The 72,089-nt window shown below is 42.2% G+C and overlaps 2 protein-coding genes across 3 annotated transcripts; both read right to left on the reverse strand.

Moving 5' to 3' along the window:
* Positions 1–11,827: 11,827 nt before the first annotated feature.
* On the reverse strand, positions 11,828–21,877 carry LOC110507615 (rhodopsin kinase grk7a-like). Of its 2 annotated transcripts, none has more exons than XR_002471151.3 (4): positions 21,100–21,843; positions 19,200–19,637; positions 13,821–14,188; positions 11,828–13,738 (listed from the first exon to the last, which is right to left on the reverse strand). XR_002471151.3 is itself a non-coding variant. In XM_021587715.3 (4 exons), the coding sequence occupies exons 1-4, from the start codon at positions 21,691–21,693 to the stop codon at positions 13,402–13,404; spliced, it is 1,647 nt and encodes a 548-aa protein (XP_021443390.2). In that variant the 5' UTR covers positions 21,694–21,877; the 3' UTR covers positions 11,828–13,401. The 2 variants fall into 2 exon arrangements, 1 of the variants encoding a protein (XP_021443390.2); XM_021587715.3 differs by having other exon boundaries at positions 13,911–14,188; positions 21,100–21,877.
* A 7,933-nt stretch (positions 21,878–29,810) lies between these two features.
* Positions 29,811–31,378, reverse strand: LOC110507619 (RING-box protein 2). The gene is made up of 3 exons (XM_021587720.3): positions 31,194–31,378; positions 30,650–30,697; positions 29,811–30,248 (listed from the first exon to the last, which is right to left on the reverse strand). The coding sequence occupies exons 1-3, from the start codon at positions 31,366–31,368 to the stop codon at positions 30,130–30,132; spliced, it is 342 nt and encodes a 113-aa protein (XP_021443395.1). The 5' UTR covers positions 31,369–31,378; the 3' UTR covers positions 29,811–30,129.
* Between the last annotated feature and the right edge of the window lie 40,711 nt (positions 31,379–72,089).

The following is a 72,089-nucleotide window of genomic DNA, read 5'->3' on the forward strand; positions in this document are numbered from 1 at the left end:
CTAGCCTTTGCCACCTTTCTTCACAAGACCTGTCACGCACTGCTTTAAAAATCCCAGACATAGTAAAAACGATACATCTCGAATGAACATCTAGTTTCTAATATCGCCTCTAAATACCTTTCTCTCCTTTGTATTTTAGAATGAACCTGAGTTTGAGAGACAAAAAATCAGAACACTTTCCTAATATTTTTTTTTTTTTTTTTGCCCTCATAACAGCCCCAATTTGACTACAAGGTGTTGAAAGTATTCCACAGGGACACTGACCCTTGATGACTCCAATGCTTCCTACAGTTGTGTCAAGTTGACTGGATATCCTTTCGGTGGTGGATCATTCTTGATACACACGGGAAACTGTTGAGCATTAAAAACCCAGCAGCATTGTATTTCTTGACACACTCAAACCAGTGCACCTGGCACCTACTACCATACCCCATTCAAAGGCTCTTAAACATCTTGCCCATTCACCCCCTGCCAATTCAATCCATCTCAATTGTCCCAAGGCTTAAAAATCCTTTAACCTGTCTCCTCCCCTTCATCTATACTGATTTAAGTGGATTTAACAAGTGACACCAATAAGGGATCATTCACTTGAATTCAGCTGGTCAGTTTGTCATAGAATGTTCCTAATGTTTTGTACACTCAGTGTACTATCAGAGTGGCATGAAGCAGTAAGTTATTTCCTTATCTCGTCACTAACAAAATGGAGGCTACGTTTCGTCGCCCTCCCAGCCTTGCTGTGCCCCAGTCACCTCTGAGGAGCAGCGATCATCAGATAGCCTGTTCTATCCCACTCTCTCTCACACTAGTCTCTTAAATCACCGCCACGTCAAGGCTGTGAATAGCGGACCAATAAGTTCAATTAACACCCAAATACTCTGAATCCGTGCCCTTCTGGCCACCCGTCACCACCTTCCCGGGGCGGCTTCTTGGGTCTCAGCACATAAGAGAGCACCGCCAGCCCCCGGACCCTTGCCACAACTCCCCAGCCCCCTCCCCCATGTCACACACACAACCCCCCTCGGCGCTGTGGTCACACACACTGACACAGCCCACCTATTTATACATCACAACCTGGCAGCGTACATGGGGAAAACAAGGCCACTCTAATATCTATGTGTCCAGTACTCCTTCTTCAATCATACTTTCCCACTTTGATGTCTGGGGAGATAAAATGACATCAGAGGACTTCAACTACATCTGAGGATTTCTATATAGTGAAAGGTTGACAGACAGGTCAACAAGCCAATCATGTGGCGATTGAATGACATAATTTGCCCCCACTCCCTTCCTATTGGTGTAAAATGCCATGGCAATCAAAGCAGTCAGTGTTCTCACAGATCCTGTGAAGATCCTCAGTATCTCCCTTAATCTTACAGAGAGGTACAATATCATAGAGATAGATACTATATCAGTGTAACCAACAGTGTAATCCCTCATGGTTGTTATCACCTATGGCCTAGCACCATCTACAGCTGGAGGAAAATGGCAACAGTGAGGCGAGGGGGTAAAGGAGTAGAGGGCAGAGGGAGGGATCAGCTGGAGGACAAGCAGTGGGTGGGACGGCATCTATCTTTGAACCCTCTTCTCAGACCCCCTACCCCCACCCAGATCCCCTCTCACTCCTGCCCCCTAAGGATTACCAGCAAGTTGTATTGGCCAAACAAGTCCTATTAATAAACTGTGTGTGTGTGTGTGTGTTAATGTGCACACGCATGTGTGTGAGGTGGCGGTTTGCATGTACATGTGCAGGAGGAAGGGGTTGGTTAAGGATTAAAATGACACAGGGACCAATGTATTGTGCTAACATGTTTCTATACTGGACTAGACTCTCAGGTCCTTACACTATCAATGGGGGTAGTGGCACCTGCCACCAACATCTCCCGGGAGAGGAACCTTAAACCTTGATAATTATTTTAGTATCAACTATTATATTACAGAGTAACAACAGAAAGAGAATCAACATGGATATGTGTGCATGACTGAATGGCACATGAGCAGCATAGACTATTTTAATGACTATAAACAGTGCCTTCAGAAAGTATTCATGCAGCTATTTATAGCTGTTGACTTATTCCACATCTTGTTGTGTAACAGCCTGAATTCAAAATGAATTAAATCGATTTTTTTCCCTCTTACCCATCTACACAGAACACCCCATAATGACAAAATGAATACACGATTTTACAAAATGAAAAACAAAAATATCGCATGAACATAAGTATTCGCATGCTAGAATCACCTTTGGCAGCGGTTACTAATGTGTTGTGTTGGATTTGCCCCAAACATAACGCTTTGTATTCAGGACAAGATGTGAATTCCTTTGCATTTTTTTTGTTGCAATATTACTTTAGTGTTTAGTAGCTGCTGCTTTTGCAACAGCTAATGGGGATCCTAATAAAATACCCCCAAAAATATTGTTGCCAATAGGTTTTGGAATATGTTTATTTTGTACTGGCGTCCTTCTTTTCCCTCTGTCAATTAAGTTAGTATTGTGGAGTAACTACAATGTTGTTGATTAATCCTCAGTTTTCTCCTTTTAGAAGCAAAAAAACTCCTGTTTTTAAAGTCACCATTGGCCTCATGGTGAGATCTTCTGAGTGGTTTCCTTCCTCTCCGGCAACTGAGTTAGGAAACAGGCCTGTATCTTTGTAGTGACTGGGTGTATTGATACACCATCCAAAGTGTAATTGATAACTTCACCACTCTCAAAAATATATTACATGTCTGCTTTTTTATTATGTTTTACCCATCTACTTACGAGGCCTCCCTGGTCTTTGAGGTTGAATCTGTGTTTGAAATTCACTGCCGGACTGAGGGACTTTACAGATAATTGTATTTGTGGGGTACAGAGATGAGATAGTCATTCAAAAATAATGTTAAACACTATTGTTGCACACATAATGAGTCTGTGCAAATTATTATGTGACTTGTTAAGGAAACTTGTTACTCCTGAACTTATTTAGGCTTGCTATAACAAAGGGGTTGAATACTTACTGACTCAAGATATTTCAGCTTTTCATGTTTTATTAATTTGTATCAATTTCGAAAAACATAATTCCACTCTGACATTGTGTGGTATGTGTGTTGGCTAGTGACAAAAATATACCTTTAATCCATTTAAATTCAGGCTGTAACAACAAAATGTGGAAAAAGTCAATTGGTGTGAATACTTTCTGAAAGCACTGCAGTATAATATTGAATCTGTTTAGTTGGGTCTGTTTGTCACATGTCACACCGGACTGAAGGGCTCTCCCAATCTTAGTATAAAAGCCAACTGTTTTGCATTGTCCAAACCTCCATAACCACTGCATTCATCCTCATAATTTCCCCTGCCATAATCAACATACGTCTGCCACGAAGCGCTGGTTGTGAGGTGTAAGGCTAAACCTGGGCTTACTTCAAACAGCTAATAGGCTCATCCATCATGATGAAATGAGACCGGCTCCTCTTCTCTCCTCTCCACCACTAGTCCTCTCCATCTCATGTCCGTCTGCCACTAGTCACACTGCAGCCAACTAGAGCACCCAAAAGTACATGCTTCAGGGGAATTTATTTGGAAGTTCTGGAACTTCTGTCACCAGACCAGGGTGTCTTGCTTTATTTTTTATTTTGAGTGAACAAGGAGGCCTTCATGCTGAACATAATTTATCCAGTGTCTCGTTTCGGAGGGGAAAACTCCTCCGAAACTAAGCGGAGGGAGAAAAAAGGTCACTGTGGTTTTGAAACCTCCAAACCTCAAGCCTCCATGAGCGCTGTATGCACGAAACGGAGGGTCATGAGGCCTCCTGTTCATTTCTTGCTCCACATCGACATTGTTGGAGATGGTGACAGCTTGCTATGAGATTACACAGGGCTTTTGTGCCGTAAATCCTATTTGCAGTGTCAGTAGGCATGAACATGCTGGACTTGAAAAATATATCTCATCTTCTATATATGTCGGGCTGTAAGCAAAATACATTGGGTTGTGAGCAAAAGACACATCTCTGTTGTCTGCAAGATAATAGAAAACAAAATGTTTTTCTTCAGGATGGCTGAGGGCAAGGACATGGATCAAAACATTTCCACTTTAGCGAGGGACACAATGGGATTATGCTAGGATAAAAACAGATGTAGTACAATTTTGCAAGCAGTTTGTGTGAACCTCTCATGACTCAGAGAACTGTGATACAGTACATGCTTACATGTTGATTTCTCCAGACCAGAGGACCCAGATGAACATGATAATGTGAGTCTTGAGTTTTTCATGCTTTGACAAAGTGTTTAATCTCTTTGAGTACACACGCATCACACACGCATGGGCAGACACACGCATGTACACACTCGCCGAGTGCACGCACAGTCGCACACAAATAGACAGGAGATATATAACCCTCACACACAAATAGACAGGAGATGTATAACCCTCACACACAAATAGACAGGAGATGTATAACCCTCACACACAAATAGACAGGAGATGTATAACCCTCACACACAAATAGACAGGAGATGTATAACCCTCACACACAAATAGACAGGAGATGTATAACCCTCACACACAAAATCTGACAAGGAAAAATACGCTTTTGATTTGGTCCCAAGTGCTGTACCCAGAACTGCATGTTTTCCTTAAAGCAGGAAAATCATAAAAAGCCCAGGTTCCTAAATTACTGTCACTCAAATAGCTCATTTTTCTCCCTCTTCCACCTTTAGCCCCCAGCCCCCAGCCTCCAGACTCAGAGTCTCTCCCTCTTCCACCTCTAGTCCCCAGCCCCCAGCCCCCAGACTCAGAGTCTCTCCCTCTTCCACCTCTTGTCCCCAGCCCCCAGACTCCGAGCGGGGTCTTTCTCTTGTTCCTGGTGATGGCGCTGTTGTATAAACAACCTCCCTCATACAAAGGCTCAATTATTTTCCTTAATGTTTAAAAATGGATACAAAGAGAAACTTGTATGATAAACTTTGGCATATGGGGGTGGGGGCCAAGTCAGACAGTGTTATGCCTTGTTCTTAAAAAGTGTAAAACCGTTTGGAGCAGAAGAAGTTTGTGTTTTATTCAAGACCAGGCCTATACCATCTGAATAGAATCTGAGCTGCAGTTTGTGTTTCAACGTGACTGGATATTTCAGGTTCGGGAAACTCTGCATCTCGGAGTCATTTTCTTTGATTTGTGTTGACAGGGAATGCTAGATAGCGCTGCTACATCTGGTTTGGGTGACATAGAGGAAACTTGGAGAAAACAAAAAACAACTACAAAAACACAAAGATGAACAGTCACTCCCCTGATAGGCAGTCTGGCGGTCCGATTTTGACTTGTACTGTAGTATCGTAACATTACCCAAAATACAGTATAGTGTAATGGAGAGAATGCAGCCCAACCCAGGAGTTGGGACATGCCTGAGATGGCACTGATATCCCTCCTGCTATCTGATCGCCTGCTGATAGCTTGTGGATCACTTTACTGCCGCTGTGCCTGTGAGCATTACCACAGAGTCAGCACAGGCTACCTCGGGGAGAGAGAGCTAGCAGAGAGCTAGCATCAACCATGGCTGCAGAGGTTAAGAGTGGGGCCACTTCTGTACTTCTGTATTCGTTCCAAAGTATGGACACCTACGATTGGCAGCACACCCCCACCAAATATGTGGTTCATTCTTCTAGGTGTGAGAGTATAAAGCACACATTCAGTGGCAGCCAACAGACACAGGGTATTTTGGTTGCATGGGGACGTAGGAAATCTACTTTAGACTGTTTATTTTGTCCCAAAGCCTGCTGGATGCTTTCGTCTAGTCACACCTCATCCTTGTCCTTCAACCTCCTCCTGGAAAAACTACACCTCACGTTGAGTATGTGCAACCGAATCTCTTTCCCCTGACGTGTTCCAGCTAGTGTTTGTATGACTGATTATTGAAACCTCCACATCAAACCCACCTCCGAAGGAACTATTGACAGCCACCGTTACAATCCCCATACATACAGGATTGCCACAAGGTATTGCTATACAGAAAGCCTTTATTCAAGAATGTGTTTCCCTATGGCGAGTTATGACGTAGCCCACTTAGCTGCAAGAAATCATATATATTTTTTATTTATTTTACCTTTATTTAACTAGGCAAATCAGTTAAGAACAAAACACACACACACAGAGACAGAGACAGAGACAGAGACAGAGGCAGAGAGAGACAGAGAGAGAGACAGAGAGAGAGACAGAGAGAGAGACAGAGAGAGAGACAGAGAGAGAGACAGAGAGAGAGACAGAGACAGAGACAGAGACAGAGACAGAGACAGAGACAGAGACAGAGAGAGAGACAGAGAGAGAGAGACAGAGAGAGAGAGACAGAGAGAGAGACAGAGAGAGAGACAGAGAGAGAGACAGAGAGAGAGACAGAGAGAGAGACAGAGAGAGAGAGAGACAGAGAGAGAGACAGAGAGAGCTTTGACTGTTCCTTAAACATATCCATCATTGTAATCCAGAGGTGTCTTAACTCGGGAAAGGCCCTTGAGCAAATGACCCCTCAGGTGTTCAATCTGTTAGTAACTATGTAACTAACCGCTCAGAAAGCAGAACAGGGATTTTTAAGCCTTGTGAGTGCAGTGAGGGAGGTCTAGCGTGAAGAATGTAAGAAAGTTCCTCAGACCGCCATCCCCTCCTCCCATACACACCACCATAGAGGTAGAGGGAGATAGAGCACCCCTATAACATACTGTACAACACAGGAAGCAGATCTCAGAGATCACAGTGGGCTTAAAGGCTGCAGTTGCAGGTTTCCTTGGCAGACAAACCTCATAGCATTGCATATCATGGTCTGTTATTTTACACGCATAGGATACAGTAGGCCTACAGTATACAAAGAGAGACTGGATATGTGACAGAGGACCTGAGAGACAGAGAGTCAATTCGAGAGGAAGGGAAGCAAGACTTGCTCACATCCTGACCACTCTGGGTGTCAGTGTAGCTTCCATTGGATGGACCACAGATCCTGGTGAGGTGACAGAGATCAGGCATATGACCATAGAGATCCTATTAAATGATTATTGTATAAGCATAATTATATGCTTATGACAGACTAAAGTGTCTATCCAATAGATGTGTCACTCTGTGGTCTATCCTGTTTAGGTGAGTGGGCCCTACAGCTCAGTGTGTCTGTGTTAAACCTCATATCAACGCTGCCCATTAATCAGTCACGGCTCAGGTTGTCATCAGGCCAGACACCCACTTCAGTCTAAATGGGCCAAACCCTCCTAACAGTACGGCTATACCAGAAGCTTTGCTTTGTAGCAAGGAACCTCCAAGATCTCTCTTTGTGGGTACAGGATAAAAATAGCATGGGGGGGTTGTAGGCCTTTCCAGCATGGTGTCAAAGCTCATTTGTAAGACCCTCCTTCCTCTGATTGGTTATCAAGTGGGCTTATCGCTGTTCATTTCATGAAGTTCAGCTTTGACAAACTGTGGTTGCCTAGTCTCTTGTCGCCCACGGTTAAATCGCTTAATGTCTCCTTGCGTTTCCGTCTTCCATTGAAATCGACTGATTTCCGGTAGTTTGATCACTCAAAGTAGTTTTTGGCATATCTGTACTGTAAGTGCTACAGTATGGCTTAGAGAGAACTTCGTACAGAGACAGCTGTGTATCTCAGTTAAAGAGATTATATGCCGCTGTGCAAACTGGAGACTTTTAAAGAGTCCGAATACCTAATTTGCTTCCTTGGGTGTTTTGTCCTGGCTGGAGGTATGCCCGGGCCCATCTGATTTACTGCATGTGTCCTATCCATTTCCTCTGCCGCAGGATTGGTTTCCTCTGCCGCGGGATAGCCCCTCGACCAATCAGAGCATGGGCGGGACAGCGTCAGGGGCCGTCAGCCAATCAGGGGCCAAGAGTGGAGCAGGTCATGCTGGGAAACGAGGTTTCTCTGGGGAGATTGGAGTTCTAATAAAGCTCCATTATGTCTGAGAGCAGAGAGGCTGAGCTCCAGAGGGGGACTCAATCTGTCAGGGCCTATCAGCTGCGCCCTAAAGCATGACGATGGCTTTATTCCTAATGGCCCACAGGGGCAACGTTTGTTACAGAGTGATGCTGAGAGGAGATCTGGCAATGCCTCTCCAGGGTTGCGCTCCTCCACACAGAGGAAGGCCAACGGATCCTTCCACAAACAGCATGGAGATCTGGTAACACAAATGGCTAATCAGTAAAATGATATAACAGTGAGTGAGATTCTATCACACAATTCTAACCCATACTGACTAACCCTGATCACTACAATGAAATGTCACGTCGATGTACATTGTATACAGGCCATAGGGTTGCCACACGAGTAATGTGAACTCTCAAAATGGTAAACAAGGCAACAATAAACACGTCTTCCCCCACGAATGATGCAACACTGATCTTGGGCCAATCAGTGTAATTTTGTAAATTATGGATCTCTATGCCAAGACGTATCATTCATCAAAGTTTCATCAAAATCATCCCAGTGCTGTCTGAGATATGGAGTGTGACGAACGAACATACTAACGGATGGCGACAGATCCACAGTCCCCTCCCCGATTTCATCATGTGGAACAATAACTTGTGAAAGAGGGATAATGTTGATAACATGTACAGTATGACATACAGTCACACAACACTACTTTGAGGGTGGTGACAGACTGACATCAGACAAGTCTCTCCTTAATGTGCCACACCCAGTCCTTCAATGCAGTATGTTCCTCTAGGGAACAACATCCTTCCATGGGTTCCACAATGCTCTATACACTATATGTAAAGAGGAGCCTATCAGCTTACCCGGATATGACAGAGTTCTTCCTTACACAGCTGTGAAGTCTTGACCCCCTTGCAGTGGGAGTGTCACACACTGCCTGCTCTCAGCACAACACACATGCATGCTCTGCCTGGCCTCAGTGTGTGTGTGTGTGTGTGTGTGTGTGTGTGTGTGTGTGTGTGTGTGTGTGGTTTCTCATATAAAATGGTCTGTCTAGTTCATTCATCTGTAGTGCACACTACTGTATCTTTGCTTGCCTTTGCATGTAAAACGTAATTCAACAGAACTATAAATATGACAGATTGAGTTACACATAGCTTAGATATGTGGTATTGGTATGCTACCAGTGAAAGTATTTACAACAGGCGTTCGGCTACAGTGATTGAAAAGGCAACTTGAGCTCAGTTGGACCTAAATACCAACTGATCGACAGTCTAGCGAGATGGGGCCACAGATACCAAAGTAGTGATTCTTAAATTAGTGTATCTGTCAAAATAAGACAGTGAGGGCAGTGTACTGCACCTGACCTCTCAACTGTAAACTTAACAGGGGACTGAGAATTAGACCTGGGTTCAAATAGAATTTGAAATAATTTCAAATACTTTATCTGAGCTTTATTGAGCATTCCTGGCTTAACAGACCAATAGATTATTCCCAAAATGGCAAACCCCGCCCACATGGCACTAATGGCTGGCTAGAGTAAACACTCAGAGTATTTGAAAGGTTTCAAATATTTTTTGAATCCAGGTCTTGGGCACGGTACTGCACTGTAAAGTCTTAAAGGGTGGCTGAGGATCATCAATTTTGGCCTACTTGTTTTCACCCGTGGACATGGAAAACAGCTCAGAGGTGGGATGAAATCAATTCAAGCACAGAAAGGTATCTATAGTTACAGATTAAAACTTTTTTTTAAAACTCATTAATTTAATTTCCATCAAATTCCCTGAATGGACTGGGATTGAAATGAAAGTAAAATAGATTTCCACTGTGAGGCTGCCTGGGTCATGGGTATACAGTGTTAGGTTAAGTGAGGCACAGACAGGCGAAGGAACAGGATCTGAGTGCACACACACGCACACACACACACACACACACACACACACACACACACACACTGTGAAGTTAAGTGAGGTAGAGACATGTGAGGGGACATGATCTGAGTGCACACACTGCGATGGCCTTGGATCCAGTCCAGACTGCCTGCTGTGCCAACCTTCAGTCATTTTACTACCGCAACAAAGAATGCATAATTAAATTACAACTGGAGACGCGTAGCACCTGACAACTTATCTTACTGTGTGTTATGGTTATGGGAGACAGATCCGACAGGGAGGAATCATACCTGCATCCAAGACACTATTACTATCTCTTAAGCATACACGCACGCACACACACTTAACTGCCAAAGAATGCTCTGCTAGTAACCTCAGAGGTAGCATGTTGATGATGCCTACACTAACATATGCATCATCATTTCTCAGCACTCAGGAAAAGGAGAATAAGTCGTAAAATGTTTCCTCTATAACGTATCTCTATCATTATATATCCTCTCTCACTCTTTTGATGTGTTGTTCTTCTGCCACCCTACATTCTGGAGGCAAGACACACTCAGACTTCAGAATTCAATAAATAACTTATGATGAGCTCCAACCAACCTGTTTCCTTGGGATTTGGTGTTTGATGGAAAGGTCTCTATTGTAAGTGACAGGTGATGGTGGCAGAAGGAGGATGTAATTTGGGACCGTGGTAGAGAGAGGATGCAGTATGTGTGTGTGTGTGTATGCATATACGCGTGTTTTTGTGTCTCCCAGGCCTGCTACTCCGACCTCTTCTCCATACTGGCAGGGGGCTCTGGGGTCTGGATTCATGGATACAACACATTAGGCCTTGGAGGGGAAGCACGTCAGACACAGACACCATGTTTCTGTTGGATGGCGCGTAGGAATTCACTTAATTGTGGAAATGTAAAAAATTCAAGCAATGAAGCTGGAGAAATTTAATGTAAACCAAAAGCTAAACAGTTCCCCTGTGGTAAAGTAAACTGCCTGGAGTGGAGTGTCAGACAGGTAGCCATGACCAGCCCTCCTCCTCATCCTCCCACGCGGTTGTCTTAGGCTCTCCCTCTGGACAGACAATAGGCTCTGTGTCTACTGTTTACCCATTTCTCACCTAGACTACACACGCATGTGCATATTATACACACGCATGTGCACACACACGGGGCAAACACACACACATGCAAACACACTGATTCCTCAGGAGGAAAAGGGGGTAACACCCTGGAGATGCCAGAGCTGAAATGTGTTGCAGCCCTTTGAAGTTAATCCTGTGCATAAGCACGTACCAAACACATATCCCAAATTACACCCTGTCCCGCTTTGATCTCTAATACCCACTGCCACAACAGAGGTAACAGGTGTGTGTGTCTGTGTGTGTGTGTCTGTAGGACAGGAGTGTGTACATGTGGAGGCCGAGGTTGCAGCAGGTGCAGCGTTGGAAGGCCACAGTTGCACTCCTTGCTCCAAAAGGCCCAGGGACTAAACATTTGTTGAAGGTCATAGGCGCCTGATAAAAACATGTCTCCACGAGACCTGACGACGGGTTGATGTTGTCAACACGTCATCCACAGATGACTCCCTCGCCTGCCATTAAGTGTGATGAGGCTCCGGCTGTGTCTTGGGTTTCTATCTGAACCCCTTCTAATTCGCAGGAAGACACGCGCCAACAGAACATCTCAGTCCTGTTAGGTCGCCGCTCACAGGATTTAGCACCGCACAGGTTTATGTCCCACACATTTGTCTGTGTTTCGCCGAACTGTAAGACTTGCACGCCAGAGTTTGGGTTTTCCATCCATTAGTAAAGGATATTTATCGGATTAAAGATGGAGCCCTGGCAGTAATATGTTATGAAAACATAAACGGGTTGAAATCTGATCTGAGTGTTGAATGGTGGAAGATGGATGCAATTAGCAGGGTTAGATGATATCTGTATTGTGAGTATTGAGGCGGTTGGAGGTGAATTCGCTAGGGCAAAAGACTGTGACATTAAACATACGGGCTCTCAAATCAAGTGGGAGAAATTCAGGCAGAGAAAAGGGTACTTGAGGTTAAATTTAAACAGATAATACACAGATTATACAGGGATATAAAAAGAACATTCACAAAGATAAATATATAAAAAGCATTCATTATTTCTTTGATTTTCAACAATTTTCACCTTTCCATTCAGCATACACATACCACAAGAATCCCCAATCCTGTCAAAAAAAGAAAGAGAGATGTACACTGTAAGAATTGCAAATCAAATGTCACTTCAAGAAGCTCAACGTAACAAAGACACAAGCACAAACAAGGACCAGCTTTTGATTGAACATTCTTCTGAGATCCATTCAACTCATACAAAGACTATAATGTCCACACAGACACCAAAATCCTCTATGATCATCTCGGTCTCTTAATTAAATGAACATGCTTAATTAGTAAGGTGCATTGTGGTGCGCACACATTCGTAAAGGCCCAGTGCAGTCAAAATTATGTTTTTTCCTGTGTTTTGTATTATATTGTGCAACAGCTGATGAAACTAACACAGTTTGATCAGTATTATTTCCTGATAGTTGCTTGTTGAAAATACAATCTACACAGGATCTAATCAGCAGGTTTGCATGGGCGGGACTTTTGGCTTGCCTGGTGACATCACCAATTACAAAGAGAGTTCCAAACATCTCTGCCAATAACAGCTAGTTTTCAGTTTTCCCACCCCACTCAGACCACTCCCAGACAGTCCTAGCAACATTCTTGCTTGAGAAATAGTTATTTGGTAAAAATCTATTTTTGTTCATTTTAATGGAATACTATTACAGTAAGGTACATCATTGTTACCCAGAAATGATTTGATATTGATATAAACACAGCTGCATTGGGCCTTTAAATGTAACTAATGGGTGAAAATAAGTTAGCATATACATTGTTATAGTGCACTTGAAAGAAACCCTACATATCACTATTACAAAATAGCTTATAAGACTGAACACAGTGAGATCCATTTTACAGGTCTATTATACATTTGTCAAAATGTGGTTTGGGAGTTTGTTGGTCATTGGAATATAGTGGTGAAGAAGTGAGAGTTCATGCTCTCTAAGGCTTTAAGAGTTAAAGCTTTGCAATCCAATAAAACCACATCTCACTCAAAAATGCACAGGTGATCGATGCATTTTTAAAAAAAGGCAAGACTTTTCAAGCAGGTCAACAATATTGAGAAGACTTGTGAATATCCACATATCTAGATATCTGGGGACACCTTGTGGTATAAGCCTGCTACCGCAACTCTGCCAGTGCCTGTAAAGCACAGTCCCCATTCCAGCTCTAGTCTAGCTTTTTCCTGTTGATTCTACCACAGACACTGACCCTGCCCATTGATATAGACAAAATCACCTTATCGATTCCTGATATCATCGTAAGTGCTGTGGCTTATCATGATCATTACAATGTCATAGAGCAGGAAGAATCATATCCACAAAAAAATGTGTGAAGTGGTGGAAATATGTGTCTTGACCTGGCTCTGGATTTTACTACCACTTCACATATTTTTTTGTGGCTATGATTATCGTCACAATGTTCTTAATGAGATAGGACTTTTGTCATTTTCAAAGCTAACTATAGTATAGAGGAGATTTTATAAAAGCGTGCAGGATTTTGATTTCTTCTCCTCGTCGTCCAATCCAGCGGCTGACTCTTTCCTGTTGGGGTCGTTCAGCTCGTCAAAAAGTCCGCTGTCAATCATTTCCAGTTGCCATGCAATGGGCACAGCCCCCGTGTTGAACTCCTTGAAGAATTTGTCATCTTTGTCGTCAAACACGACACCCTTAATCTCAGAGAAATCTTTGATGTCCCCCGTGTCTTTGGCGTAGACCACGTTGGGCTTGGGGACCCATGGTGGGTCGATCAGCCCCGCCTCCAGTCGAGGGAAGTTAATGCCTTTGAACCACTCATGCTTCCTTGGGTCCTCATTCCTGGATAACAGAGAAACACACTGAAGTCAGAGAAATATACACACCCCCCCCAAAACCACCTTATGTGATACCTAGAACTGACCAGGAAAACCTCTAGAGGGCCCTAGAGTTGTTCCTGGTTCGGCCATGTAGTCAGGAATATCTCTGGGCTGAAACTGCGGTCAGCTCTTACTTGGTCCTGCATCCCAGACGCTCATCAATTTTCTTCTTGAGGAAGAGGTTGATGATGGCTTTGGTGCCCTCGTCAAAGTTCTTGTGCTCGTACTTGCATTCATCCTCGAGGGTGCGCCGTGCCACCTCCTCCTTCTGCACCTTCTCCTTATAGTCCTTGAAGGGCAGGCGAGCTGCCACCATCTCGTAGATACTGCAGCCTAGTGCCCACCAGTCCACTGACATCCGGTAAGGCTCTTTCTTCAGGATCTCTGGGGCCATGTAGCCACTTGTGCCAGCCTGAGGAGAGGGAGGAGGGGAGGAGGAGAGGACAGAGGTTTGATGACAGAGAAGGAAACAGAGAAAGAGAAGTGAGGGGTTAGACCTAGTTCTAAGGTTCCATATCATAGCAACAAAATGTTCTGTGTTAAATCAACTTTGGACTAGAGCACAATGCTCCACTTAGTTAAGCTAATGCATGGCAAATTGGTTGTGGCATAGCACAACTTTTGATTGATTTATTAATTGATTCTACCCTGCAAGGATTCTCTTAGAATGGCGGGGATCTATGTATTTCAGAACTACACTGTACTTTCCATGTGTGGAACCTAACTTCTTGGTTTAAAATGAGCTTTTTTGTTTAATTTCTGTTTGTAAGTTTGTTTAAAATGTATGTATTGAGAGATGCAATGATTGGCATGGGGTGAGAGAAGCACCGAGCGGGAAGAGGAAAATGGTGTACGTATGTATGGGTGTGTGTGGTATGTATGTATGTACAGTGGGGCAAAAAAAGTATTTAGTCAGCCACCAATTGTGCAAGTTCTCCCACTTAAAAAGATGAAAGAGGCCTGTAATTTTCATCATAGGTACACTTCAACTATGACAGACAAAATGAGAAAACAAATCCAGAAAATCACATTGTAGGATTTTTTAATTAATTTATTTGCAAATTATGGTGGAAAATAAGTATTTGGTCACCTACAAACAAACAAGATTTCTGGCTCTCACAGACCTGTAACTTCTTCTTTAAGAGGCTCCTCTGTCCTCCACTCGTTACCTGTATTAATGGCACCTGTTTGAACTTGTTATCAGTATAAAAGACACCTGTCCACAACCTCAAACAGTCACACTCCAAACTCCACTATGGCCAAGACCAAAGAGCTGTCAAAGGACACCAGAAACAAAATTGTAGACCTGCACCAGGCTGGGAAGACTGAATCTGCAATAGGTAAGCAGCTTGGTTTGAAGAAATCAACTGTGGGAGCAATTATTAGGAAATGGAAGACATACAAGACCACTGATAATCTCCCTCGATCTGGGGCTCCACGCAAGATCTCACACCGTGGGGTCAAAATGATCACAAGAACGGTGAGCAAAAATCCCAGAACCACACTTGGGGACCTAGTGAATGACCTGCAGAGAGCTGGGACCAAAGTAACAAAGCCTACCATCAGTAACACACTACGCCGCCAGGGACTCAAATCCTGCAGTGCCAGACGTGTCCCCCTGCTTAAGCCAGTACATGTCCAGGCCCGTCTGAAGTTTGCTAGAGAGCATTTGGATGATCCAGAAGAAGATTGGGAGAATGTCATATGGTCAGATGAAACCAAAATATAACTTTTTGGTAAAAACTCAACTCATCGTGTTTGGAGGACAAAGAATGCTGAGTTGCATCCAAAGAACACCATACCTACAGTGAAGCATTGGGGTGGAAACATAATGCTTTGGGGCTGTTTTTCTGCAAAGGGACCAGGACGACTGATCCGTGTAAAGGAAAGAATGAATGGGGCCATGTATCGTGAGATTTTGAGTGAAAACCTCCTTCCATCTGCAAGGGCATTGAAGATGAAACGTGGCTGGGTCTTTCAGCATGACAATGATCCCAAACACACCGCCCGGGCAACGAAGAAGTGGCTTCGTAAGAAGCATTTCAATGTCCTGGAGTGGCCTAGCCAGTCTCCAGATCTCAACCCCATAGAAAATCTTTGGAGGGAGTTGAAAGTCCGTTTTGCCCAGCAACAGCCCCAAAACATCACTGCTCTAGAGGAGATCTGCATGCAGGAATGGGCCAAAATACCAGCAACAGTGTGTGAAAACCTTGTGAAGACTTACAGAAAACGTTTGACCTCTGTCATTGCCAACAAAGGGTATATAACAAAGTATTGAGATAAACTTTTGTTATTGACCAAATACTTATTTTCCACCATAATTTGCAAATAAATTCATAAAAAATCCTACAATGTGATTTTTTTTCTCTCATTTTGTCTGTCATAGTTGAAGTGTACCTATGATGAAAATTACAGGCCTCTCTCATCTTTTTAAGTGGGAGAATTTGCACAATTGGTGGCTGACTTAATACTTTTTTGCCCCACTGTATGTATGTGGGTATGTATGTATGTATGTCTATATATGTGTATATGTATGTATGTGTGTATATGTATGTGTATATATATATATATATATATATATATATATATATATATATATATATATATATATATATATATATATATATATATATATATATATATATATATATATACGTAGGTATGTGTAAGTGAGTGCTGTTTTTTTTTTACTTGTTGCTTTGTCTCTGTTGTTGTATCTCTTAATATGGGTGAAAATTGTGAAATTCCAATACAAAATACTGTTACAAATGTTTTTTTGATTCTACCCTTACATAGGCCAATCTACCCTTATGCTCCTCATGCCTTTTATCAGGGACCTTGTATCCCTGAATTCTCTTTCGTAACATCAGCACCACATGCCTGCACCAGGTTTCCCCTGCACCAGCCTCTAGTAGGCCCTCTATTGAGGCCATGTCCTGATCTGACCCCCCCCTGGGCTGCACCACTCTCCACTGAGTGGATACCCACTAGGACTGAGCCTCTCCTCGCAGATAGATCCCAGCCACCTCTGAGTAATGCTAAGATTAGTGGGCTGTGGGCTAATGCACTGAGCCCCTTGACCAAGGCCAATCCCTAATGGGACAAGCCTGTTTAAGGCCCCAATTGGACAAGCCTGTTTTAGGCCCCAATGGGACAAGCCTGTTTTAGGCCCCAATGGGACAAGCCTGTTTTAGGCCCCAATGTCTCACTCAACAGTGAGTGAGTGACTGAAGGTTAATGAGAGTGAAGTGTGTTGTAGTTCACGGACCAGTTCCAATTCACATATAGGCAAACCTTTTTATTGGCTCCTCAGATATTTGTATGTCATTGCATTAATCAGGTGTCGGCTGTATATGAGTGAGGATAGAAGTGTCCCTTCTATGGATCAATAGGGAGACTGAGTCATAGACAGTGACAGAGAGGTCAATGTCATGGACATAACTAACGTGGAACAGGTCACATCCCACTGGGCACACCACGTCATTTCAATGTGGAGAATTGAGTTATATTTGGTTGAGAGGTGAGACTACAATCTATATTCACCCACTCAAAAAGACAGGCAAAAGTTAGTTGAATTTCCAATGTGTTATCACTATGCTTTCTTTCAACCACCTAAAAGCACAACCAAAATCCAATGGAAAAACATTTTGGTATAGTTGTCATCCAAATGTCACTGCACTTTCAACCACTTAAAAGCACAGCAATGTTCAAATGGGAATACAATGTTAGATAATTAGTTCAGATGAATGTGTTATCACTGCTCTTAATCTAATAGCAGAACCAAATGACCTGGATTGCAGTGGAGATAACATTAAAATTACATGGTGCAAGTGATCAATTCCCTTTGAGATTCTTCACAGATTAGTACAGCAATTGTGAAGATCTCCACAGACCTGGAGGGACCTATGCATGCTATATTAAACATGCACACTTTATATGATTACATAGGAAGTAATAGTATAGTATATTTACAGTAATCTCAAAATGTGGCCATGGATGTGTTATTCATCTTAAGGTTGAATGTTACATTAACTTTAGGATATTTAGTGTATCACAAAAGTAACATTGAATAGTGTTTGGTTGACAATGCAACCAAATATCAACATTTAAAGGAGATTGTTCCATCTGAGCCACTGGCTTAATCCCATTCTTTAACTTTTATTTTTGGTTGAGTTGGAGACGTGAATTCAACATATAATTGGTTAACTTGTCAGGCTATTTGTTCTATTTCAGAGATGTATCTTCTTATTGGATAGGTTCATCTGTGCCACTGAATTGAATTGCTGTTTGTTTACAAATGAATGATTTATTGTTGGATTCACGTCTTCATCTCAACCAAACGTCTAAGTTGAAGAAGAAGACTAAATCAAATCAAACTTTAAATAGTTTGATGTGATTTAGTCCTATTCTTGAATAGATTTTTGTTTGCGAATCCAACATGTCAATTATTAATTTGTAGACAAACTGGAATTACAGCCAGACTAAGTCAGTGTCACAGGTGGAACTATCCAAGCAGAAGAAACATCTCTTTCAAATGTTGATATTTGGTTGTGTATCATTAAATATCATAACATTTTAAATCAACCAGAGCCTGAAACCTTAGGCCTATTGTTTCAGCTATTTTTAGTTAACTTCAGCCGTTGATGACTTTGCAAATGCTAAGTAGCATAATTAATGATAATATACGAGTGATAAAGTATGGTCACATTTAATTTGCTCTGTTAAATCTATACCCTTTGGAATGACTTCAATAGCAACAGTGAATCTATCTAGTTTTTAAGTGGAGATCTCTCAACATACTCAAGAGGTGTGGAGGTGTGACCCAGCCTATTGTTTTAGTCTGATAATGGATATAACTTTGAAGATCTGACGTTGTTTTAAAGGTACAAACTCAACATATTTTATACATGGTTTGTCTATGTTGATATTTGGTTACCATGCGGAAACTTCACCCTCAAAACAATGGTGACTTTTTCCACGTAGATTCCAATACATCACAAATTACGTTGAAACAACATTGATTCAACCAGTTTGTGCCCAGTGGGACGGTAATGACGTAAAACCCTGGTATTATGGATAGATCCCTATCCATAGATATATCCCTATGTAATCTCACATGAAATAGCATGTCATCTCACCCTAACTCTAAAAACAACTCAATCATTGTTAACATAGAGTAATTAAACATTTTCTAAAATTTAACTAGGCAAGTCAGTTAAGAACAAATTCTTATTTACAATGATGGCAGACCGGGGAAGTGGGTTTACTGCCTTGTTCAGGGGCAGAACGACAGATTTTTACCTTGTCAGCTCGGGGGATTCGGTCCAGCAACCTTTTGGTTACTAGCCCAATGCTCTAACCATTAGGCTACCTGCCGCCCCAAAACAAGGATGGAGTTCATCTCAGCCTATCAGAGCTCTTACCTTTTGATTGATGGTCTTTTCGCCAGGCAGCTCCACGGCCAACCCCAGATCCGAGAGTCGACACTGGCCGAAGCTGTCCAGTAGCACGTTCTCTGGCTTCATGTCTCGGTACGCTATATCCATGGCGTGTAGGTGGAGGATTCCTGTGGTGACCTGTGCAATGTAGTAATTGATGCGGCCTATTTCAAGGCCTTTTTCACCAATGTTATAGATATGGTACCTGAGGTCGCCGCCATTCATCAGGGTCATGACGAGGCACAGGTGGGTCTTGGAGTCGTAGGCATAGGACAGGTTCACCAGGAACAGGCTGTTAACCTTCTCCAGGATCTGCTTCTCCAGCAGTGCCATGCCCTCACCATTCTTCTGCTTCAGACGCTTCTTGCACAGCTTTTTGCAGGCGTACATCTGGCCTGAGTTTTTCACCTGCACGGCACACACCTATGCAGAGAGATAGGCAGGGACTAAAACAAATATGTTTGATAAATGTATGTTAAGATCACCCAGCTAGAACAAAACGTTCTGAGAATCACATGTTTCTTCGAGCTTGGTGAGGGCGTGGTTGTCCTATGGTTTTGCATACACATTTACACAACTTTCTGGGAATGGTGCAGGATCGTTGCTTACTTTTGGAACATTCTCAGCACATTTAATGGTCGACATTGGGCACAGAAAAATTCAAAAACTCCGCCCCTTTCTTAATTTTTAAACAGAAATGGGGTGTGTCTTTGGTGGTTCATCGATGTGCCATTCTGGTCATGCACGCCGCGACCGTCGTCGCTAGTTTTTTTAGCTAAGCTAGCCACTTTAGCTAGCCAGGAACTCCTCCAGTAGTGTTGACGTCATTTCACTGGGTTTGTTTTTGGACAGAAGCTGTAGAGATCGGTAAGAAATGGTACTTCTGTAGCCAAATATCTTACTCATCCACTTTGTTTTTGTTTTTAAGCATTAAATGACCTGGTATGTTGGTGAATTGATCAGTTATATAGTTTAAAGCCATTATTTTAGAATTTTTGATTAATTTCATTAATTTAACAGAACATTTCCTAAAAGTTAAAACACGGTTACATTTAATTAAAATGTTGGTAACGTTCTAGGAAGATTCTCCAACTTGGTTGACATTGGGAATTTTCTCAAATAGTTCAGAGAATGTTAAGATTTTTTTTTCTCTTCTGTTCAGTATTACAGATTAATGTTTCCTACAGGTTTCCCGCGCCCACTTAATGAGTACTTGTTTCCTTTGAAATGGGGTCTGTTTGAATAGACTAAAATTAACAGCTTTGTATGAGTTGTGGACAAATTCCATGGATAGACAACAGAATAACAACATAATCTCACTGACGCCATGTCACAATAAAAAATAAACGTGTTTGCATGATTAATGCCTGAGCAAAGGAATTTCCATGTGTCCTATCTGTGCTTGGAGACTCAAAATAAACTAGCAGTGTTATTAAAAGTCTTATAGAAACACGTTATCAGAACGTTAATAAAACCTCCCGGGAAAACGTTCAGGGAACCATAGTAAAATGTTCTCAGAACCTTCCTGCAACCTAAAAATGTATGTTCCCAGAACAGGTTAAATGTTTTATTCCGTTCTCAGAATAAGTTTTACAGGTCAGGAAACTTCGTTCCCAGAACCAATTGGAAACCAAAAATGGAACATTCCCATGACTTTCAAGGAACCAAATGTGTTAGCCGGGCAGTATGTAGTTAGATGAGGTACAAACAATTATCCCTTTTAGTGACTTCTTCATTTGTATTTGTACCATCCCCATTCTCACTGTAACTGTTGCATACCCTTAGAAAAGTGCTAAAGCCGTTTTTAAGTTTACATTTTAGAACTGTAATATTTCACTACCGTTTTCAGTTAGGCAGCTGCACTGTAGACTTTGTGTGGACTTACCTCTCCAAAGCCTCCCTTACCCAGGGTCCTGAACTCATAGAAATACTTATCAGTGATTTTCTGTTTCTCGTACTCTTTCCACTGCAGGAACTTGTCAAAGTTAGGGCTGGTCTGGTACTCTGTGAAGGGCTTTTCCTTCAGGTACTCCCGCGTGGCATCTTTCACCTTGCCCATCATCACGTCTTCAAAGTCCTTGTCCGACACCGCCTTGCACTTGTCCGCTACCTCTCCCGTCAGGTAGGACAGGAAGTTCTTGGAGTCAGCCTTGCAGAACTTGTTGATGATGTTCATCCTCGCCTTATCTTTGCCAGCGCCTTCTGCCAGATCCCAGTCGATTAACTCGTCCAGGAACTCTGCGGCCGCCACGTACTGCGGGTTGGACTCCAGGAGGAACTGCCGGAAGAACTTCTTGCCTATGGGCTGCCTCTCGCAGAGCATCTCAAATTCTTTCCCAACCGTGGCGCGGATGGACACACACTGTTCTGGCTTGGGCAGGGACAGGCTACGCCGCCTCTTCCTCATCTCTTTTTCGTCACCCCCCTTAAGGTAGGCCGTGTTCGCCACCAGATTATCCAATCCCCCCATGTCACACATGTTGGCGGCTGCTGCGTTGGGTTGTCCCTACTACACAGTGTGGCTGAGCAGGGAGCTAAGGCCGCTGTAAGATGATGCTAAGACTGTGTTCTTTCCCTGTGTGTGCTTCCCTGTAGTGTTTCCAATTCTCTCCAGGTCCCTGGTGGGACTGAGCAGCTCCGACACCTGCGTCACACCAGAAGACATTCTCTGACACAATCACGTAATGCCTCATCTAGAATTAAAACGCACATCAGGGATTTTCTCTTAAGTAAGTGTCTGTGTGCTCATTCATGGATGCTGCTCACGGAAAGGAACTTATGTGGTTTCTAACTTAAGAAGCTTTGGTCGGTCTATATTTAGCGGGATACTAACTTAGATGGGGACAATGCCAGCGTAACTGTAGTGAGGTGCTGACCTGGGTGTCATAATATTATAGATAGAAAGATGTAAACTAAGAGTTAAAATCCTTTTGCCTACACATTGAGGTGATAAAAGACTATTACATTTCAGAAGACAATGTCTGGTTTAGGAGAGTAATAGATTTAATGACATAGACATAGGGCAACACTACTGTGAATTCAATTCTCTCAAGAAGTAGTGAATGATCTCTCTAGAATAGCCTATAGCTGAAGTGGTTATTTCTATTCTGTTATGAGAAGAGAACACATTAATTTACTCCACTAATCAAATCAAATCAAACGTTATTTGTCACATGTGCCGAATACAACAGGTGTAGTAGACTTTACAGTGAAATGCTTACTTACAAGCCCTTAACACTTATTTTTCTTAAAACTGCATTGTTGGTTAAGTTAAAAAATAAAAAAATAATTAACAAATAATTAAAGAGCAGCAGTAAATAACAACAGCGAGGCTATATACAGAGGGTACCGGTACAGAGTCAATGTGCGGGGGCACAGTTAGTTGAGGTAATTGAGGTAATATGTACATGTAGGTAGAGTTAAAGTGACTATGCATAGATAATAAACACAGAGTAGCAGCAGCGTAAAAGAGGGGGTGGGGGGTAGAAGCTGGGGTTAGAAGCTGTTAAGAAGCCTTTTGGACCTAGACTTGGCGCTCTGGTACCGCTTTCCGTGCAGTAGCAGAGAGAACAATCTATGACCAGGGTGGCTGGAGTCTTTGACAACTTTTAGGGCCTTCCTCTGACTGGTATATAGGTCCTGGATGGAAGAAAGCTTGGGCCCAATGATGTACTGGGCCATATGCACTACTTTTAATAGACTTTTAATATAAAATATATTTTATTATATTGATATTCTGCCTATTCTTTATTTATAACAATATGCCAAAAATAATGTAATCATAGGATAACAAGTTAGGATTAATCAAGTTTTACACTAGATCACAATAATCTCTGATGTAATCAAATCAAGGCAAATACATAGCCCTGATCAGGCCAGGGTCTAGGATCAAATGTGTCTGAGACCCACTATTACTCTCAGGTGTAGGCTACGGTGTGTAGTAATCCATTGTTAGGTGTAGCCTAAACATAATTCCAAGATCCTCTCCAGCACCCTGTGGCTGCTAGCCACTCAACTGGGCACTATCTCACCTTCAAGCTTAACAAGTCTACTCTGAACTGTTCTGGTGGAAGTGTTCTTACTGAAACTCAAAGATGAGCTCACTCAACCATTATGGCACACCACGTAATCTGTGCCTCTGTGTACTGCTAACCTCTGGGGTATTGACATAGATATTCATTGTCTTACCAGGAAAAGGCAGTTAGAAAAATACTTGTTTTGGTAACATTTTTACATTATGACTTGTTATAGCCATGCATGATCATTTATGTCTAATAACAGGGTTTATAATAAATGATGTCTCTCACTAGGTAGCACATTTTCAGTGTATAAAAAAATGATACTAAGTATGGGTTATACACAATCTATACTTATGATAAGTCTTACAATGCATTACAACCACATTTTTATTTATTTTTATTTCACCTTTATTTAACCAGGTAGGCAAGTTGAGAACAAGTTCTCATTTACAATTGCGACCTGGCCAAGATAAAGCAAAGCAGTTCGACACATACAACGACACAGAGTTACACATGGAGTAAAACAAACATACAGTCAATAATATAGTATAAACAAGTCTATATACGATGTGAGCAAATGAGGTGAGATAAGGGAGGTAAAGGCAAAAAGGCCATGGTGGCAAAGTAAATACAATATAGCAAGTAAAACACTGGAATGGTAGATTTGCAATGGGAGAATGTGCAAAGTAGAAATAAAAATAATGGGGTGCAAAGGAGCAAAATAAATAAATAAATTAAATACAGTAGGGAAAGAGGTAGTTGTTTGGGCTAAATTATAGGTGGACTATGTACAGGTGCAGTAATCTGTGAGCTGCTCTGACAGTTGGTGCTTAAAGCTAGTGAGGGAGATAAGTGTTTCCAGTTTCAGAGATTTTTGTAGTTCGTTCCAGTCATTGGCAGCAGAGAACTGGAAGGAGAGGCGGCCAAAGAAAGAATTGGTTTTGGGGGTGACTAGAGATATACCTGCTAGGGCATGTGCTACAGGTGGGAGATGCAATGGTGACCAGCGAGCTGAGATAAGGGGGGACTTTACCTAGCAGGGTCTTGTAGATGACATGGAGCCAGTGGGTTTGGCGACGAGTATGAAGCGAGGGCCAGCCAACGAGAGCGTACAGGTCGCAATGGTGGGTAGTATATGGGGCTTTGGTGACAAAACGGATTGCACTGTGATAGACTGCATCCAATTTGTTGAGTAGGGTATTAGAGGCTATTTTGTAAATGACATCGCCAAAGTCGAGGATTGGTAGGATGGTCAGTTTTACAAGGGTATGTTTGGCAGCATGAGTGAAGGATGCTTTGTTGCGAAATAGGAAGCCAATTCTAGATTTAACTTTGGATTGGAGATGTTTGATATGGGTCTGGAAGGAGAGTTTACAGTCTAACCAGACACCTAAGTATTTGTAGTTGTCCACGTATTCTAAGTCAGAGCCGTCCAGAGTAGTAATGTTGGACAGGCGGGTAGGTACAGGTAGCGATCGGTTGAAGAGTATGCATTTAGTTTTACTTGTATTTAAGAGCAATTGGAGGCCACGGAAGGAGAGTTGTATGGCATTGAAGCTTGCCTGGAGGGTTGTTAACACAGTGTCCAAAGAAGGGCCAGAAGTATACAGAATGGTGTCGTCTGCGTAGAGGTGGATCAGAGACTCACCAGCAGCAAGAGCGACCTCATTGATGTATACAGAGAAGAGAGTCGGTCCAAGAATTGAACCCTGTGGCACCCCCATAGAGACTGCCAGAGGTCCGGACAGCAGACCCTCCGATTTGACACACTGAACTCTATCAGAGAAGTAGTTGGTGAACCAGGCGAGGCAATCATTTGAGAAACCAAGGCTGTCGAGTCTGCCGATGAGGATGTGGTGATTGACAGAGTCGAAAGCCTTGGCCAGATCAATGAATACGGCTGCACAGTAATGTTTCTTATCGATGGCGGTTAAGATATCATTTAGGACCTTGAGCGTGGCTGAGGTGCACCCATGACCAGCTCTGAAACCAGATTGCATAGCAGAGAAGGTATGGTGAGATTCGAAATGGTCGGTAATCTGTTTGTTGACTTGCCTTTCGAAGACCTTAGAAAGGCATGGTAGGATAGATATAGGTCTGTAGCAGTTTGGGTCAAGAGTGTCACCCCCTTTGAAGAGGGGGATGACCGCAGCTGCTTTCTAATCTTTGGGAATCTCAGACGACACGAAAGAGAGGTTGAACAGGCTAGTAATAGGGGTGGCAACAATTTTGGCAGATCATTTTAGAAAGAAAGGGTCCAGATTGTCTAGCCCGGCTGATTTGTAGGGGTCCAGATTTTGCAGCTCATTCAGAACATCAGCTGAGCAGATTTGGGAGAAGGAGAAATGGGGAAGGCTTGGGCGAGTTGTTGTGGGGGGTGCAGTGCTGTTGACCGGGGTAGGAGTAGCCAGGTGGAAAGCATGGCCAGCTGTAGAAAAATGCTTATTGAAATTCTCAATTATGGTGGATTTATCAGTGGTGACAGTGTTTCCTATCTTCAGTGCAGTGGGCAGCTGGGAGGAGGTGTTCTTATTCTCCATGGACTTTACAGTGTCCCAGAACTTTTTTGAGTTAGTGTTGCAGGAAGCAAATTTCTGCTTGAAAAAGCTAGCCTTGGCTTTTCTAACTGCCTGTGTATAATGGTTTCTAGCTTCCCTGAACAGCTGCATATCACGGGGGCTGTTCGATGCTAATGCAGAACGCCATAGGATGTTTTTGTGTTGGTTAAGGGCAGTCAGGTCTGGGGAGAACCAAGGGCTATATCTGTTCCTGGTTCTAAATTTCTTGAATGGGGCATGTTTATTTAAGATGGTTAGGAAGGCATTTTTTAAAAATATCCAGGCATCCTCTACTGACGGGATGAGATCAATATCCTTCCAGGATACCCCGGCCAGGTCGATTAGAAAGGCCTGCTCGCTGAAGTGTTTCAGGGAGCGTTTTACAGTGATGAGTGGAGGTCGTTTGACCGCTGACCAATTACGGATGCAGGCAATGAGGCAGTGATCGCTGAGATCTTGGTTGAAAACAGCAGAGGTGTATTTAGAGAGCAAGTTGGTTAGGATGATATCTATGAGGGTGCCCGTGTTTAAGGCTTTGGGGAGGTACCTGGTAGGTTCATTGATAATTTGTGTGAGGTTGAGGGCATCAAGTTTAGATTGTAGACATCACAAGTCATTATATCCGTTGGCTTCCGGGACACATATTAGCATTGGCGTGCCCAGTTTATTGTATGGCCTTATCACCCTTTTAACGTACAGTATACAACAACATTACTGTGTGCAATTTGTGATTGGTACATACATTTTTGGACTATCTAATTAATGATACTGTATGTACCCATTCAGCATTGAAGAATATAACTTATAAATGCATCATGAGCTTAGTTCAACTGTCACACTCGATGAGAACCCATATAAGCTCGTTTTACTCAATTGTTTGTAAACAATGTAATTGTAAACAAACATTGTATCTCAATTATGGTCAGTCCTTGTATTCATAGCTTTGCTATGAATTTAAGTGGTTATATTTCTACAGCCCCATGCCTCAGCTGTTTACCGAAACAGTGGCAGGGGGTTTACTTTGTTGTTATTTGAACTGCAGATTGCTCGTTCTTAGGCTATACTGCTTCTTTAGTGATGATGGTGGTGAAGTATAGATTATTCAAGTACTTTCTGATAGGTTTAGTAAAGGTTAGGCACAGGTCAGGAGTCAGGCAGAAGTCATGGATGACTTCCACAGAGATTGTTACGCTGAGCTTGTCCTGACCTGGGATTGGGGGCAAAGGTAAAAAAAGGAACAGAGAGCTGCATTTGGAGATCACTGTCATTCTGCTAAGCCCATAGACAGCCCTATAGGCAAGATCAATGCCAAGTATAGTAGCTTAAAACCATGAGGAGTAGCCAAGTTTGATGAAACATGTAGGTAAGCTGGGTCTATTTAAAGCTATGTTGTGCCAAAAGGGGTGTGCTTTGGCTGAAGAGCAGAAGACAGGCAGGATTATGACTATATATATATACTGTAAACTGTATATACAGTACCAGTCAAAAGTTTGGACACACCTACTCATTCAAGGGTTTTTGTTTATTTGTACTATTTTCTACATTGTAGAATAATAGTGAAGACATCAAAACTATGAAATAACACATATGGAATCATGTAGCAACCAAAAAAGTGTTAAACAAATCAAAATATTTGTTATATTGCCTTGATGACAGCTTTGCACTCTTTCCATTCTCTCAACCAGCTTCACCAGGAATGCTTTTCCAACAGTTTTGAAGGAGTTCTCACATTTGCTGAGCACTTGTTGGCTGCTTTTCCTTCACTCTGTGGTCCAACTCATCCCAAACCATCTCAATTGGTGATTATGGAGGCCAGGACATCTGATGCAGCACTCCATCACTCTTGGTCAAATAGCCCTTACACAGCCTGTAAGTGTGTTTGGTCATTGTCCTGTTGAAAAACAAATGATACTCCCACTAAGTGGGGCAACAGGTAGCCTAGTGGTTAAAGCGTTGGGCCAGTAATCGAAAGGTTGCGAGATTGAATCCCCGAGCTGACAAGGTAAAAATCTGTCATTCTGCCCCTGAACAAGGCAGTTAACCCACTGTTCGTAGGCTGTCATTGTAAATAAGAATTTGTTTTGAACTGACTTGCCTAGTTAAATAAAATTGTAAAAAGTGCAAACCAGATGGGATGGCATATCACTGCAGAATGCTGTGGTAGCCATGCTGGTCAAGTGTGCCTTGAATTCTAAATAAATCACTGACATTGTCACCAGCAAAGCACCACCTCACCATTGCACCTCCATGGGAACCACACATGCGGAGATCATCCGTTTACCTACTCTGCATCTCACAAAGACACAGTGGTTGGAACGAAAAATCTCAAATTTGGACTCCGAAAGGACAGATCTCCACTGGTCTAATGTCCATTGCTTGTGTTTCATGGCCCAAGCAAGTCTCTTCTTATTATTGGTGTCCTTTAGTAGTGGTTTCTTTGCAGCAATTCCCTCATGAAGGCCTGATTCACACGGTCTCCTCTGAACAGATGATATTGAGATGTGTCTGTTTAACTCTGTGAAGAATTTATTTGAGCTTTAATTTCTGATGGTAACTCTAATGAACTTATCCTCTGCAGCATAGGTAACTCTGGGTCTTCCTTTCCTGTGGCGGTCTTTATGAGAGCCAGTTCCATCATAACGCTTGATGGTTTTTGCGACTGCACTTGAAACTTTAAAAGTTTTTGACATTTTCTGGATTGACTGACCTTCCTTCATGTCTTAAAGTAATGATGGAGTGTTGTTTCTCTTTGCTTATTTGAGCTGTTCTTGCCATAATATGGACTTGGTCTTTTACCAAATAGGGCTATCACCCCCACCTTGTCACAACACAACTGATTGGCTCAAATACATTAAGAAGAAAATAAATTCCACAAATTAACTTTAACAAGGCACACCTGTTAATTGAAATGCATTCCAGGTGACTATCTCATGAAGCTGGTTGAGAGAATGTCAAGTGTGCAGAGCTGTCATCAAGGCAAAGGGTGGCTACTTTGAAGAATCTCAAATATATATTTAGATTTGTTTTAAATTGTTTTGGTTAGTACATGACTCCATAGTCTAATGACTATTTTCTACAATGTAGAAAAAAGTACAAATAAAGAGAATGCCTGGAATGAGTAGGTGTCCAAACTTTTGACAGTTATTGTCTGTATAGTATCAGAGTGAAACACAAATGATTTTTCCTGTTTTTGCACTGTATATACATCATCTCAACAATTACACAACTCAGGTCTATTCTTGCACAACTCCTTGCATCCAAAACAGCTCCGGTAGTTGTGCTGATTTTAAATGAGTTGGCATGTATACACAAAGTTAATTATTCAATAGTTTATCTGAGCTGTTACATTAAGTTGTTGAAAAAGCAGAGCATGGCATGTTCAGTCATAGGAAAAGGTGTGTTTGTACAGTGGCCATTGCTATAGGTCAAATTTTCCTTGTTTCCCACATGGAAGCTACAGGGTGTTACATTCCTATACAACATACAGGGCTGCTTGTAACCATAGACAATATCAGGAAGGAAAAGGCTTCCCAACTTTGGCCATAGCCACACAAATATCCATCAAAACATTTCCCAAACCATTCATGTATTTCACATGAAATGCATGTTAAGCAGAATATAATATTTCAGGTTTAACTCATTATTTCATCAGTTGAATGTGACTATTCTTATAGACAAGTGTAACGTGTCTGATTGGCATGTATTATGCAATTACAATGCCACAATTATGCAATATTGGAAGTTCTCTGATTGGTTGACTGGCACGGAGTGCTCCTCTCCTACTGGTTGTCCCTGCCAGGACTAAACACAGTCCCTGCGTCACCATGGATCCAAACCCCAATAGCCTACACATGATGCAGAGGCAATAGTATTCTGTGAACATTATCTTGATTAGCAGGTGATGTATTAAATGGGCTCTTACAGGTAGCAAGAAAGGCAGACACCTCATGGTCTGAGGGGATGCAACCATAACAATAAACCATCACATTAAAATGCTAAAAAGGAAGAAATAACAAAGCTAAGTGTAGATTTATTTTTAATAACTAACTTTTTTTCTCTCACAAAAAAAAATCTTGAACGACACAAAAAAAAGGTAACAAAGACACCAAACGCAGCACCTATCCTCAGAGTTCTTCAGCATTGCCCTGCACCTGCCCATGTTTCCATCAAACAGCGAGGCAAGGACGTCTTCACCTGGATATTGGCCATTCATTCTATATCTTAACATCGAAGGAATGACAGCGGCATGCACACACACATGTACATAGAAGGTCGAAGTTTCTCAGTCCGGTCTCCTGCCCAAACTTGCAGTGGAAGGATGGGGAAGTTACAGGGACTTCATTTGCCGATTCTCTGTACGACCCAGTCCTGCTGGCACAGTGGACAGCGATTGTTCTGCTTAACCCAGAGAGACATGCAGCAATTGTGGAAAGAGTGGTTGCACTCTCCCCATACAACTGTGAAAGTGGGGAGACAGAAGCACACTATGAAATTGTGTGCTACATGGTATTTTCAAATTCAGCATGTCAGCCGAATAGATGGTAAAGCATATTGGTACACACACAATCAATATATGTATCCTAACGCATACACAGTACAAACTCTGCTTTACCAAGGTTAAGATACCCTGGCTTTATCAAATTGTAACCCCATATACTAGACTAGAAACCCAGGTATATCTGTCACATGCACATGGTGTGAGACCAGTGGGAGTTGTGGCCCGGTTCTGGATCTATAAAATGTGTATCCAGGTTTCCCCAACACTGGAGCAGACCCATACCTACCGCTGGTCTTATAACACCAGATTGGTGTCTTGGGGCTATATAAATGTTTGGCTAAGACGTTTAAAGTAGCTTACCAACACAGTCCTCTTGTTTATTTTCAGCCTGACACCGCAAGCATGCATCTGCAAAGAGAAGGTATATATATATCAAGGAAACTTACTAACCAACTAGCTATACTGGTGCACAGCTGTCGTTGACCATTCCTACATGGTGACATATGGACTGACACAGCTGGCTAGCTTGATAGCAATTCAGTCTTCCCATGCGAGGTTAGTTGGTTACTGTAACTAGCTTGATTCCTTGCAATGCCTTGAGTCATGTTTTCGGAATTCTAACGTTAGCTATATTAGCTAGCTAACGTTAGTTGTCTGTTTTGTAGCTAGATATGATCTAGCAAGCTAAGCTATCCAACTAGGATCCATTATCGGTCTGTCTGCCCATGACATGGTGGTCATCTCTTAATCAGCTTAGCTAGGTGACTGTCTGACCACTAAGCTACTGTATTTATCGTTGTTGTTAGCTAGCTTAATGCACACCAATAGTTGACTATGGGTGTCCTACTATAACTAGTTACTGTAGCTGGCTAGCTAGCTAAATCACTGATTCAAACAAACGTACCCATAACTTGGACCCTACAGATGGCGCATGTATCGCACTCCACATCCCAGCTCCACATTGCCACAGCATTCCATTTCTTGAGAGAAAACATCTTGTCACTGCTCGATTTTGACCCCGAATTAGAGCTGTGAGAGTGTATTAAACCCGGCTCTTCACCGTCTTCCATCTCTGCCATAGAATAATCTAGCTAAAGGTAAAACAAAATGGACGAAATAAGCAGGCTAGCTAGTCCGTGGAGCAAACAAACAAACCAGGAGGCGCTCATGCGCTAAAACACCTGCAGTACTAATAAACGAACACATGGCGGAGACAAAGATTAAAAGGTAGGCTACTGCGAATGAAGGTAAAATACTTCACTGTAGGTCTCAAGAAGCCAAGAAAAGGTAACAGATGCTTGTATTATGTATTGTGCACCCTTCTGTTCTGGTTATTTTTGCTGTGTGTGTGTGTGTGTGTGTGTGTGTGTGTGTTTTAATATACTGTATGGCTACTGTTGCTCAGTTGTACCTTTTCAAATAATTGAGTAAAAAAACAAACCCTTGAAATGCCTATTATACTAATAATGGCACTAAACTTTTACACAACTCAGCTCTTTCCAAACATTTGCAACTACATGTAACCATATCTAAACAATACAGTGCCTTCAGAAAGTATTCACGCCACTTGCCTTTTTTCATGTTTTTTTACAAAGTGGGATTAAAATCGATTTAAATGTCATTTTGTTAATGATCTACACCAATAACTCAATGGCAAAGTGGAATAATTGTAACATTTGTAAAAAAAAAAATATTTAAAAAAAACACATCTTGATTAGATCAGTATTAACCCCTGAGTCAATACAGTACCAGTCAAAAGTTTGGAAACACCTATTCATTCAAGGGTTTTTCTTTATTTGATTATTTTCTACATTGTATAATAATAAGACATCAAAACTATGGAAACACATGGGATCATTTAGTAACTAAAAAAGTGTTAAACAAATCAAAATATATTTGAGATTCTTCAAAGTAGCCACCCTTTGCCTTGATGACAGCTCTGCACACTCTTGGTATTATTCATACACTCTGTTGATCTCAGTGTGATCCTTCTCTCCCTCTTATGTGAAATCTTTGAAATGGTAGCAAATATGTTGGCGCTTATTCGAGGGGTGACAGACTTTTTTAAAGGAGGCAGTTTAGTTCAGCAAAGCCGGGGCATAATACAAAATACAACACACTATGAGAACTCAGGCTGGCTAACTGGAGAAACCTATCTAAAGGTTACACTCTGAAGAGTCTCCACCATGCTCTCAGTATTTATAATATTGTTGTTGGAGTACAAAAGCCAGTCCACTCCATCTTGCCATCATCAGCCAGCCAGCTGTAGCCTTACCTTCTTTCCTCTCTTTAAGAGCATTTAGAAGCAGTTCCCTCCAATATCTCCAATGTCGTTCTCAGTAAGGTCCAATTAGGTCTAAGTATTAGGTCCAAATTAAAATACTTTGAAGTAATACTTAAGTCACAAGTATCTGTACTTTACTATGTATATGTTTTACAACTTTTACTCCAATACCTTCCCAATGAAAATATGTACTTTTGCTCGCACACATTTTCCCTGACACCCAAAAGTACTCGTTAAATTTTAAAATGCTCAGGCAGGACAGAAATATGGTCCAATTCACACACCTATAAATGTAAGGGGTTGTCATCCCTACGGCCTCTTATCTGACAGAATCACTCAACACATACTGTGTTTCTAAATGATGCCTGAGTGTTGGAGTGTGCCCATGGCTGTCCGTAAATAAAAAAATACAAGAAAATCATGCCATCTGGTATGCTTAATATAAGGAATTTTATGTATAGCTTTACTTTCACTCAAGTATGACAACTGAGGACTTTTCCACCACTGTACTTAAGGACATTTGAAACCAGATATTTTTAGACTTTTACTCAAGTAGTATTTTACTGGGTGACTCACTTGAGTCACTTTCTATTAAGATATCTCTACTTTTTCTCAAGTATGACAATTGAGTACTTTTTCCACCACTGTAAAGAAGAATATCAGCAGACCATTATGTTTTTATAGGGCATATCTGAATTACTGTCAGCTATAGTGCCGTTTTCCAGACCAGGACTAAGCCTACTGCGGACTAAAAGCATTCTCCTTGGGAGAATCGTCGTGCATTAAAATGGCTTTTTAGTCCAAACATGGCCTTAATCTGGGTAGGGTAAACCAGCCCAGAATCTAAACATTTAACATGTGTACAATATCAATTCCCTCAGCAAGATTTAAATCACGCATACAGAACAATTTAAATACCAGCAACACAATACACATGTCAAAGTAAAACAAGGCCACGCACAGACCTTATGCGCAAACCAAAAAAAGGGCACCACCCCAAAAATATTGTTCTGCAACCAGCGGTCACAGACTCTTAGCAATTATTATAAGAAGAGAGGAAAGCAGCAACATCTGCAAAACTATTTTGAACTGGAATAAATGCTGAACTTATTAACAATGACCAACACATTTAAAGTAAAAATAGATGATTGTATGAAATACTGTTGCCTACTATTACTATATCCAACCCAACTCCATTTGTTGCCACTGTCATGTATCCCAGTGGGTTTCAAAAATTTAGACCTGGAACCCTAAAAAAAGGAGTTGTACAAAACTTGCAACCCCAGCGCACGCACATGCGCACATGCACGCACAACTGCTGAGCAAATGTAGCTTGCCATTTGTGCCATAAAAACCCCAATATATAAACTGTGTTTTACACCTGCATTTGGGAGCTGAAAGTCAATCATGTTAGCAGACAATATTAACTGGGGAGATATTAACTGGGGAGACACGGAGTATACCAAACATTAGAAACACATTCCTAATATTGAGTTGCACCCCCCCATGCTGACTCCAATGCTTCCCACAGTTGTGTTAAATTGGCTTGATGTCCTTTGGGTGGTGGACCATTCTTGATACACACGGGAAACTGTTGAGTGTGGAAAACCCCAGCAGCATTGCAGTTCTTGAAACAAACCGGTGCGTCTGGCAACTCCTACCATGCCCCATTCAAAGGCACTTAAAATGTTTTTCTTGCCTATTTCACCCTCTGAATAGCAACCAGACACAATCCATGTCTCAAGGCTTAAGAATCCTTCTTTAACCTGTCTCCTCCCCTTCATCTACACTGATTGAAGGCGATTTAACAAGTGACATCAATAAGGGATCATAGGTTTCACCTGGATTCACCTGGTCAGTCTATGTCATGAAAAGAGCAGGTGTTCTTAATGTTTTGTATACTCAGTGTAGGCCTATCATGTAACTTATCTGGAGTTCAGAGCAAACAAAATCATATGGCATACTTGTAGTGGAGGTTGCAGGATCGGATGGAAAGCATGTTCTTTCAAAGTGCCAGGTGGCCTATTGTTCTGGCAAGATGAGACAGTAGTAGATTGCTAAACTGTATTTTATATGGATGATAAATGTAGAACTACTCTGTTTTTTGGCAGGCAAATAAGTTATTTCTGGCCACTAATCTGGATATGCACACCCAATGCAAATGACTGGGCATTGGTCAACAATCAAGACACTCAACTTTTTGGTTCTGAAGCATAGATGAGAATTTAGTGAATTTATAAAAACACTAATTGGTGAAATTATACCACCACCGAAAAGGGCTCTTTGGATACTGGAAGGGTAAAGGGGCATGTGCTCTGCACAGGTATAGCCCTATCTGTGCACGTGCCTGCAGCAGAAGCCTCTGGATGTAAGTGTGCAGCTCCTATCCATGTTCTGAAGTTGGGGCCATAATAAATAACACATTGGCTCTAGGAATAGGTTAATTTGCAGAGCATGCTACGAGTGCCCTGAGAACTCTTATTTAAAAAAAAAAAAAAAAAACCTTTAACTAGGCAAGTCTTAACCTCCTGCCATTGGAAGGAAAACGTCTAGCTGGATAGTAACAAAAACTGACCAGATTAATTGCATCAGACATTCCCTGTAAGAACACTATAGTGGAGGTAAATTGGTTTAAGTGTTTTTGGAGCACAGAGGAGGTCACCTGGTGTGGAGATGCAGATGAGTTAAGGTCTTCAGTCCCTGAATGATGCTGCTGTTTTGTTCCTCTGTATTTCTCCCTCTGGAAGACCATAAAAAGAGTTATGGCTCTCAGACTATCTCTGACAGAAATGTATGCCCCTCTGACCCTCGTGACACACCACAAATAATAAGCCATGCTTGTGCGTCTGTGTCATGTCCTGGAAAAGCAGACACTAGTGCTGATATTTCATACACTCACCGGCAGATAACCTGAATAAAGTTCAGTGGTCCCTTGGTACTTTCTGATCCAGACTTAGTGGAGCTTCTCAAGTCAAAGACCAACTTCAGTTGGCCTCCCCCTCTTCTTCGCTTTCTTCCTCTGCCTTTAGACAGTGACTCAAAACATTAGCCTTTATTAAATGATTTAACACCGAAATAATAAAACCAAGGTCATGTTGCCATGAGAACAAACTAGGTTGTCAACATCGCCGGTGTCAAACAACTTCATCATCCTGATTGATGGTCAAATAAAGACGTCCAATCCCTAATTGAATGCGGGGCTAACGCCCCGAAGCATCTGTCAAAACAAGTGTTCAATCTTGGTACCTCTGACAGAATTGAACAGAAACACGCTGTAATCGCTCTGTTCAACCTGATTTAAGATGAATTGGTTGAGCTGTAAATCAGGATATTAAAATCAGGATAGATCATAATGAAAGCAGACGACGGTCTACCATGGGTTTGAAATGCTTCCCAGTAACAGTAGGAGAGTCTGGGATGAGACCTCCGTGTGAATTTTAAAAAATGTTTAAATAGAGGAACAGACAAAAGCCCTGGGTCGGTTTGTTTGGACAGGATTCTGTAGGAATTAAAGATGATCCCGCTGCTTTCCAGAGGAGGGGCACGGAACAGGATGCAGTGGCTTCAAACTCTACTGAAGAAAATTACATAAGCAACAGAGCACAACAAAAGCTGCCTCGAGAGAAGGAAACACCTGCAACCTGTTGAGATAGATTACTGCTCATTGGGTGACAGACAGTAGCGATGCCTCGCTCCCTAATATAAAGATGTGTTTATAAAGGTTTTTCTATCATTTCAACCAGTAGTTTAGAAAGTAGTGCTCACCAGCTAAAACGCATCCCTGAAAATTGTGCACAATGTCATCCATATATGTTACTTCCTGCAACAAAAAAAAAACGTATTTTATGTTACAAATTACAATTCGCACAATATGTTACGAATTTGTAAGTGCTTACGATCCCGTTCAATCTCTTTAAGCCTTGCCTGTACTGTCTCTCACCTCACCTCTGTGTTCCTAAGATAGGAAGAGGACCTTTGGTCTCAACCTGGCCCCACTGCAGAGAGAGGAGGCTTCCCCTCCCTCTCACCTTACACACAGAGGACATCTGGCTCACCTGGCCTCCCGGCCCTACGTCTACATGCTTAGCGAAGATGGGTTAAGGAGGGGTTGCTTAAATACAGTCACCTCCAAAATAATTGGCACCCTTGATAAAGATGAGCAAAAAAGACAGTATAAAATAATACAAATACCAAGCTATATTGAATGTGCATTTCTTGGGGAAAATTGTACTATTATATTCTAATACAATTGCGTGGAGAAAACGATAGGGGTCAAAATGATTAGCACCCATGTTTTCAATACGTGGTGCACCCTCCCCTTGCGAGGATAACAGTACTTAGCCTTTTTCTATGTTTTATGAGATTGGAGAACACATTGGAAGGGATCTTAGACCATTTCTCCATGCAGAATATTTCCAGATCCTTGATATCCTTCATCTGCTCTTATGGTCTGCCCTCTTCAATTCAAACCACAGATTTTCATTGTGTTTCAAGTCTGGAGAGTGAAATGGCCATTGCAACATTTAGATTGTGGTCAATTAACCATTTCTTTGTGGATTTTGATGTTTTGTTTTTTTAACCAATTGTCTGATTTATGTAAGTCAGCAACCATTTTCCTCTTTTCATTTGTGATGCCGAAATGTTACCTGATTTTTATACCCCAGTGAAACAGGAAGCCATCGAAGGCCACAATTCAGTTCCTTGATTCACTGTTTCCCTTCTCCAGTCCTCGAGTACTCTCAACAGCACACATTTTTGTTTAGCCCCAGGCAAGCTCACCTGATTTAACTCTTCAAGAGCTTGATGATTAGTTAACAAGTTGAATCAGGTGTGCTTGTTGAAGCAGATCTAATTGTTTGATTTCATTTATAACAATCTTAGGTGTCAAAAAGATTGGCACCACTTTTTTTACTTACTTTTTCTCTGAGCAATTGTATTAGTAGAAGATAATATAAATTCCCCCTTTTTTGTATACAATATAGCTTGGTATTTGATGAATGATGAGAGCAACACACTGACAGTCCTGAGTAGAGGGAAAGAGTATCTGTGTCTCATCTGCACTTGCCAGTGGATAACACGTTCAGTGGTGTTAGAAGTAGTTGACAGAGATAACGTTTTTCCAATTCCACTCGACTGTGTGTGCAAGTAAATGTGTGTTTTTGTGCGTGCAGGTGTGTAGTTAAGTGTTTTATAAGTATTCATATAAACCCTTTGAACCTTTCCATCATGTAATGCTACATGAAGCTGTAATCACAACAGAACGTAGGCATGACTGTTTTTCAGTAAATCTTTGACCCTGTTGTGATCCATCTCCCCAGCCCTATGTTGGGTTGCCAAGGGGGAACTGGGTCCTGTGGGGATTCTTCAGCACTACCTTTGGTCTTTGCCTTTGCTGTTCCTGCCCCGCTCCTCTTTGATTTGCTGTGTCTGTGTCAAACAACCACCACTCCATATTAATCATTGCCATATTTATATACTTAGCAAGCACCCTTTAACTAGGAGCTTGGAACTCAGTATGGGTTAGAGCCCTGCACGGGCATGAATTTTAAGACCGAGCTCTACCCATTGCCTGTGACATTCAGGCCCTACCCTACCCAGTCCGGATTGCTTCTGCCAAAATTAGAGCTCGGCCCTGCCAAAAACCCTAAATAACTCCCTGTTAGTAAATCCATTAGCTCCTCCTCTGCCACTCGCTTTTAAACATTCACCTCTTGGAGAGACAGAGAGAAACAAATTACTTGGATTGACAAAGGGTCAAGATTTATGGCACCCTCTCTCTCCAGCCTTGTGTGAGAATCTGCCCGGCTTTGACCGTATCAGATCTGCGCTGGCGCCACATGGTCATAAATTACTCTGAGCATGAGCAAGCTGGGATTACTCTAGAAGCTTGCCCATGGCAGCACAATAAAACACCTTAACACTATGGAAAACACTGTGGTAGCGTGTGCATGAACAATTCCATGTCCACCAACAACAATTTAAACCACTTCTGCAAAAGTATTGCAACCAATGCAATAATAACACTTATGGCAGTACGGAATAATACTACATACGATAAGCAATACGCAAAGCAGCACTGCCAGCTCTAACATTAAAGAATACTAACAGCCATACAGTAGGACATATGGCTGAAACTTATCAAAGTAACATTAAGTAATTCATCAAATCCCCAATAAACCCCCTCAAGACCCTCACCAGCCAGCCAACTATAGCCCCATCAGCCTTCTCAACATCAGCCTTCTTCCTGAAGCTGCACCAGGCCAGCTTCAGGAAGAACACATTCGGCTGGCCAAAGATGTACGGAGAGGATTTAACAAGAAAGTGGTCACAGTAGCGGTGTTCTTTGACATTGAGAAGGATTCAAACCTGAAACTACCCCACTCAGATGGTCACTCTTCACAGTTTTAAAAAAAAAATCTTTGGAAGATAGCGTTGAGGGTGGGAGGTGGAAGAAACCACATCATTCAAGTTCTCCCCAAGGCTCCTCCCTCAGCCCTTTACTGTTTTCAATGTATATTTGTGGTATTTATTACTCCCACCCAAGAGAGGGACATGTCTCCCAGTTTACTGATGACCTCTGCTGTTTTTAGATCATTTTAAATGCAAACGGACACACCAGTTTTTAACCCTAACAAAGTCTATCCTAGAATAGACTTCTTAAACATGCATGGCTTTAAAAAAAACATACTTACCTTGCATGGCCTTTAAACATGAATACTTACCTGTTCTGTTGAGGCTCAGATCTGTGCGTAATCCTCTCTGCCCACTCCTGTTGGAAAAAGGAAAACAAAACTCATTACAACAACAACCTCAACCACTCCTCCCATCACTCACAATCATAAAGCACCCCCTTCCCCAATATTCTGAAGAGCAAGTTTTTCCCCACTCTCTATTTTTTTTATTTACCCCCTCCCCCAACCCAAAACTCTTACCCTAAACCTGGTTTGCATCCTAATTTCATTAAGTTTTTTAAATCAAATCGAGGAAGACAAAGGGAGAACCCCCCCCCTTCCAAGCCTCACCCTCAACAGATACAATGAGAAGAGGGATAGAAGAGTGCATGAAGCCCTGAAGCTGTCCAAATCAGTCCAAAAGTTAATTGTCCGTGTAGTTGAAACAGAGCTGAGGGAGCGGAGAGCCACGGCCCTACCCAGCCTCTCCAGTGACCAGGTGTCCAGCTCACAGTCTAACAGCTGCAGGTTTCTGAAGGGATACTCCAGACTGCCTCGCTTCTCAAGTAGCAAGCAGTGTCATATCACAAGGAGGCACAAATGGCAGCAATGTTACATCTTAAGACCAGGTCTGACATTTTCCCAATGTACTGTCAATTCAGGATATTTAAAAACATGCTAATTTGGAGGATATTGATAAAATATTGCTTTACTGATAAACACACTAAAGTTCTAATTTGGTATCAGCAGCCAGATAAACAAAACCAAAGAAGTCCTTCCAGGATTCCGAGTTCAGAATTTTTGGGAGCAAATTCAATTATATTATGCGAGCCAATCAAATTTGACCAATCACTGCACTATTTCCACATCAAAACAGTCAATTCATCGCAGTATTATCTCATATAACAGACCCATTACCACAGTACAAAAAGAGGGCTCGAAATTTCAACCAATCACGTATATTTACCACATAATGAGGTTAAATCAAGACACTTGTCAACAAACTTTTCCCATCTTCAGCACATTTTTGCAACAAATTGGGCAAAATAATCACATATTGGCATACAAAATGTCAGAATTTCCACAGCAAAATCAAACATTTTTGCCTGCAAATATCACAAAGAATCCCTGAGAAATCTTAGAAGCGACTACCAAAGCATGGAATGCTGTCTCCCATCGTCAAAAGACTGTTTACAACAGTGGTCACCAACTTTTTCTGAGTCAAATCAAATTTCAAAAAAACCTTACTGGGAAATGCTTACAAGCTCTTAACCAACAATGCAGTTAAGAAAAATATTTACTAAATAAACTAAAGTAAAAAATAGAAGCGCAACAATAAAATAACAATAATGAGGCTATATACAGGGGGTACCGGTACTGAGTCAATGTGCGGTGGTACAGGTTAGTCAAGGTAATTGAGGTAATGTCACGTTCATCATAACGAGGAGACCAAGGCGCAGTGTGATATGACTACATCTTCATTTAATAAACAAACACTTAACAAACTATACAAAATGCACGTGCCGCTAATACAACGAGTGCTGCCATGCAACTATACATAGACAATAACCCACAGATAAACCAAGGAATCTGGCTACCTAAATATGGTTCCCAGTCAGAGACAACGATAAACAGCTGCCCCTGATTGAGAACCAATCTAGGCAACCATAGACATATAAACCCCTAGACTAGCAAAACCCCTAGACATACAAAACCCCCTAGACAATACAAAAAACCAAACACACCACCCTTGTCACACCCTGACCAAATCAAATAATAAAGAAAACAAAGATAACTAAGGTCAGGGCGTGACAGGTAATATGTACATGTTCTGTAGGTAGGGGTAAAGTGACTGGTATAGAGGTCCTTCCAGGTCTCTGACCTCCTCCCTATAGGCTGTCTCATCGTTTCGGTGATCAAGCCTACCACCGCTGTGTTGTCGGCAAACTTAATGATGGTGTTGGAGTCGTGATTGGCCATGCTGTCATGGGTGAACAGGGAGTACAGGAGGGGACTAAGCACGCAACCCTGAGGGGCCCCCATGTTGAGGATCAATGTGGCAGTTGTGTTGTTGCCCACCTTTACCGCCTTTGGTTTGTGGTTGTACCCCAGCACATTGACTCAGTACCCATTAAAATAACATAAAATTGATCAGAAATACAGTGTAGACATTGGTAATGTTGTAAATGGCAATTGTAGCTGGAAACAGCAGATTTTTTTGATTTTTTTTCTGGAACATCTACATTGGCGTACAGAGGCCCATTATCAGCAACTATCACTCCTATGTTCCAATGGCACGTTGTGTTAGCTCATCCAAGTTTATCATGTTAAAAGGCGAATTGATCATTAGAAAACCCTTTTGCAACAAACTGTTGTCCTGATTAAAGAAGCAATAAATCTGGCCTTCATTAGACTAGTTGAGTATTTGGAGCATCAGCATTTGTGGGTTCGATTACAGGCTCAGAATGGCCAGAAACAAATAACTTTCTTCTGAAACTCGTCAATCTATTCTTGTTCTGAGAAATGAAGGCTATTGTCACGACTCCTACCGAAGGTGGCTCCCCTTCCTGTTCGTGTGGCGCTCGGCAGCCGTCGTCACCGGCCTACTAGCTGCCACTGATCCCTTTTTTCCCCTTTTCTGTTTATTGGTTTCACTTGTGTTTGGTTTAGGCTGATTGGTGGGGCTTTATTTACCAGCAGGCCCGCCTGTTTAAGTCCCCCGTGTTTGGGGCATTTGTTTGGGTTGGCGTTTGTTCACCGTTGTGGTGCATTAAAAGTTAGCGCTGATACCCTGAACTCTCTGCTTCCTGCGCCTGACTTCTTCCCCGCTACACCCCGGGCGTTACAGCTATTCCATGCGAGAAATTGCCAAGAAACTGAAAATCTCGTACAAAGCTGTGCACTACTCCCTTCACAGAACAGCGCAAATGGTCTCTAACCAGAATAGAAAGAGGAGTGGGAGGACCCGGTGCACAACTGAGCAAGAGGACAAGTACATCAACTGGCAGCTTCATTAAATAGTACCCGCAAAACACCAGTCTCAACGTCAACAGTTAAGAGGCGACTCCAGGATGCTGGCCTTCTAGGCAGAGTTCCTCTGTCCAGTGTCTGTGTTCTTTTGCCCATCTTAATATTTTATTTTTATTGGCCAGTCTGAGATATGGCTTTTTTTTTTGTAACTCTGCCTAGAAGGCCATCATCCCGGAGTTGCCTCTTCACTGTTGATGTTGAGACTGGTGTTTTGAGGGTACTATTTAATGAAGCTGTAGGTAATACCGACTCGGCCAGGAACAGGTTGAACATGTAAGTTGAGACACTTGCCAGTTGGTCAGCGCATGCTACGGTGAGCATGATCACACAGTCGTCCAGAACAGCTGGGCTCTCATCCATGCTTCAGTGTTGCTCGTCTCAAAGCGTGCATATACAGTGGGGCAAAAAGTATTTAGTCAGCCACCAATTGTGCAAGTTCTCCCACTTAAAAAGATGAGAGAGGCTTGTAATTTTCATCATAGGTACACTTCAACTATGACAGACAAAATGAGAAAACAAATCCAGAAAATCACATTGTAGGATTTTTAATGAATTTATTTGCAAATTATGGTGGAAAATAAGTACTGTTCTGATATCCAGATTCTCTTTTCGGTCATTAGAGATGGTGGCAGAATAAGTTACAAAAGAAGTTACAAACGATGTGAAAAAAACACACAAAATAGCACCATTGGTTAGGAGCCCTTAAAACGGCAGCCATCTCCTCTGGCGTCATTCTTTCATAATTTCAAGATTACTTTCACAGGCTAAAAGCAAGTCGAGATCTACAGTTCAGAATTTCTTTTAAACATGACTTTAAAAATGTAACATTAACCTATAAAAACTGTTTTGTAGGAATGAGGTTTGTGCAGTAGGCCTAATCATTATCACATCATATTCTTGGCCCGCCAATATTGTTCTTCTCAGACCATATTATATTTTAAAACTCAAGCTTTGATAACAAAATAGATCAGTTAATGTAGCACTTGATAAGCATAAATTGAACAAATTTGCAAACAACTAGCTTTTTTATTTTACTGGTTCTTGCATTTGATGGTCATGGTGCTTTTAAGACAACTGGGAACTCAGAAAATTAACGAGGTCAAATCATGATGTCCGTGATCTTCAGGTCAGAGTTCTAGAAACATGCCAGAGTGTCTGACTTGGAGTTGGATGAACGTTCAAAACCATTTTTTCCAGTCTGAGCTCTTTTTTTCCCTGAGTTCCCAGTTGTCTTGAACACACTTGATCACAGGGTTGTGGAGGCTGTAGGCATGGTGATTTGAGCTATTCGATTGGCCAGCGCAGTATGCACACTTTATTTAGCCACAGCTCTCCCGGTCTGCCGGGTATGCAGTTTGTCTTTCAGACACTTTTGTGATCGACCAGTAGGTGACCACTGACTTACAGGGTAAGGAAGCAAAAATTTAAATACTTAATTGGGTGAAAGACCCCTTTAATCCTTAAGAGTCTATTGACACACCTGTGCATCAATCTAACATCCCCTTCAACATCTGTCAGTTTAAAGTAAAGATATCAGTTTTTTTGTATGGGCTGTGTCTCAATCCACCGCATCCGCCTGTGTTGGTGTTCCACATCTGCGGTGGAAGGTGGCCGAGCTACAGCGGTGTTTGTCAGACCATGAGACATCCCAAAAATCAGTCTTCTTAGGAAATCGTCTGTAAAAATAAGTATTTTTAAGCCTTGAGACATTTATTTATTTATATTTCACCTTTATTTAACCAGGTAGGTTAGTTGAGAACAAGTTCTCATTTACAACTGTGACCTGGCCAAGATAAAGCAAAGCAGTTTGACACATACAACAGCACAGAGTTACACATGGAATAAACAAACATACAGTCAATAATACAGTAGGAAAAAAAAGTCTATAAACATTGTGTGCAAATGAGGTAAGATAAGGGATGTAAGGCAATAAATAGGCAATGGTGGCGAAGTAATTACAATATAGCAATTAAACACTGGAGTGATAGATGTGCAGAAGATGAATGTGCAAGTAGAGATACTGGAGTGCAAAGGAGCAAGATAAATAAATAAATACAGTATGGGGATAAGGTAGTTGGATGGGCTATTTACAGATGGGCTATGTACAGGTCAAATCAAATTTATTTATATAGCCTTTCTTACATCAGCTGATATCTCAAAGTGCTGTACAGAAACCCAGCCTAAAACCCCAAACAGCAATTAATGCAGGTGTAGAAGCACGGTGGCTAGGAAAAACTCCCATGAAATGCCAAAGCCTAGGAAGAAATCTAGAGAGGAACCAGGCTATGAGAGGTGGCCAGTCCTCTTCTGGCTGTGCCGGCTGGAGATTATAACAGAACATGGCCAAGATGTTCAAATGTTCATAAATGACCAGCATGGTCAAGTAATAATAATCACAGTAGTTGTGCAGCAAATCAGCACCTCAGGAGTAAATGTCAGTTGGCTTTTCATAGCTGATCATTAAGAGTATCTCTACTGCTCCTGCTGTCTCTAGAGAGTTGAAAACAGCAGGTCTGGGACAGGTAGCACGTCCGGTGAACAGGTCAGGGTTCCATAGCCGCAGGCAGAACAGTTAGACTGGGGACAGCAAGGAGTCATCATGCCAGGTAGTCCTGAGGCATGGTCCTAGGGCTCAGGTCCTCTGAGAGAGAGAGAAAGAGAGAATTAGAGAGAGCATATTTAAATTCACACAGGACACCGGATAAGACAGGAGAAGTACTCCAGATATAACAGACTGACCCTAGCCCCCCGACACATAAACTACTGCAGCATAAATACTGGACGCTGAGATGGGAGGGGTCAGGAGACACTGTGGCCCCATCCGATGATACCCCCGGACAGGGCCAAACAGGCAGTGACATGGATTGTGTATGTGTACCATTTAGAGGGGGAATGGGCAAGACAAAATATTTAAGTGCCTTTGAAAGGGGTATGGCGCACCGGTTTGCCAGATGCACTGGTTTGCAGTGTAGTCCAGTCTTGGGACTAGGTCTCGTCTCTCTTGTGTCGGATACATTTGTACTACGAGACCAGCCGAGTAAAAAAACTCATAATTATCAGCTTGCATTCAGTCAGCGCATAAAACCACTTAGCCAGGCCAAATACACTGCTCAAAAAAATAAAGGGAACACTAAAATAACACATTCTAGATCTGAATGAATGAAATATTTTTATTAAATACTTTTTTCTTTACATAGTTGAATGTGCTGACAACAAAATCACACAAAAATGATCAATGGAAATCAAAAATTATCAACCCATGGAGGTCTGGATTTGAAGTCACACTCAAAATGAAAGTGGAAAACCACACTACAGGCTGATCCGACTTTGATGTAATGTCCTTAAAACAAGTCAAAATTAGGCTCAGTAGTGTGTGTGGCCTCCACGTGCCTGTATGACCTCCCTACAACGCCTGGGCATGCTCCTGATGAGGTGGCGGGTGGTCTCCTGAGGGATCTCCTCCCAGACCTGGACTAAAGCATCCGCCAACTCCTGGACAGTCTGTGGTGCAACGTGGCATTGGTGGATGGAGCAGGACATGATGTCCCAGATGTGCTCAATTGGATTCAGGTCTGGGGAACGGGCAGGCCAGTCCATAGCATCAATGCCTTCCTCTTGCAGGAACTGCTGACACACTCCAGCCACATGAGCTCTAGCATTGTCTCACATTAGGAGGAACCCAGGGCCAACCACACCAGCATATGGTCTCACAAGGGGTCTGAGGATCTCATCTCGGGTTCCTAATGGCAGTCAGGCTACCTCTGGCGAGCACATGGAGGGCTGTGCGGCCCCCCAAAGAAATGCCACCCCACACCATGACTGACCCACCGCCAAACCGGTCATGCTGGAGGATGTTGCAGGCAGCAGAACGTTCTCCACGGCGTATCCAGACTCTGTCACGTCTGTCACATGTGCTCAGTGTGAACGGGCTTTCATCTGTGAAGAGCACAGGGCGCCAGTGGCGAATTTGCCAATCTTGGTGTTCTCTGGCAAATGCCAAATGTCCTGCACGGTGTTGGGCTGTAAGCACAACCCCCACCTGTTGACGTCGGGCCCTCATACCACCCTCATGGAATCTGGGGCTCTGGCAGTGCTCCTCCTGCTCCTCCTTGCACAAAGGCGGAGGTAGCGGTCCTGCTGCTGGGTTGTTGTCCTCCCACGGCCTCCTCCACGTCTCCTAATGTACTGGCCTGTCTCCTGGTAGCGCCTCCATGCTCTGGACACTACGCTGACAGACACAGCAAACCTTCTTGCCACAGCTCGCATTGATGTTCCATCCTGGATGAGCTGCACTACCTGAGCCACTTGTGTGGGTTGTAGACTCCGTCTCATGCTACCACTAGAGTGAAAGCCCCGCCAGCATTCAAAAGTGACCAAAACATCAGCCAGGAAGCATAGGAACTGAGAAGTGGTCTGTGGTCACCACCTGCAGAACCACTCCTTTATTGAGGGTGTCTTACTAATTGCCTATAATTTCCACCTGTTGTCTATTCCATTTGCACAACAGCATGTGAAATGTATTGTCAATCAGTGTTGCTTCCTAAGTGGACAGTTTGATTTCACAGAAGTGTGATTGACTTGGAGTTACATTGTGTTGTTTAAATGTTCCCTTTATTTTTTGAGCAGTGTACTTTTTTGCCCCACTGTATATAGCTGTCGGCTATATTGGCCACGACTTACCGTTCTTTGTGCAGCTTCAAATGTCAAACAAAGTTGGAAATTGTTGCTCTTCCGTCTGCAATTTTCTTCCCGCATGTTTTGGAAGTTGCAATCGTTTTTTTGTTGATACAGTGTCGTGTTTATATCCGAAAATAATTATTTGGAGTATCATCTTTCCAAAGGCTCCATCTGAATTCACCCGCCAACGTTCCTCTGCACTGCCACGCAAAACTTTTTCTCAGCTGGAACAATTTGATTGGCTGCTGTCAGATTCAAATTGTAATCCGTTAACTGAAGAGTTGATGCGCTGTACACTTTTTTTTAATAGCATAATTTTTTATATTTGGGCTTGGGGAGAGTATCAAGTCAGTTCGAGTCAAAAGGCTCAAGTCCAAGTTAAGTCACGAGTCATAGGTGTTAAAGTCAAAGTCGAGTTGCAAGTCATCATATTTGTGACTCGAGTCCAAGTCATGTGACTCGAGTCCACACCTCTGCCAGGCAGTGTTGAGTATCAAGTAGTGTAGTGGAGTTATACGATTTATTAATTATGTAGTACAATAGAGAAATCACGTGAAATATATTCATATGTGCGCTGCACACATGGCCTAGTTTCAGGTAGCAAGAGTCAACTGGTTTTGGCATGGAGCAGCTCACAGAAAAATGACATTGGTAACTTGTAGGGTAGGAAAGACAGTTCAACTTATGATATCTACCAGTAAAAGCTAACTAAGGCAACAATGTTTTGCAAACCAGGTATTGAAAAGTTGAATCTTTAGTGTTGGTTAGTAGGCTATTAGTTATGCGCAATTGACATCATGTGGTGTTTGCATCAGGGGGGCAGAAAAGTATGGGCCTGGTTGGACAGAGGCCCACCCACTGGGGAGCTAGGCCCTGACAGGCCCACCCAATCAGATTGATGTGGTTTAGGCATTGTTGTGGACTTATACCATCAAATTGTGGTATTTTTTCTATAAAAAAAAGGTATGATTTTGAGAGTGAAAATCAAACAAATCTATCGGAAATCCTATGATTTTTCACACAGGGTGCCTTTCCTTGTTTGGGCAGGCCATTTGGGAACTTTTCAGCAAAATGTGAGTATACCCAGTTCTCCAGTCCCCACTACACCACTGCATTGGGCCGATGGAAAGACAGCAATCACAGCAAGATGTTAAAGGATAAGCAGTCCATAAACCCGAGCATAAGCCAGTAGGTCCCAATCATAAGAACACAAAAACACAACCATTAAGCATTTCCCAATTGAAATGTACAACTATTACTTCCCATTGCAAAAAACATTTCACATTTAGCACACAAGGTAACCAGTGGCCTAACATTTAAAGTGGAACTGACAGCGTTTTAACTACTTTGCAGATATGAAACAAACTGACAATCATAATATCAGTCAAAAATCTAAAATTCCCAGTTTATGCTACAAAACCAACTTTATAAGAGATTTTTAAAATAGGTTCTATTTGACTCAACGTTCAATGACGTACACTAAGAAATTGTTGGCAGAATAAATGGATGCAGTTCAATGCATGATTAATATAATTCACCAATACATTTCTTGGTAGTCCAAAACATATTGCTATCAGGTTGTAAATCACAGCTGTCCTGGTACATTGTTTGCTGCCTCCATTTGGGATGCACTGTTTCAGTTTCAATGACTCAATATTCTGGACAAAAGCGGGCGAATGTAACAAAGGCTGGGAATGTCAATAGAATCAAACTAGCAAGGGCAATGATCACAAGTCAGTCATAACTTGGATAATAGGCTAGCGTATCTATTTATGTAGCAATCTAAAAACACGGAGCCTAAAATTAGCTAGATAGCTAGCTTCTAGGATAATGTTATGTCATAACATTGGAGGAGTGGGTGAGGGACTGACTTTTTCCTCCCTTATTGTTTTTTGGTGGCTATACACATAAAGATGCAGGTGTCATTTGGTTAGCTAGCAAGAACTTAAACAACTGTTGAACAACATCTCTTGCGTTCGCAAATTCACTCTGGCTGTCTACTCTGATTTATTTCCTTCTGAATATGCCAGAGCACCGAACAACTGATGAACTGATGAATGCTCAACACCCGCTTTACTGACCGGTGCCAGTAAACGTAGACTAAAAAGGTAATAGATAGACAATAACACTCTAGATAACATGTAAACAGCCTAACCAACTCTGCTACAGCAAGTAACCTTTTCAGAGTGAGGTGTTTTGTGTCTGAAAGTAGCTAGCTAGCCAACTTAAAACTTCTTATGGCTGGGGGACAGTATTGAGTAGCTTGAATGAATAAGGTGCCCAGAGGTGTCCAGAGTAAACTGCCTGCTCCTCAGTCCCAGTTGCTAATATATGCATATTATTATTATTATTGGATATAAAACACTCTGAAGTTTCTAAAACTGTTTGAATGATGTCTGTGAGTATAACAGAACTCATATGGCAGGCAAAAACCTGAGAAAAAAATCCAGGAAGTGGTAAATCTGAGGTTGGTCGATTTTCAACTCAGCCCCTATTGAAGTTACAGTGGGATATTGGTCATCTTGCACTTCTTAAGGCTTCCCACTAGATGTCAACCGTCTTTAGAAACTTGTTTGATGCTTCTACTGTGAATTGGGGCCGAATGAGGGGATTGAGTCAGAGGTCTGGCAGCAGTCACGCGCTGGTCACGCGCATTTCACATGAGAGGTATCTCCCATTCCTTTGCTTTTCTGAAGACAAAGGAATTCTCCGGTTGGAATATTATTGAAGATTTATGTTAAAAACATCCTAAAGATTGATTCCATACATCGTTTGACAAGTTTCTACGGTCTGTAACGGAACTTTTTGACATTTCGTCTGCAACTAGTGAACGTACTTTGTGAGATTTGATTTGTTTACCAAACGCGATAACAAAAGTAGTTATTTGGACATAAATGATGGACATTATCGAACAAATCAAACATTTATTGTGGAACTGGGATTCCTGGGAGTGCATTCTGATGAAGATCATCAAAGGTAAGTGAATATTTATAATGTTATTTCTGACTTCTGTTGACTCCAACATGGAGGATATATGTATTTGTTCTCTGAGCGCCGTTGTCAGATTATAGCATGATTTGCTTTTTCCATAAAGCTTTTTTGAAATCTGACACAGCGGTTGCATTAAGGAGAAGTATATCTTTAATTCCATGTATAACATCAACATTTATGATGAGTATTTCTGTAAATTGATGTGGCTCTCTGCAATATCACCGGATGTTTTTGGAACTACTGATCATAACGCGCCCAATGTATACTGAGATTGTATGTTTGAGGAATTTTAATAATGAGATTTCTGTTGTTTTGAATTTGGCGCCCTGCACTTTCAATGACTGTTGTCATATCAATCCCGTTTACGGGATTTCAGCCCTAGGAAGTTTAACTAGTTAGCTTGGGTGCTTGGCAAGGACAAGCATGCATTGGCAGGCAAGCTGCAGTAGGATAAGGAGGCTACAATTCCTCATCGTTTATCCTTGCAATTTTGATGGCCAACTAGCTGAAAAGTTTGAGAGGGTTTATCTAATGTTCCTTCATTAGATTTGAGATGATCTTGCTCTGGCTAGCATTAGTTGTTGATCTTGTTGTTATTGATAACTGTTGTTGTGCATTACTAAGGGAGAGAGAGCCTACCTTTTCATGGTTGTTTGATCAATGGGACTGTAATGTTCCCAAATGTAAGAGGAATCCCATGGTGTTTACATATTTGCAGAAATCCATTCAGGTGAATTTTGGCAAATGCATTCTATTGATCTAAAGTTGCGCTGTTGCAACTGCCTCTAAAACATACAGTCCAATTCAAAGTGAATGATGGCAGGCCCGTGTGTACAAATGGCTTGTTTGTGTAAAGGCTATAGGGCATCTGTCTGTGTAGACTCAGGTCCTTGTCAAGACAGATGTTTTTATTAAGTTTTATTTACTGCGGTGTCTATTAATTGGTCAAACACACAGCCGCTTTCCCACTCTATATTTTTATTGAATTTTCACAAATGCCTTAGTATAAGTATTCCCATACATTCTAAGAATGTCTGAAAACGTGAAAATTACCGTATATAAGTGGTCGCTTGTCAGATTTGTTTTTTTTAAGTGTAATATTCTTCCTGAATATGAATAGATTTTAATAAGATTTCATGTTGCTAAAATTATGTCATCTCCACTTTAAATGTAACAATGTTTCACACAGATAAGTTATTTTAAAAGAGATGGCTAACAACAGGAAGTGTACTGCAATAAAATCACAGTTCCACTCACCAGATGATGATCATTTGAAACTTAACTTCTTGTGGAAAGATATTCTTGAAAGGGGAGACGGTAACAAATTAGCAACAACATCCTCTTTGATAACACCTGCTGCAGCCGCTGCAAACTAGCCGTCAATAAAAGCTAGCTAGCTAGATCGTGGGAAAACTACTGCTCGCTATTACACAGTGACCTGTTGGCCTTCAAGAAGGGATAGGTCCATAAGTTTTTGAAAAACTGTCCCACCCATTAAGTCAAAATGTGATTTGTTGATTCACTCATATGTTACCCAATACAGTTGAATGGCTGATGCATTTATCTAGCTTGTGATGGCCTAGCTAGCCAATGGTTAACTAAGTTAGCTAGATTCATCTCCCCAGAGACCAGCAAAGAAAAATCCAGATTGGATGTTTTTTTCTCTTCAGTGTTAACCCTTTCCTTTCCAACAAAAACTGAATACAGATTCAGGGATAACTGTATTCAGTTTCAGGGATAAATCAGAACATCATTGAAAATAATAATGTAACTATCATTATTGTATTATTATAATCATTATTTCATATATCCTTAGCCCTTTTCTGAAGGTGTAGAATGCCCATTGTTCCCCACTGTGTTTGGGTTAGTAATAATTTCTATAGTGGCTCCATTTTCGCTCAGCAGGATTTTTTTACTGTTCTGAATGTCTAAAGAATCCATATGTTGTTCTGAAATATGAACACATAAATACTGGACATTTTGAACTCTTATTATGGTGGTGATTTGACAAAATTCCAGTCATGGTCGTGAAATGGACTCATTTTTCTGGTCTCTCAGACCCCTTGTCCCCCTCCCGGTCTCGGTCTTGACTCGATCTCGCCCATCCCTCTGGTCTTGGTCTTGACTTGGACTCAATTTGCTCCAGTCTTGGTCTTGAATCGGTCTCGCTTTAGGTGGTCTCGAACACAACACTGAGGTTATGCGGTTGATGACATAACCATCTCAGAGTGTGGGAAGCTTATCCCTGAAACAACATGACTTATCCTTCAGCACAGAGGAATGTGGTGTTATACTACACTAGCATACATTATTCTAACCAGGCCACACCCTGTACTGTATATTTCCTTCAGTGTCTGATTTCATAGAATATAACTTTGACTATACAACAGTTTACTGTTTGAATCACATTCCACTCTGTTGTAAATCATCTGACATGGGAATATAACTCTTTATAGAGTTCTCCCGTCTCATTTAGCCTCCTGAGTCTGACCAAGATACTTTACTTCTCTATTGGTGGAACAAGAAGTCTGTTATTTGTCAGGCGTTTATTGTGTGCGGGGCACATCTGTGTTCAAAATGTCTATATACCGGATGACAGCTGTTTTTCATATTCACATAAACACGCACGCACACAGGCAGGCAGGCAAAAAAAAAAAAAAAAAAATCTGTAAAAGCAAGGGGTCATAATGATTGACACCCCTGTTTTCAATACCTTTCCATACCTCACCTTGCAAGGATAACGGCACTGAGTCTTTTTCTAAAATGAGTTGGAGAATGAGGTAGACTATTCCTCCATGCATACTGTAATCCCTCCAGATCGTTTGTCTTTGTCATTGGACAAACAAGGAGCAGTAATAATCATTGTAGATGCATTGCTGATCTAATGAGAGAGCCAGGACTGAAGGAAAGAAAATCCCCTTGTTATCCCTACTTAATAATCTAAATGAAAGTAATTCTATCAGACAACAGACAAGGTATTCTTATTCATCCAAACCTTTCAATTCAGGACATATTCACAAACCTCTTGGTTACGTAAGCATCCCTTTGTGGCTTTACTTCACTTATCTCATGCAGAAGTAAACATGCAGTTTGTGAGTGTATTGAACATCAGAGCATCATACAGAGTATAGCTTGATAAGGACTGGTAGTAGACTGCTCAAGAGCTCCCCGCTGGCTTGTAAAATGTGAATGTGTTGCAGTGAAATAGCAAAAACATGACTCATGAAAAAAGGGATAAAAAAGAGCTATGAGAGCTGGACTGAATTCAGATCTATTGGATATCTCACCAACGTTTATTGAAAAGCATTGAACCAACTCATTGCACACTCATCGAACAGTCATACTCTATCCCGTTAATTTCCCCATTTGTGTCTCGTTAGGTTTTGTGTCTTGTGAAGTACTGGCTGCTAAAAGTTCAAGAGTATTTATGGATGTGTGTCTGTGTGTAAAACAACGTTGTCTGAGCGCCAACGTCTGTGTAAATGTAAAGAGACAGTGTTTGTTGGCCATGAGGCCGAGATATTGGCACATGAGTGACACTTTGTTAATACAGTGTGCAGGATTTTCTTTTCTTTGAATTACACATAGCCTAGTTTAAAAATGTCATGATGATAGCCTGTCCTTCTGGTTCCATGAATAAAGGAGCAAACTGGATGTGTGTGAAAGATATTCAGCCTCTAATAATAAAAACATTCTATTGTCCTCCAAGAGTGTTTAAATATGTTTTTAATCTGGATATCTTTGACATGATCAACCACCTTCATCTTGACTCATCCAATTCATTAACCTCAAGACTACTCATCTTTAAAAATGTCTGTAGGTTTCCAGGTTATTCTACCGCTACATTTGTCATGTGTCTGAAGGATGTGGTCAGATCACAAGCAATAGTTGTGGCTAATGCACAGAGGTAAAGATGGAATGTGTGTGTGTGCATGTGAGAAAGTTAGTGAGTGACTCACGAGATCTGCAATGTTCCTGTGTCCCGAGGAGAGGTTCCAGATGTGGAGCTGTTGTCCGCAAGGTGTAGCCCTCTCTCTGTACTGCTCTGAGTAAAGGCTGCAGACTGGGCAGGGCATCCCCCGTTTCACCTTCCTTATCAGGAAATGCTAGTAATGTACAGCAGAGACAAACATATGCTGAGCATCTGAAATACAGAGTTGTCTGTCTGTCTGTCTGTCTGTCTGTCTATCTTTCTTTCTTGGAACTGGGAATCAGTTCAATGTCAACTAACGTGGATTCAATGTGAAATCAACAAAAATGTCACCATGTCATTGGATTTAGGTAAAAAGTTGGGTGAAAAAAAATACGAAATGCCCTTTTTTAAAAAATGTTACGTTATTTAACTAGGCAAGTCAGTTAAGAACAAATTCTTATTTTCAATGACGGCCAAGGAACAGTGGGTTAACTGCCTGTTAGTTGATGTTAACTGTCTGTTTAGTTGATCCAGATTGATGATGGATTTAAAACCATGATAAATCCTGTTTTATACATAAAGATTTTTTTTTTTCTTCTTTTGACTTCCAACTGGCCATACATTTAGACACCTGGAAGTTAATTGAATTGACTGAAAGCCCTGTAATAGGGATGGCCATTGGCTGCACTGCCAAAGATTCGATTTAATGGAAAATATGGTTACTTTTCCAACTTCCAACTCATCCCAAGGCAACAATAAAACAACATACATTGTTTAAGTTTCTTTCAAAAGTACAAAACATAATTCAGTTTGACAGTTGTATGAAAGTGCTTACTAAGAGTTTGCAATAAGTTTGGGGTTTGATGATCTGGATGAGGCCAAGGTCTGAATATGATTGTGTTAGTGGTAACTAAATACAGCCTAAGACACACCTTGGTCAACAGATGTTCTGGAGAAGGTCCTGTACCAATGGCGTGTTGGCATGGCTGATGGTCTCTGTACAGAGCAGCTGGTACATCTTCAGAAGCCTGCGCAGTCTGCCAGAGGCCCAAACACGGAGGACCCTATGTTGCACCCACACTCAGAATTCCTGAGCTGGGTTCCCTTTGCCATGGTTTCTCTGAAACATCATACTTTGAGTGAAGAGAGAAATATATACATTTACTTTTGGGCCATTGATTTTGGATATTTTTTGTCATGAGAGCTATAACCAATTGCAGGACTAATATTACCAACTGTAGGCCTACAACCACATCCCTTCATCTTGAATTCAAAAGTAAAGAAAACAAAAATATCATCAAAGCTGGGATGATTTGGTCATGGTCTTAGTTAATGCAAAACCCAGCCCCAAGATAAATTGTGTTGAAAGTTAACACATTCCCCCTTCAATCCTTAATAGAGGGGATACATATCAAAGCTGGGATGATTTGGTCATGGTACTGAATAACACATTCCCCATTTAAATTGTAATAATTAGCAATAACATTTATACATAAGTACAGTCCTATACTCTTTCCACATTTTGTTGTGTTACAGTCTGAATATAAAAAGGATTAAATTAAAATGTTTTGTACCTCACCCAAGGGAAGCATCAGGGAGTGTCACAGGTTCCCGCGCCTCAGCTGGCTCGACAGATTCCCGCACCTCAGCCGGCTCGACAGGTTCCCGCGCCTCAGCCGGCTCGACAGGTTCCTGCGCCTCAGCAGGGGTGACCGGTCCGCTCCTGATCCCCGGGTTCGTCCCCTTTGTCCTGTGGCTGAAGCCGCGCGCCGGGGAGGGGGTACTGTCATGTATACTCCCTCTCTGACCTCTAGGTCATCAGGCTGCTGATTATCCCGCAAACCTGTCACCATCGTCAAGCGCACAAGCGCCTCATGACACTCGCCTGGACTCCACCTCCTTGATTATCTTCCCTATATCTGTCACCCCCCTTGGTTCTTTCCTCAGGTGTTATTGATTCTGTGTTCATGTCTGTGCGTTGTTTGTGTTATGTGTTCATTGTTTCTTTTATTTATTAAAACACTCGCTGAATTTGCTTCTCGATTCTCAGCGCACTCGTTACAACTCCATAATGTCAAAGTGGAATGACATTTTTCAATTGTTATACGAATTCATTAAATGTTTTAAGCTAAAATGTATCGAGTCAATAAGTATTCAACCTCTGTTATGACAAGCCTAAATACATTCAAGAGTAAAATTGTGCTTAACAAGTCACATAAATTGCATGGACTCACTCTGTGTTTAACAGGATTTTTAAAATTACTACCTCACCTCTGTACCCCACACATACAGATAACTGTAAGGTCCCTCAGTCGAGCAGTGAATTTCAAACACAGATTCAACCACAAAGGCCAGAAAGGTTCTCAAATGCCTCGCAAAGAAGGGCACCTATGGGTGCTGACATTGAATATCCCTTTGAGCATGGTGAAGTTATGAATTACACTTTGGATGGTGTATCAATACACCCAGTCACAACAAAGATACAGGCGTCCTTCCTAACTCAGTTGCCGGAGAGGAAGGAAACCGCTCCGGGATTTTACCACGAGGCTAATGGTGACGTTAAAACAGTTAGAGTTTAATGGCTGTGACAGAAGAAAACTGAGGATGTATCAACAACATTGTAGTTACTCCACCATTACAAATCCAATTGACAGCATGAAAATAAGGAAGCCTGTACAGAATAAAAAATATTCTAAAACATGCATCCTGTTTGCAACAAGGCACTAAAGTAATACTGCAGAAAAAGTGGCAAAGCAATTTGCTGTTTGTCCTGAATACAAAGTGTTACGATTGGGGCAAATCCAATACAACACATTACTGAGTACCACTCCTCATATTTTCAAGCATAGTGGTGGCTGCATCATGTTGTGAGTTTGCTTGTAATCGAGCTAAGCACAAGCAAAATCCTAGAGGAAAACCTGGTTCAGTCTGCTTTCCACCAGACACTGGGAGATTAATTTACCTTCAGCAGGACAATAACTTAAAAAACAGGTGTGCTTTGTTAAAAGTTAATTTGTGGAATTTCTTTCATTCGTAATGCGTTTAAGCCAATCAGTTGTGTTTTGACAAGCAGGGTTGGGAGTAACGGATGGCATGTATGGCAAGCAGTACCAGAGCGCCAAGTCTAGGTCCAAGAGGCTTTGAAACAGCTTATCAAATGGCTACCCAGACTATTTGCATTGCACCTCCTCCTCTTTTATGCTGCTACTACTCTGTTATTATCTATGCATTAATAACTCTACCTACATGTACATATTACCTCAATTACCTTGACTAACCGGTGCCCCCACACATTGACTGTACCGGTACCCCGTGTTTATAGCCTCGCCTATAAGGGCACAAGGCGAGACCCAAATGCAGACACAGGAGGCAGATGTTCTTCTCTCTTCTCTGTATACATCAATGATGTTGCTCTTGCTGCTGGTGATTCTCTGGTACACCTCTACGCAGACGACACCATTCTGTATACTTCTGGCCCCTCTTTGGACACTGTGTTAACTAACCTCCAGACGAGCTTCAATGCCATACAACTCTCCTTCCGTGGCCTCCAACTGCTCTTAAATGCAGGGAAAACTAAATGCATGCTATTCAACTGATCCCTGCCCACACCTGCTAACCCGTCCAGCATCACTACTCTGGACGGCTCTGACTTAGAATACGTGGACAACTACAAATACCTAGGTGTCTGGTTAGACTGTAAACTCTCCTTCCAGACTCACATTAAGCATCTCCAATCCAAAATTAAATCTAGAATTGGCTTCCTATATTGCAACAAAGCATCCTTCACTCATGCTGCCAAACATACCCTCTTAAAACTGACCATCCTACCGATCCTCGTCTTCGGTGATGTCATCTATAAAATAGCCTCCAACACCCTACTCAACAAACTGGATGCAGTCTATCACAGTGTCATCCGTTTTGTCACCAAAGCCCCATACACTACCCACCATTGCGACCTGTACGCTCTTGTTGGTTGGCCCTCGCTTCATACTCGTCGCCAAACCCACTGGCTACAGGTTATCTACAAGTCTCTGCTAGGTAAAGCCCCGCCTTATCTCAGCTCACTGGTCACCATAGCAGCACCCACTCGTAGCACGTGCTTCAGCAGCTATATCTCACTGGTCACCCCCAAAGCCAATTCCTCCTTTGACTGGCAATGACTGGAACAAACTGCAAAAATATCTGAAGCTGGAGACTCATATCTCCCTCACTAGCTTTAAGCACCAGCTGTCAGAGCAGCTCACAGATCACTGCACCTGTACATAGCCCATCTGCAAAAACCCTTGAATTAGTAGGTGTATCCAAACCTTTGACTAATACTGTATATTTTTTATAAAAATGAATTTTTGGCAGAAATGCATTCTGGAACATGTGAACTTTCATGTACCATAATTACAAACTTGTATGCCATCTGTAAATATGCAATTGTTAAATTACAAGCCTAGTGGGTTTAGCCACAGAAAAAGTCAGGAACCTTCCCTGTAGCCATGATTGGCTGAGATAATGAATGGGCTGGACATGCCGAGAGATGAGTTCGGATTGGTTTGCCATGTAGCATGCTTCTGTCTATAACATGAGCTGCTCAGTATGTAGATAATCCTTGCTACCACTGTTTTTTTAAATTTATTTTATATATCATGGAGAACTGCAAAAGTGTTGCTACTGCTCTCAACAACATTGCTGCCCTGAATTTAGCAGGCGCTATCAATGAGAAAAAGTTGTGATTAACTACTTTCTGGAGGACAATTGTGCCATGCTGATTCTCTCTAATTCTGAAAATGAAAAGATGATGAGGAAATCCCTTATTTAGGTTAAAACATTTTCATTTAACCAGACATTGCAGTCTTCTTATAACAGTGATGGAAAAGGAGCGCAGATCAACAGAGTTTTGAAATCAGTGACATTTTCTAGTTTTGTCAAAATTGTTAAAGCATACTGTTAGCTCGCTAGCTAATGTTACATGTATTTTTTTTAATTTTTTTTATTACACCTTTATTTAACCAGGTAGGCTAGTTTAGAACAAGTTCTCATTTACAACTGCGACCTGGCCAAGATAAAGCATAGCAGTGTGAACAGACAACAACACAGAGTTACACATGGAGTAAACAATAAACAAGTCAATAACACAGTAGAAAAAAATTAAATAAATGAAAAAGAGTCTATATACATTGTGTGCAAAAGACGTGAGGAGGTAGGCGAATAATGACAATTTAGCAGATTAACACTGGAGTGATAAATGATCAAATGGTCATGTGCAGGTAGAGATACTGGTGTGCAAAAGAGCAGAAAAGTAAATAAATAAAAACAGTATGGGGATGAGGTAGGTAAATTGGGTGGGCTATTTACCGATGGACTATGTACAGCTGCATCGAATGATCTGTCTACTGTTGGTAATATTATTTGTATCTCAGAAATCCATTTGCATTGCTAGTTATAGCTAGCTATCATTAGCCTAACATCAAACCTAGCTGATTAGCTTTAGCAACCTGCAGATTCATACCGCATTTCATGCATGGCGGCTAGCTATGACAATCAATTTATATTGCTTGTACTGTATAAGGTTGGGATTATGGTTAATTGTTTAGCTAATTTACATGTCTAAACAAAATACTCCACTTTGCCAGATGAGTACATGACCCATCAAGTTGGCCAGGTGTGTCTTGGGGTGATTAAGGCCATTTATTGTATTTCATGAACATTTGAACAGGTCTAGACAATAGAGACTCATCCACTTAGCTAGATGGGGGGGGGGGGGGGGGGGGGGGGGGGGTTATAGCCTCTCTTTCACATGACCCATCAATTTAGAGAAGTGTGTCTGGGTAAGCCTCATCTAATAATGCTAACATATTTTTATCTGGAATTTTCACCATCAGTAGAACACACCTGACTCTCCTCCACAAGTCATACAAGGAGAATGGCCTCATCAAAAAGAGAGCCAGCCCAAGCAAGCACAGGTTACACCTGAAGAATGAGGACTTTCAGCGAGTTGTGAACTTCATCAATAACTATGCAGTGGATAATGCAATGGTATTACCAGCATGCCACCCAGGACATAAACCCTTCGGTGGAAAGCAGCTGCCATCCCATGTGACAAAAGCAGCGGTGTGGCATCTCTACAAGGAATCAATGGCAACACTTGGAATGTAAAGCATAAACAACAAGTTTGATTATTTTAATTAACCTCCAACATGATTGGCACTACTTTTAATTGATCTCACATTATTTCAAATCAAATCGGTTTTTTTTTTGTCACATGCGCCGAATACAACAGGTGTTGACCATACCGTGAAATGCTTACTTGCAAGCCTTTAACTAACAATGCAGTTTTTAGACAAATAAAAAGTAAAAAAAGATATTTACTAAATAAACTAAAGTAAAAAAATAAGAGTAACAATAAAATAACAATAACAAGGCATCATACAGGGTACCCAGTCAGTGTGCTGGGGTAAAGGTTAGTCAAGGTAATTGAGGTAATATGTACACTACCGTTCAAAAGTTTGGGTTCACTTAGAAAGGCCAGCATCCCGGAGTCGCCTCTTCACTGTTGACCTTGAGACTGGTGTTTTGCGGGTACTATTTAATGAAGCTGCCAGTTGAGGACTTGTGAGGTGTCTGTTTCTCAAACTAAACACTCTGATGTACCTGTCCTCTTGCTCAGTTGTGCACCGGGGCCTCCCACTCCACTTTCTATTCTGGTTAGAGACAGTTTGCGCTGTTCTGTGAAGGGAGTAGTACACAGCGTTGTACGAGATCTTTAGTTTCTTAGCAATTTCTCACATGGAATAGCCTTCATTTCTCAGAACAAGAATAGACTGACGAGTTTCAGAAGAAAGTTATTTGTTTCTGGCCATTTTGAACCTGTAATCTAACCCACAAATGCTGATGCTCCAGATACTCAACTAGTCTAAAGGCGGCAAGTTTTATTGCTTCTTTAATCAGAAACAACAGTTTTCAGCTGTGCTAACATAATTGCAAAAGGGCTTTCTAGTAATTAATTAGCATTTTAAACTGATAAACTTCGATTAGTTAACACAACATGACATTGGAACACAGGAGTGATGGTTGCTGATAATGGGCCTCTGTACGCCTATGTAGATGTTCCATTAAAAATCAGCTGTTTCCAACTACAATAGTGAATTACAACATTAACAATGTCTACACTGTATTTCTGATCAATTTGAGGTTATTTTAATGGACAAAAACAAGGACATGTCTAAGTGACCCCAAACTTTTGAACAGTAGTGTACATGTAGGTAGGTACTGTAAGGGGTAAAGTGAAAATGCATAAATTATAAACAGCGAGTAGCAGCAGTGTAAAAAAAGGGTCTAGGTAGCCATTTGATTTGCTGTTCAGGAGTCTTATGGCTTGGGGGTAGAAGCTGTTATGAAGCCTTTTGAACCTAGACTTGGCGCTCTGGTACCGCTTGCCTTGCGGTAGCAGAGAGAACCGTCTATGACTTGGGTGGCTGGAGTCTATGGCAATTTTTATGGCTTTCTGACACTGCCTAATATAGAGGTCCTGGATGGCAGGAAACTTGGCCACACTACCCTCTGTAGAGCCTTTCGTAGGCTGAGCAATTCAGGATGCTCTCGATGGTACAGCTTGCTCTCGAGCGTGCAGCTGTTGACATTTTTGAGGATCTGAGGACCCGTGCCAAATCTTTTCAGTTTCCTGAGGGGGAATAGGCATTGTCGTAACCTCTTCATGACTGTATTGGTGTGTTTGGACCATGATAGTTTATTGGTGATGTGGACACCAAGGAATTTGAAGCTCTCAACCTGCTCCACTACAGCCCAGTTAATGAGAATAGGGGCGCGCTCGGCACTCCTTTTCCTGTAGTCCAAGATCTTCTCCTTTGTATTGATCAGGTTGAGGGAGAGGTTGTTGTCCTGACACCACACTGCCAGGTCTCTGACCTCCTCGCAATCGGCTGTCTCATCATCTTCGGTGATCAGGCCTACCACTATTGTGTCGTCGGAAAACTTAATGATGGTGTTGGAGTCGTGCTTGGCCACACAGTCGTGGGTGAACAGGGAGTACAGGAGGGGACTAACACACACCCCTGAGGATCCCCGTGTTGAGGATCAGCGTGGCAGATGTGTTGTTGCCTACTCTCACCACCTGGGGGTGGCCCATCAGGAAGTTCAGGATCCATTTGCAGAGGGAGGTGTTTCGTCCCAGGGTCCTTAGCTTATTGATGAGCTTTGAGGGCACTATGGTGTTGAATGCTGAGCTGTAGTCAATAAACAGCATTCTCACATAGGTGTTCCTTTTGTCCAGGTGTGAAAGGGCAGTGTGAAGTGCAATAGAGATTGCGTCATCTGTGGAACCTTTGGGGAGGAATGCGAATTGGAGTGGGTCTAGTGTTTCTGGGATGATGGTGTAAATGTGAGCCATGACCAGCCTTTCAAAGCACTTGAGTGCTACTTGTCGGTAGTCATTTAGGCAGGTTAACTTGGTGTTCTTGGGCACAGGCATTATGGTGGTCTGCTTGAAACATGTAGGTATTACAGACTCTGCCAGGGAGCGATTGAACATGTCAGTGAAGACACTTGACAGTTGGTCAGCAAATTCTCTGGGTCCACGTCCTGGTAATCCGTCTTGCCCTATGGCCTTGTGAATGTTGACCTGTTTAAAGGGCTTACTTACATCGGCTACGGAGAGCATGATCACACAGTCGTCCGGATCGGCTGGTGTTCTCATGCATGCTTCAGTGTTGTTTACCACGGTGGGCGCATAGAAGTCATTTCGTTCATTTGGTAAGCTCATTTCACTGGGCAGCTCACGGCTGGGCTTCCTTTTGTAGTCTGTAATAGCCCTGACACATCCGACTAGAGTCGGAGCCGGTGTAGTAGGATGTAGTAGGATTCAATCTTAGTCCTGTTGTCACGTCCTGACCTTAGTTCCTTTTTTATGTCTCTATTTTAGTTTGGTCAGGGCGTGAGTTGGGGTGGGCATTCTATGTTTTATGCTCTATGTTTCTATCTCTATTCTATCTATGTGTTTGGCCTGGTATGGTTCCCAATCAGAGGCAGCTGGCAATCGTTGTCTCTGATTGAGAACCATACTTAGGCAGCCTGTTTTCCTACTATGGGTTGTGGGTAGTTATTTTCTGTTTAGTGTTTTTGTTGCATCCGGTGCCTCCTCCACGCACCAGGCCTCCTGTAGGTCTCCCCAGCCTGGTGGGTCCTGTGACAGCCCCACACACCAGGCTGTCTCTCCGTCTCCTCCCTCCAGGTTCTCCCATCTGTCCGGAGCTGCCAGAGCCACCCGTCTGTCAGGAGCTGAGGTACTGGGGTACTGTGGGTAGATTAACGAAGAAAAATATTTATTTCCTACATTTTAAGGCTGTAATGTAACAAAATGTGGAAAAAGTCTGAATACTTTCTGAATGCACCGTACATGCCTTCAGGAATCTGTGGAGAAAATCGCTGTTCCACATCTCAAGTACTAAGTCGATGACAGCCTTGTGCTGGCAGTGCCAAAGGAACAACTATAAGATATTCAGATCTGCCAATCTGTCAGAAGCTGATAAATCGGCTAATCTGAACAAGCAAGATCAGCATCTCCTGCATGTTCAGAGTTAGCGGTCTGTCAACCAAAAAATGGTTGCTGACTGCAATACCACCTGTCAACACCTGCATTTGTCTCTGGGAGAGGCCCTACTGAACCAGCAAGCAAAGACATCAGGATGCATTTCATTCTGCTTGCACAGGTCTTTGTATTTCTATTGATGTATGTATAGCTAATACTGTACCATGCACAAGCTCCACCACAGTCTGGACATTCAATTCCTGATCACAGTCCACATCAAGTTTTCCCCCGACTGGTTCTTCGGTCTCATCAAACAGCACTTCAGAAAGACCAGAGTGAACACTTTGTCAAGGATTGCTGGCAGGGTGAAGGACAGCCATGTGTCAGAGACCAACATCCCACAGCTGGTTGGACTGGAGGATGGTACAGTGCTGGTGGAAAGCTATGGCTGGCAACAACACCTAACTCAGTAATTCAGGCCGCTGCTACAGATCAAGCAGTACCAGCACTTCAGGTGAATATAATTTTCATTGTATTGTATGAGGTTATTCTTATCTAAACTTGGGAGGTGAATTGATGTTATGCAAGGATGTAATGTTGTCTAAATGTTTTGGTCTATTTTCCTGTTTTACAGCTTTGATGCTCTGGAGCCTGGTGTTGGAGCGTTCTCAGCGGACTCAGCTGGGACCAGGTTTTAGCTGCTGTCATGATGTTAGCCTCTTTGGGTATAGCAACCCCATCCCCCTCTCCCTGCCTCCCCCTTGCCTCCTTCAACTAGGCTGCTGTGGTCAGAGGTCGCAAATTCCTGAGAAGACCCTGCCACATGGCCACACAGTATAGAGAGAGTAGATTTTCATGGAGAACAAAGGAAATCCTTCCACCTCACAGAACTTGAGGTAGAACATTTCATGTTCCGGAGAAAGTATAAAAGATCGGTGAAGAATCCAGCTACGAACTGGTCCGTTTGTCACATCTTGGGGAAGCTCATGGGAGACAATGTGGCCACATTACCATAACGCTGTTTATATAATAGCCTCAGATATGAGGTTTACATCTAATTGTTGTATAAGATGAATGAGTCAGTATGATACTGTTTACACAATTTTACAATGTGATTTTGGACTGTTTAATGAAGGAAAACTCAAAAAGGGAATTGGAGTTAACTAAATCAGAGGACCGCCCCTAAGCCCAGTTAGGGTCAGACATCCTGGGACAGCCTTTTCTGCCATTCTGAATAAAAACCCCACTCTGGTTTTCGATCAGCAGACCGAGCTTACCTCAATTACGAGATGGCTAAAAGTTGCAGACCATGTTTTTCTCCATTAAGAGGACAAAGTTTGTGGACCATTGCTGAATCTTTTAACCATACCACGTGGTTAAATTCTTAGACTATCGATACCGACAGAATAAGAACAAGTCTTTGATATTAATTACTAGTCTGCAGCTAGGAATTCGGTATCATTGAACGCGAAGAACGACAACCGCCGAAACATCCATTCTATAACGAAACGAATGAATGTCACTCTGAACCAACCACTATAACCACGACAGAGAGGGAGAGAGACGGACAATTCTACAAAATAAATTAACTTTTCACCAGCGATCAAGACGACACACTGAGCGTAAATATATATATTGATTGCAAATTGTTCCCGGATGAGTGAGCGTTCATGTGCAAAGGATTAGCAATTCAATTGTTATAATTATCTTCTTAGTTGACCCCCACTTCCCCTTTTGTCTAACAAGCCGCCATGCCGGTTAAGCCCACTAGGGCACATTCTCCTATCATTTCATGTAACCACATTTACCTTGTTTGTTTGTTTATGCATTTTTGTGAATTACTTAGTTGGTAATAAATAAATTATTTAAGACAATTGATGTATGGATGACTCATAGTGAAGACTGGGTCCGTGCAGATAACCAACAATTTACGACGTTTGGAATGAGACTAACGTGAGGTAAAGTAAATAATGAATTAATTCGAAGACGAATTGATCAGATAAAATATCTGAAAAGTTATTTTAGGAAATGATAACTTTGTAATCTGAATATTTTTCCTTGGTGCCCCGACTTACTAGTAATTACGGTTACATGATTAATCAGTCTAATCGCGTAATAACTAATTACAGAGAATCTTTGATAAAACTATCAGTCTTCAGTTAATGATAGTAAAGACACGACACTGCTGTGCAACACTGACATCCTTCCTTCCATAGATGCCTGTACAAGCACAACCTGTACTGGACACAACTAGACAAACATATATTTTTGAGAAGATCAGGGAGTTTTGCGATGAAGAGGGCATGGACATCACATGGCCTGCACCAAAGTTAAGGGCAGGACAGGAACAGTCTCTCTGAATAAGGATTCCTATGTTCATGCGTAGTGAGGACGGACCAGTTCATCACTGGGGGGCGAGTTCTCAGTCATCCAGACTATCTGCAGTGCCTCTATGCACATTCACGTGACTCTCTCCTAACACACACACAATGTGTTGCTGTTACTATTTATTTTTTTATCCTGCTGCTCAGCCACTTTACCCATGACTGTAAGCACATAACTACCTCATCTATCACCACCAGAATCACTGATGTCGTTGATATTGCTCTTGTACATACTGTATATTATTTTGTTCTTTCTCTACTGGCATTGACACTTCTTGATCTTGTATTTTTTTATATTGGCACTTTCTACACTGAACAAAAACATTGTAACGTAATACTCAGAGTTTAATAACGAATAGTTGCACATGAACAAAACATGAGCGTTGTACATAACATGAGAGAAAACAATACTACCTAATGACTGATGTCTACTGAGGGCTAAATAAAGGGGAAGTCATCGCGGAGATAATGATGACCAGGTGTGCTTAATCATGTGTGCATAAACATAGTTGCCAGGGCTGGTGGTTAGTAGACCGGCGATGTCGAGCACTGGAGGGAGCAGAGGTAGGCTTGACAAATATAAACACAACATGTAAAAGTGTTGGTCCCGTGGTTCATGAGCTGATATAAAAAAAATCCCAGAAATGTTCCATATGCACAAAAAGCTTATTTCTCTCAAATCATGTACACAATTATGTTTACATCCCTGTTAGTAAACATTTATCCTTTGCCAAGATAACAAGTGACATCAATAAGGGATCATAGCTTTCACCTGGATTCACCTGGTAAGTCTATGTCATGGAAACGCATACGGCAGCAATTACATATTATTTCTCTAATAAGGGAATTCTTATAGCCTAGGTTCAAAGGCAGAATGTGTGGTTGGTAGACCGGTGACATCGAACACCGGAGGGAGTAGGCGTGACAAATATAAATACAACATGTAAAAGTGTTGGTCCCATGTTTCATGAGCTGGAATAAAAAAGCCTAGACATTTTCCATACACACAAAAAGCTTATTTCTCTCAAATCTTGCACATAAGTTTGTTTACATCCCTGTTAGTAAGCATTTTTCCTTTGCTATGTACAGCTGCAGCGATCGGTTAGCTGCTCAGATAGCTGATGTTTAAAGTTAGTGAGGAAAATGTAAGTCTCCAGCTTCAGCGATTTTTGCAATTCGTTCCAGTCACTGGCATTAGATAACTGTAAGGAAAGGCGGCCAAAGGAGGTGTTGGCTTTGGGGATGACCAGTGAGATATACCTGCTGGAGGGCGTGCTACGGGTGGGTGTTGTTATCGTGACCAGTGAGCTGAGATAAGGCAGAGCTTTACCTAGCATAGACTTATGGTAACAAAACAGATGGCACTGTGATATACTGCATCCAGTTTGCTTAGTAGAGTATTGGAAGCTATTTTGTAGATGACATCGCCGAAGTCGAGGATTGGTTGGTTAGTCAGTTTTACTAGGGTAAGTTTGGCGGCGTGAGTGAAGGAGGCTTTGTTGCGAAATAGAAAGCCGATTCTAGATTTGATTTTGGATTAGAGATGTTTGATATGAGTCTGGAAGGAGAGTTTTCAGTCTAGCCAGACACCTAGATAATTGTAGTTGTCCACGTATTCTAGGTCAGAACGCGGAGCTGTTGGCCGGGTTGGGGTAGCCAGTAGGAAAGCATGGCCAGCCGTAGAGAAATACTTATTGAAATTTTCGATTATCATGGATTTATCGGTGGTGATCGTGTTACCTAGCCTCAGTGCAGTGGGCAGCTGGGAGGAGGTGCTCTTGTTCTCCATGGACTTAACAGTGTCCCAAAACGTTTTGGAGTTAGAGCTACAGGATGCAAATATCTATTTGAAAAAGCTCTCCTTTGCTTTCCTGACTGACTACGTGTATTGGTTCCTGACTTCCCTGAACAGTTGCATGTCGCGGGGACTATTCGATGCTATTGCAGTCAGCCACAGGATGTTTTTTGTGCTGGTCAAGGGCAGTCAGGTCTGGAGTGAACCATGGGCTATATTTGTTCTTAGTTTTTTGAAAGGGGCATGCTTATTTAAGATGGTGAGGAAATTACTTTTAAAGAACGACCAGGCATCCTCGACTGATGTCAATATCCTTTCAGGGTACCCGGGCCAGGTCGATTAGAAAGGCCTGCTTGCAGAAGTGTTTTAGGGAGCGTTTGACAGTGAGGGGTGGTCGTCTGACCGCAGGCAATGAGGCAGTGATAGCTGAGATCCGGATTGAAAACAGCAGAGGTGTATTTCGAGGGCAAGTTGGGCAGGATAATATCTATGAGGGTGCTCATGTTTACGGTTTTAGGGTTGTACCTGGTGGTTTCCTTGATAATTTGTGTCAGATTGAGGGCATATAGCTTAGATCGTAGGACCGCTGGGGTCTTAAGCATATCCCAGTTTAGGTCACCTAACAGAACGAACTCTGAAGATAGATGGGGGGCAATCAATTCACATATGGTGTCCAGGGCACAGCTGGGAATTGAGGGGGGTCTATAACAGGCGGGAACAGTGAGAGACTTATTTCTGGAGAGATTCATTTTTTAAATTAGAAGCTCGAACTGTTTGGGCATAGACCTGGATAGCATGACAGAACTTTGCAAGCTATCTCTGCAGTAGATTGCAACTCCTCCCCCTTTGACAGTGCTATCTTGATGGAAAATGTTGGAGTTGGGTATAGAAATCTCAGAATTTTTGGTGGCCTTCTTAAGCCAGGATTTAGACACGGCAAGGACATCAGGGTTGACGGAGTGTGCTAAAGCAGTGAGTAAAACAAACTCAGGGAGGAGGCTTCTGATGTTAACATGCATTTTTTTATTTTTTTATTTTTTTATTTCACCTTTATTTAACCAGGTAGGCTAGTTGAGAACAAGTTCTCATTTGCAACTGCGACCTGGCCAAGATAAGGCATAGCAGTGTGAACAGACAACACAGAGTTACACATGGAGTAAACAATTAACAAGTCAATAACACAGTAGAAAAAAGGGGAGTCTATATATACATTGTGTGCAAAAGGCATGAGAAGGTAGGCAAATAATTACAATTATGCAGATTAACACTGGAGTGATAAATGATCAGATGGTTATGTAAAGGTAGAGATAGAGATATTGGTGTGCAAAAGAGCAGAAAAATAAATAAATAAAAACAGTATGGGGATGAGGTAGGTGAAAATGGGTGGGCTATTTACCAATAGACTATGTACAGCTGCAGCGATCGGTTAGCTGCTCAGATAGCAGATGTTTGAAGTTGGTGAGGGAGATAAAAGTCTCCAACTTCAGCGATTTTTGCAATTCGTTCCAATCACAGGCAGCAGAGAACTGGAACGAAAGGCGGCCAAATGAGGTGTTGGCTTTAGGGATGATCAGTGAGATACACCTGCTGGAGCGCGTGCTACGGATGGGTGTTGCCATCGTAACCAGTGAACTGAGATAAGGCGGAGCTTTACCTAGCATGGACTTGTAGATGACCTGGAGCCAGTGGGTCTGGCGACGAATATGTAGCGAGGGCCAGCCGACTAGAGCATACAAGTCGCAGTGGTGGGTGGTATAAGGTGCTTTAGTGACAAAACGGATGGCACTGTGATAAACTGCATCCAGTTTGCTGAGTAGAGTGTTGGAAGCAATTTTGTAGATGACATCGCCGAAGTCGAGGATCGGTAGGATAGTCAGTTTTACTAGGGTAAGTTTGGCGGCGTGAGTGAAGGAGGCTTTGTTGCGGAATAGAAAGCCGACTCTTGATTTGATTTTCGATTGGAGATGTTTGATATGGGTCTGGAAGGAGAGTTTAGAGTCTAGCCAGACACCTAGGTACTTATAGATGTCCACATATTCAAGGTCGGAACCATCCAGGGTGGTGATGCTGGTCAGGCGTGCGGGTGCAGGCAGCGAACGGTTGAAAAGCATGCATTTGGTTTTACTAGCGTTTAAGAGCAGTTGGAGGCCACGGAAGGAGTGCTGTATGGCATTGAAGCTCGTTTGGAGGTTAGATAGCACAGTGTCCAAGGACGGGCCGGAAGTATATAGAATGGTGTCGTCTGCGTAGAGGTGGATCAGGGAATCGCCCGCAGCATGAGAAACATCATTGATATATACAGAGAAAAGAGTCGGCCCGAGAATTGAACCCTGTGGCACCCCCATAGAGACTGCCAGAGGACCGGACAGCATGCCCTCCGATTTGACACACTGAACTCTGTCTGCAAAGTAATTGGTGAACCAGGCAAGGCAGTCATCCGAAAAACCGAGGCTACTGAGTCTGCCGATAAGAATACGGTGATTGACAGAGTCGAAAGCCTTGGCAAGGTCTATGAAGACGGCTGCACAGTACTGTCTTTTATCGATGGCGGTTATGATATCGTTTAGTACCTTGAGCGTGGCTGAGGTACACCCGTGACCGGCTCGGAAACCAGATTGCACAGCGGAGAAGGTACGGTGGGATTCAAGATGGTCAGTGATCTGTTTGTTGACTTGGCTTTCGAAGACCTTAGATAGGCAGGGCAGGATGGATATTGGTCTGTAACAGTTTGGGTCCAGGGTGTCGCCCCCTTTGAAGAGGGGGATGACTGCGGCAGCTTTCCAATCCTTGGGGATCTCAGACGATATGAAAGAGAGGTTGAACAGGCTGGTAATAGGGGTTGCGACAATGGCGGCAGATAGTTTCAGGAATAGAGGGTCCAGATTGTCAAGCCCAGCTGATTTGTACGGGTCCAGGTTTTGCAGCTCTTTCAGAACATCTGCTATCTGGATTTGGGTAAAGGAGAACCTGGAGAGGCTTGGGCGAGTAGCTGCGGGGGGGGGGGGGGGGAGCTGTTGGACGAGGTTGGAGTAGCCAGGCGGAAGGCATGGCCAGCCGTTGAGAAATGCTTGTTGAAGTTTTCGATAATCATGGATTTATCGGTGGTGACCGTGTTACCTAGCCTCAGTGCAGGTAACACGGTCACCACCGATAAATCCATGATTATCGAAAACTTCAACAAGCATTTCTCAACGGCTGGCCATGCCTTCCGCCTGGCTACTCCAACCTCGTCCAACAGCTCCCCCCCCCCCCCCCCCCGCAGCTACTCGCATGAAACCAAGGCTTTTTCGATTACAGAAGTCAACAAATGAGAGTGCTTGGGGACACGCAGGGCCTGGGTTAACCTCCACTTCACCGAGGAACAGAGGAGGAGTAGGAGGCTAGCAAAACTGGTGTCTAGTGCGTTGGGGACAGAGGATAAAAGGAGCAGATTTCTGGGTGTGTGATTATAGAATTTTGTAATCAATGTTCATAAATGTAAATGATCTTAATCGGTCTGCAACCCAGAGTTTGTAAAGCTCTGGTTTTAAATGAAACCGAGAGTATTCCCAGCTCACAATTGATCAAATCCAAGTTTATTTGCGAGAGCTCTCTTGTGCGTTTACAAAGACGTTCCTTTTATAACATTCTCTTAACCTACGCACATATATACACACTAACATTTGGATTCTATCTTTTTCTCCTGAAGTCTCACCACAGTATATTACCACTCAGCTGACAGTTCCATTCCCCCCCAAATAAGGGAAACCTGGAGGGGCTCTCCCTGTCCTATCTTATCGCCCCAGAGTTATATCCGGGTCAGTTCAAACATAGGTTAAGGCCCCTCTTTGTTTTCTTTCGGCACACACATACATTCCTCTCTTCCCAGGTCCAACTTTGTTGGACTTGTGTTTATTATTTTTAATTACTCATTGTCCATGCTACATAACCTCTAATCCCTAATGGTTAAGTTTCAGGGTAGAATGATTTAATGATTTATCGTAAACCTTCATAAAAATATTTTAACAGTGTGGTAGAATATATTTCAGGCATAATGTGCAGACAGGGGTATGGTGGGGTGCGGGTACAGTGGAGGTAAGCCCAGGCACTGAGTGATGATAAGAGAGGCTGCATCTCTGGACACGCTGGTTATACTGGGAGAGGTCACCGCATGTGTGGGAGGTGGGACAAAGGAGGTATCTGAGGCATGTACAGTGGGACTAGGGGCTCCGCAGTAAAGTAAAACAATGATAACTATCTTAAACAACAGTATACAAGGCATATTGACATTTGAGAGAGACGTAAAGTGAGGCATAAAGCAAGCACAGGTGTTGATTGGGAGAGCTAGCTAAGACAACAATGGGTAAGACAACAACAGCTAATCAGCTAAGACAACAACAACAGGTAAAATGGTGATGAATGGGCAGAGAGGGTCGGTTAACTACACACAGGGCCCAAGTTCGGGGCCAGGGCCGACAGATAAACAAAAGTAAACAAAGTGGAGTACTGTGATAATTGAACAGTCCAGCAGGCATCAGCTA

This window comes from Oncorhynchus mykiss, chromosome 27 (assembly GCF_057628025.1).
Source record: "Oncorhynchus mykiss isolate SJ-2025 chromosome 27, ASM5762802v1, whole genome shotgun sequence".
In the NCBI taxonomy this organism is placed as follows: Eukaryota; Metazoa; Chordata; class Actinopteri; order Salmoniformes; family Salmonidae; genus Oncorhynchus; species Oncorhynchus mykiss.

Bases quoted from the DNA above. Each gene is read 5' to 3' on its own strand.
- LOC110507615 (XM_021587715.3), bottom strand. From the start codon at position 21,693: ATGTGTGACATGGGGGGATTGGATAATCTGGTGGCGAACACGGCCTAC. The intron at 19,638-21,099 runs GTAAGTCCACAC...CTCTCTGCATAG, and splicing joins GTAAGGGAGGCTTTGGAGAG to GTGTGTGCCGTGCAGGTGAA. The intron at 14,189-19,199 runs GTAAGAGCTCTG...CCCTCTCCTCAG, and splicing joins AAAAGACCATCAATCAAAAG to GCTGGCACAAGTGGCTACAT.
- LOC110507619 (XM_021587720.3), bottom strand. From the start codon at position 31,368: ATGGCAGAGATGGAAGACGGTGAAGAGCCGGGTTTAATACACTCTCAC. The intron at 30,698-31,193 runs GTACGTTTGTTT...TTCTCTTTGCAG, and splicing joins CTGTAGGGTCCAAGTTATGG to ATGCATGCTTGCGGTGTCAG. The intron at 30,249-30,649 runs GTAAGCTACTTT...CCACTTTCACAG, and splicing joins TAAACAAGAGGACTGTGTTG to TTGTATGGGGAGAGTGCAAC.